This window comes from Lipophrys pholis (assembly GCF_963383615.2).
Source record: "Lipophrys pholis genome assembly, chromosome: 13".
Lineage (NCBI taxonomy): Eukaryota > Metazoa > Chordata > Actinopteri > Blenniiformes > Blenniidae > Lipophrys > Lipophrys pholis.
Genome location: NC_137632.1, coordinates 29268998 through 29339731, shown reverse-complemented (window position 1 = coordinate 29339731; position 70734 = coordinate 29268998). Strand labels below are relative to the sequence as shown.

The 70734-nt window shown below is 48.7% G+C and overlaps 8 protein-coding genes across 11 annotated transcripts in view; 4 read left to right on the top strand and 4 right to left on the bottom strand.

Annotated features, from left to right (window-relative positions):
* c9h2orf80 (chromosome 9 C2orf80 homolog) overlaps positions 1-1330 on the top strand; it is a gene marked incomplete at its 5' end in the record, with an annotated part of 3326 nt that extends 1996 nt beyond the window's left edge. Inside the window, 2 exons of the mRNA XM_080478933.1 lie at positions 906-1024; positions 1248-1330. Coding sequence (XP_080335059.1) covers positions 906-1024; positions 1248-1295 — 167 coding nt within the window. The 3' untranslated portion in view covers positions 1296-1330. The remainder of the gene's footprint in view (positions 1-905; positions 1025-1247) is intronic.
* Positions 1331-4042: 2712 nt separating this feature from the next.
* On the top strand, positions 4043-7245 carry LOC308118463 (gamma-crystallin S-1-like). Its single transcript, XM_080477890.1, has 4 exons — positions 4043-4667; positions 4755-5002; positions 5077-5319; positions 6800-7245. The coding sequence occupies exons 2-4, from the start codon at positions 4994-4996 to the stop codon at positions 7070-7072; spliced, it is 525 nt and encodes a 174-aa protein (XP_080334016.1). The 5' UTR covers positions 4043-4667; positions 4755-4993; the 3' UTR covers positions 7073-7245.
* Positions 7246-8518: 1273 nt separating this feature from the next.
* LOC308119100 (gamma-crystallin M2-like) lies at positions 8519-10420 on the top strand (the record flags this gene model as incomplete). The annotated part of the gene is made up of 3 exons (XM_080478932.1): positions 8519-8527; positions 8701-8943; positions 10148-10420. 3 exons carry the CDS (start codon positions 8519-8521, stop codon positions 10418-10420), a joined length of 525 nt encoding a protein of 174 aa, XP_080335058.1.
* Positions 10421-12413: 1993 nt separating this feature from the next.
* On the top strand, positions 12414-26860 carry LOC308118464 (gamma-crystallin M3-like; the record flags this gene model as incomplete). The annotated part of the gene is made up of 3 exons (XM_080477891.1): positions 12414-12650; positions 14708-14950; positions 26585-26860. Exons 1-3 carry the CDS (start codon positions 12528-12530, stop codon positions 26858-26860), a joined length of 642 nt encoding a protein of 213 aa, XP_080334017.1. The 5' UTR covers positions 12414-12527.
* A 2798-nt stretch (positions 26861-29658) lies between these two features.
* On the bottom strand, positions 29659-30348 carry LOC308118770 (gamma-crystallin M3-like; the record flags this gene model as incomplete). Its single annotated transcript, XM_080478316.1, has 3 exons — positions 29659-29937; positions 30019-30258; positions 30334-30348. 3 exons carry the CDS (start codon positions 30346-30348, stop codon positions 29659-29661), a joined length of 534 nt encoding a protein of 177 aa, XP_080334442.1.
* A 5174-nt stretch (positions 30349-35522) lies between these two features.
* On the bottom strand, positions 35523-52034 carry LOC308118768 (gamma-crystallin M3-like; the record flags this gene model as incomplete). Of its 4 annotated transcripts, none has more annotated exons than XM_080478312.1 (3): positions 35523-35798; positions 35875-36117; positions 40593-40625. In XM_080478312.1, 3 exons carry the CDS (start codon positions 40623-40625, stop codon positions 35523-35525), a joined length of 552 nt encoding a protein of 183 aa, XP_080334438.1. The 4 variants fall into 4 exon arrangements, with proteins under 4 accessions (XP_080334438.1, XP_080334439.1, XP_080334440.1 ...); XM_080478313.1 differs by lacking the exon at positions 40593-40625 and adding an exon at positions 36219-36248; XM_080478314.1 differs by lacking the exons at positions 35523-35798; positions 35875-36117; positions 40593-40625 and adding exons at positions 39913-40191; positions 40273-40515; positions 51798-52034.
* LOC308118771 (gamma-crystallin M3-like) lies at positions 44183-44870 on the bottom strand (the record flags this gene model as incomplete). Its single annotated transcript, XM_080478317.1, has 3 exons — positions 44183-44455; positions 44537-44779; positions 44856-44870. The coding sequence occupies 3 exons, from the start codon at positions 44868-44870 to the stop codon at positions 44183-44185; spliced, it is 531 nt and encodes a 176-aa protein (XP_080334443.1).
* Positions 52035-55320: 3286 nt separating the features above from the next.
* On the bottom strand, positions 55321-56012 carry LOC308118769 (gamma-crystallin M3-like; the record flags this gene model as incomplete). The annotated part of the gene is made up of 3 exons (XM_080478315.1): positions 55321-55599; positions 55681-55923; positions 55998-56012. The coding sequence occupies 3 exons, from the start codon at positions 56010-56012 to the stop codon at positions 55321-55323; spliced, it is 537 nt and encodes a 178-aa protein (XP_080334441.1).
* Between the last annotated feature and the right edge of the window lie 14722 nt (positions 56013-70734).

Below are 70734 nucleotides of genomic sequence, written 5' to 3'. Positions count from 1 at the left end.
CAGGAGGATACACGGTGTCACCAGGAGCAGCGTGCTATGGAGCAGTTGGACCGCAGGGGGCGTGGCCTATCATTCAAAAGTGAAAGGTCGGTCCCGCCTCCCTGATGCCATCCACCACCACCACCCGATGACGGTTCTGACGAAGACGAGAGAACTGGGTGGAGACTCGTCTGTCGTTAAACGTCGACTTGCCTGAGCAGAAGAGAAGAGAATTCTTACATCAGTGGTGGAGATTTGATCCTTTTCTTCAGGTCCGCCGGTACGGGAAGCTACGGCTGCTCCGTCGGGTCGGTACGGGAAGCTACGGCTGCTCCGTCGGGTCGGTACGGGAAGCTACGGCTGCTCCGTCGGGTCGGTACGGGAAGCTACGGCTGCTCCGTCGGGTCGGTACGGGAAGCTACGGCTGCTCCGTCGGGTCGGTACGGGAAGCTTCCGCTGCTCCGCCGGTACGGGAAGCTACTGTAGACTGTGAGGCTGATGGAGGTGATGAAGCATCGACCCAGAGGAGGTGGAGGAGGTTTGTGGTGTAGGATAGCCTTCGTCTATCGATTAGGTATGAATTAGGTTTGTTAAACATTAAATAAGTTCTTGTATCAGTACTGGTATCGGTACTCGGTATCGGTACTCGGTATCGGTACTCAGTATCGGTACTCGGTATCGGTACTCGGTATCGGCAAGTAGCTACAGGTTAGTACTGGTACTTGTGCATTCCCAGTAACGAGCGATGGAGTACAGATGGAGTACAGATGGAGTACAGCTCCCAGACATTGAGAGTCTATCAGATTTCCAGAGTGTCGGCAGGAAGTGTTCTGGACGGAGGGGAAGCATCCACCCAGGTACAAACGCTGCTCTGGGACCAGCTTTACTTTCACATTATTTCTCCGGATGTTTGAACTCCGCTGCAGATATGAAGCTGAAGCGATGGTTGTCTGAGCGGGCTGCCGCCATGACAACGCCTCCAGAGCAGCCTTCCTCCTCCTCCTCCTCCTCCTCCTCCTCCTCCTCCTGTGGACCGCTCCTCAGTGTGAGTGCACACCGCTGGGTCACCGTGTCTGAACCCCCAACCACTGTCTCACAGTCTCACTTCACACCGTTCACACCACAACAGCACTCCCACCCACTGAAAACACTCCGACTCCGTCTCCATGGAAACGGAGAAAAGAGCTTTATCACAACGTCAAGGCTCCGTCTCCATGGAAACGGAGGAAAAGCAACTGAGAGGAATGACACTTCCTCTTCCTCTGCAGGGGGCAGCTGGACTCTACGGGGACTCTGGGGATCCGGTTCAGGACTAGACCACATGTGGAGACCTCCCAGGTCCAGACCAGAACCTGCTGGTCGCTGTGGCTGGATTCCTGATCCTCCTGGTTTTTCTTCACTTCCTGTTCAAACCGGCTGCTTCCTGGAATCGGATCAATTCTGTTTCAATAAAGTGAAACTGGATCCAGAATCAGAATCCGTTTTATTGGCCTGTTGTGGTTTAACACGAGGGATCTGACTTCAGGAGGAAGAAACCGTGAACATTAAATAACAAGAAACAAGAATATGTGCAGGAGCTGAATAAGATGGAGAACAGTGCAGTGGTGAGGAGTGACACGACGTAGTGAGTGGTGTCGATGGTCGTTAAATAAATAAAATACATACAGGGACAGTCAGACGGACCGCCGGGGGAAGAAGCTCTTCTGATGGACGCTTGTTTTGTGGCGCCTGCCGGAGGGGAGGAGTTTGGAGTGTTTGTGTCCGGGGTGGGAGGGGTCTGCAGTGATGCCCCCTGCCTGGTTCCTGACCCGGGACCGGTACAAGTCCTGGATGGGGGGAAGGAAGACACCAATGACCTTTTCCTCAGTCCTGATTGTCCTCTGTCGTCTGAGTCGGTCCAGTGTGGTTGCAGACAGTGGACAGTGATGGAGGAGCACAGAACAGACTGAATGATGGAGGTGTAGAACAGGATCAGCAGCTCCTGGGGCAGCTTGAACTTCTTAAGCTGACGTAGGAAGGACCTCCTCTGCTGGGCCTTCTTTATGATGGTGTCTGTGTGGGAGGTCCACTTCAGGTCCCGAGACATTGTGGATCCCAGGAAGTCCACAGTAGACACTCTGCTGTTCACAATGGTGAGGGGGGTTCTCCTGAAGTGCACCGTCACCTCCACAGTCTGGAGCGGGTTCAGCTCCTGGTGGTTCTGACTGCACCAGAGGGCCAGCAGGTCCACCTCCCGTCTGGAGACTGACTCGTCACCGTCCCGGATGAGACCAAGGACGGTGGTGTCGTCTGCCCACTTCAAGAGTTTGACAGAAGGTCCCTGAGGTTCAGTCGCTGGTCTCCAGGGACAAGAGCAGTGGGGAGAGGACACCCCCCTGGGGGGCGCCAGCGCTGGATGTGATGCTGCCCAGCCTCACCTGCTGCCTCCTGTCAGTCAGGAAGGTGGTGGTCCACTGACAGGTGGAGGCCGGCACTGTGAGCTGGGGGGGTCTGCGGTGGAGGACGAGCACCAAGTCACCTTGTGAACTGTTTTACCAATAAAACCAGTTTTCTGAGTTTGTTTACCAAAACACTTTACCAGGAAGCAGGCTGCTGCAGCCTTTCAAATTAAAATGCATCGTTTTTGTATTTTTGTTTTCTACCACAACATTTTGAAAATCTGTTTCCACGGCAACGACAGAAACACTGAAAGCGATGTAAGCATGTTGGGCCACTAGTTGGTGCTGTTGTTTGGACGTCGCTTTCAAAAAGTTGCCGTGTAAACGTGGCCTTGATTCTTCCAACTGAATCTGGACCTGGAACCCTCCAAGAGAACTACGGTGGAACGAGTCAGTCCAGGAACGTCTTGGTTCTACTCTAGGGTCTCCATATCAGCTCTTTTCTACAATGAAGCCTCAGACCCAAACACTGGATAATCCACCACATTCCTCACCTTCAGAACCACCACCTGCTCACAGCCCACATTCTCCACCCTCTCCAGAACTTCCTGGAGGTCTCAGCCTGAGGTAGAAGCCCTCATCACCCATCCCCCCGCCTCCTGAACCCCCGACCCACTGATCACACCAAACCTCCCTGCCACCAGTCCCCCACCAGTCCACCACAGACCACCTACAACCACAGACCACCTACAACCACAGACCATCTCCAACCACAGACTCCCTCCAGCCACAGACCATCTCCAACCACAGACTCCCTCCAACCACAGACCATCTCCAACCACAGACTCCCTCCAACCACAGACCATCTCCAACCACAGACCATCTCCAACCACAGACCATCTCCAGCCACAGACCATCTCCAACCACAGACCATCTCCAACCACAGACCACCTCCAACCTCCAACCACAGACCATCTCCAACCACAGACTATCTCCAACCATCTCCAGCCACAGACCATCTCCAACCACAGACCACCTCCAACCTCCAACCACCTGTGCTCCACCTCCAGTCTCCCTTAAAATTCTCTTTAAATGAATTCTTAGAAATTCTTAGGAAAAAACCCAACATGGTGCTGGTGCTGGTTTCAAACCGCAGCTTCCTGTCAGAGAGAACCAGAGAACCTGATTGGTGGGATGTTTGGCTGTTGATTGGCCGCAGGAACTGTTAGCCTAGCGATAGCCTAGCGATAGCCTAGCGATAGCATAGCAGTCCTTTGCTCTCACTAAAACTAAAAACAAAAACTGACAGTGGAGCGTCTACACACCTCCAGCCGCAGAGCGACGCCCCCTGGAGGTTTAAAATGAACTACAGCTTCATTTCTTTTAGACTCCTGGACTCTGGACTATAAACAGCTGCTAACTCCACCCTGAGAACCCTGCAGGGTGAACAATGACCCGGGGAGGTTAATGAAAATCTCTCCCTCTCTCTCTCTTCTCCCCTCTCTCTCTCTTCTCCCCTCTCTCTCTCTCTTCCTCCCCCTCTCTCTCTCTCTTCCCCCTCCCTCTCTCTCTCTTCCTCCCCCTCTCTCTCTCTCTTCTCCCCTCTCCCTCTCTCTTCCTCCCCCTCTCTCTCTCTCTTCCCCCCTCCCTCTCTCTCTCTTCCTCCCCCTCCTTCTCTTTAAAAGAGATTTGTTGCTTTAAACAACCTTGACCCCAGTGAACTTCCTGCAGTTCCAACATGGACGCCTGCAGCTTTTAGTCAATATCTGGATGTTTTTGTTCTTTGTAAATGTGGTGGGTGTGGCTTATATTCCGCTGCGCTCACTAGTCTGGAATTAGGGTGGTCACATTAGCAGCTAACTGCTAATGGCTAACCGCTGGTATGAACTTCCCAGAGCTGGTTGGTGACATTAGTCTCCTGGGTTGACCTCCTGTTTTGGGGTGGCGCCCCCTTGTGGCAGACTCTGGTTTGAACAACGAGCCCAAACATCAACACTCGGCTGCTCCAGAGTTTCACTTTCTACTGAGGTGCAACAGCAGGAATCATGTTTGAAGCAGGAAACCAGGATTCTGGTGACGACAGCTCTGATAACAGAAAAACACTCAGCGATACTCGAGTACAGTTGAGACGAGTTGAAGTAAATGAATAGATTCACTCGTCCACAGACGGCCCTCCTCTCTCTCCCAGTGAGCAACCCTGACGTGAAGCCACAGAGCCGGAGGTTTCTAGAGGGTTCCAGAGGGTTTCCAGAGGGATTTCCAGAGGGTTTCTAGAGAGATTCCAGAGGGATTCTAGAGAGATTCCAGAGGGTTTCCAGAGGTTTTCCAGAGGGATTCTAGAGAGATTCCAGAGGGATTCTAGAGAGATTCCAGAGGGTTTCCAGAGGGTTTCTAGAGGGATTCCAGAGGGATTCTAGAGAGATTCCAGAGGGATTCTAGAGGGTTTCCAGAGGGATTCCAGAGAGATTCCAGGGGGATTCCAGCGCGCTCGGCGGGGCGATTCCAGCGCGCCACTGGCTGCGCTCACAGGAAGACTCCTGAAGGCTCAGTGCTGACTCTGGGCTTCAGCTCAATGGCTGCCGCCGTATAAAGGGGCGGAGGTCAGGGGCGGAGGTCAGAGGCGCGCCGCGGCCACCATGGGGAAGGTGAGTGTTTGCTTTTCTTTTGTGGCGGCTGAGCCGAGACGCTCCGGCTGATCTCCGTCTCTTCTGCTCGGCAGATCATCTTCTACGAGGACAGGAACTTTGGCGGTCGGCACTACGAGTGCATGAGCGACTGCTCCGACCTTCACGCCATGTTCGAGCGCTGCCGCTCCATCCGGGTGGAGAGCGGCATGTTTATGATCTACGACCGGCCGGGCTTCATGGGGAACCAGTACTTCATGAGGAGGGGCGAGTACTCTGATTACATGGGCCTGACCAACATGAACGACTGCGTGAGGTCCTGCCGGATGATCCCCATGGTGAGGTTCCTCCCCCAACTCCAGCAGAGCAATTCAATTCAACTTTATTTATAGAGCGTCAAATACAACAGTCAGTTCAAAGCTGCTACAGAGAAACAGCAACAATTCAAATGATCAGTATCGTCTAGTTCCACTGATCAATAGATTAGAGTATCATCTAACCTGACAGGTTCTGCTTCCTGATCAATGTGATCGATCAGGAACCATCAATCTCATCAAAACCAGTTTAGTGCTGAACCATGGCATGATAGCAGCAATGGTTCTGATAATGGTGTTATTGGCTTTTAACAGGAGCACACAGTAGCATGGTGCTACTAGCATACACACACAGTAGCATGGTGCTACTAGCATACACACACAGTAGCATGGTGCTACTAGCATACACACACAGTAGCATGGTGCTACTAGCATACACACACAGTAGCATGATGCTACTAGCATACACACACAGTAGCATGGTGCTACTAGCATACACACACAGTAGCATGATGCTACTAGCATACGCACACAGTAGCATGGTGCTACTAGCATACACACACAGTAGCATGGTGCTACTAGCATACACACACAGTAGCATGGTGCTACTAGCATACACACAGTAGCATGATGCTACTAGCATACGCACACAGTAGCATGGTGCTACTAGCATACACACACAGTAGCATGGTGCTACTAGTATACGCACACAGTAGCATGGTGCTACTAGCATACACACACAGTAGCATGGTGCTACTAGCATACACACAGTAGCATGATGCTACTAGCATACGCACACAGTAGCATGGTGCTACTAGCATACACACACAGTAGCATGGTGCTACTAGTATACGCACACAGTAGCATGGTGCTACTAGTATACGCACACAGTAGCATGGTGCTACTAGCATACGCACACAGTAGCATGGTGCTACTAGCATACGCACACAGTAGCATGGTGCTACTAGCATACACACACAGTAGCATGATGCTACTAGCATACACACACAGTAGCATGATGCTACTAGCATACCTTTGAGCCGTCGACGGTAAACAGAGCGTGTTCATAGAAACTCTTTAAATGATTGTAAATGTCTGAATGCTGAAGTTTAGCAGTGGATTAACGCCCGCTGTCTCTGAATGCTCGTACTGATCCAGTCCTTTAGCGCCGAGCTTCTCACGGTCCGAACAGCGTTTTCTTCAGCCGAGTCCGTTCACTCTTATTTTAACGTAGCAGTTAGCAGTTAGCGCTGGATAGGGATCTAACAGACCTGTAAAGGAGACTGAGAACTGGAACCAGGTTCTACTGATAGTCCTGCTTGATGGTCTGTCAGTAGAACCATTCTGTCAGTTTCTACTGAGGAGCACACTACTTTCATTGAACCTTCAGGTCGTAGAACATGAACCAACCTTCAGTCTGATCATTTGCTCCTCTTCCACCCCATCTTGCCCCCCCCCCCCTCCCCCCCCCCCCCCCCCCCCCCCCGCCCCCGCCCCCCCGCAGCACAGCGGCAGCTTCAGGATGCGGCTGTACGAACACTTCGACATGAGTGGTCAGATGATGGAGCTGAGCGCCGACTGTCCCAACGTCATGGACCGATTCCGTCTGAACAACTTCAACTCCTGCAGCGTGCTGGACGGCCACTGGCTGCTGTACGAGCAGCCCAACTACAGGGGGCGCCACTACTACCTGCGTCCGGGGCAGTATCGCAGCTTCAGCGAGTGGAGCGGCAGCAGCTCGCGGCTGGGCTCCGTCCGCCGCCTCCTTGACCTCTGACCCCAGTGCCTGGCCGCTCCCTCCTCAACCGCCTGATCCATGCAATGAAATGCCGGCAGTGCACCAGCGTCTGGAGGGCACGTGGCCGGCGGCGGCGGTGGCGGCGGCGGTGGCGCCTGACGTCTTGATGCTCATCAGAGGACTGAATAAAATACTGTGAGCGCATCACACCGACTCTCCTGTTGTTTACTGCTGGGTAACACTTTTCACCAACACACATGGTTTACCCCGGAGGTTTACCCCGGAGGATTACCCTGGAGGTTTACCCCGGAGGTTTACCCTGGAGGATTACCCCGGAGGTTTACCCCGGAGGTTTACCCCAGAGGTTTACCCTGGAGGATTACCCCGGAGGTTTACCCCGGAGGATTACCCCAGAGGTTTACCCCGGAGGTTTACCCCAGAGGTTTACCCTGGAGGATTGCCCCGGAGGTTTACCCCAGAGGTTTACCCCGGAGGATTACCCCGGGGGTTTACCCCGGGGGTTGTTGTTTATAATAGAATATATTTGCTAAAAGCTGTGGATTAATGAGACGTTCCTTCTGCTTCAGGAAACAGGAGATCAGTTCAGGAACAGCAGAGCTGCTGAGTTTTCATCTTGTTACTCCAGTTTTTACAACCTACCTTTGACATGATCCAGCGTTCTCACGTTCTCTTCTTACGTTACGTTACATTATGTTCTTATGTTCTGTTCTTACGTTAGGGGGATGGGGTTCCTCTGGGGGATGGGGTTCCTCTGGGGGATGGGGTTCCTCCGGGGGGATGGGGTTCCTCTGGGGGATGGGGTTCCTCCGGGGGATGGGGTTCCTCTGGGGGATGGGGTTCCTCCGGGGGATGGGGTTCCTCTGGGGGATGGGGTTCCTCCGGGGGATGGGGTTCCTCCGGGGGATGGGGTTCCTCTGGGGGATGGGGTTCCTCCGGGGGATGGGTTCTCTGCGGGGTCCGCCGCCCTGGAAGGAGACGCCGAGCCTGCGGAGGCTTTGGTGTGGAACCTTTTCTTCTTCAGATGGTTTCCTTTGTTAAATCTTTAGAATTGAGATAAACCTTTAGACTTTTGACCCCAGGTCTTGATGTCCGGTCCGGTCCGGTCCGGTCAGTCTGACCTCCAGCTGTGAGCTGAGCTCAGGTGCTGTGCTGCATCTCTCCAGCAGAGGGCAGTGTTCCAGCTCAGATGAAGCTGCTGCTGAGTGTAAACAAAGAGAGACTTCATGACAGCAGTGACGTCAAACCTCTGGACAGCCAGTAGAAGATGTTTGATTTCAACAACAGGTAAAGACGTGGCGGCCGAAATGTTCTGACCCAGAAACATCTGCAGTGTGTGGGAACGTTCACCTGGACAAACATCTCTTCACCTTCCATTTCAATATGAATGAATCCTGCACACTCAGCATTTCCCTTTGGCGTTATATAAGAGTCTTCAGAGAGCCGGACGCCACTCGTGGCCTCGCCATGGGCAAGGTAAACAGCACACACACACACACACACACACACACACACACACACACACACACACACACACACACACACACACACACACACACACACACACACACACACACACACACACACACACACACACACACACACACCAGCTGGTCAGCCTGATCCACATGAAGTCCCTCCATGTCCAGATCACCTTCTACGAGGACAGGAGCTTCTCCGGCCACCACTTCCGGTGTAGCGCCGACTGTGGTGACCTGACATGTCACCTGCGGCGCTGCGGCTCGGTCCGGGTGGAGAGCGGCGGCTTCATGGTCTATGAGAAGCCCAACTACTGCGGCGGCCAGTTCTACCTGAGGAGGGGGGAGTACCCCGACTTCCAGCAGTGGGCCGGCGTCGACCAGAGCGTGGGGTCCTGTCGCCTCATCCCCACGGTGACACACACACACACACACACACACACACACACACACACACACACACACACACACACACACACACACACACACACACACACACACACACACACAAAGCAGAAGTGAGGAGCTCTGGAGGACGACTGAGCCTCAGGCTTTACGCGACATTGGAGCTCCGAGCTGCTGAAACCACCACTGTCCAGAAAGGTTCCCACTGTGTGTTGGTGTAAACAGTGAAACCACCACTGTCCAGAAAGGTTCCCACTGTGTGTTGGTGTAAACAGTGAAACCACCACTGTTCAGAAAGGTTCCCACTGTGTGTTGGTGTAAACAGTGAAACCACCACTGTTCAGAAAGGTTCCCACTGTGTGTTGGTGTAAACAGTGAAACCACCACTGTTCAGAAAGGTTCCCACTGTGTGTTGGTGTAAACAGTGAAACCACCACGAGCTCCGTCTCCCAGTGAAACACTGAGAAAGCAGGAAGAACGCTTTGAAAACGGCTCCTGAAGGGGAACCTTTTGAAAAAGTTCCACCTCCATGGAACCCAACTCTTTTTAAACTCTTTTCCTGGTCCTGGTCCTGGCCCAGATGCTGCTCCTGGTCCTGGTCCTGGTCCTGGTCCTGGTCCTGGTCCTGGTCCTGGTCCTGGTCCTGGTCCTGTTCACCACGCCGTCGTAACTAGTTTTTCTGCACATGCTCAGTAGAGCCAATCAGAACAAAGTTTCCTCCATGATGTCATGACTCCCAGTCCAGATTCTCCTGGACTTGGTAGTTTTATTTTGACAGTCACCGTAATAACAATCCAACTTGGTCTGTCCACTAGAATGTTCTCCTGTTGTTCATGTTTAGAGCTCATTGTTCTTTGCTGTGTGTGTGTGTGTGTGTGTGTGTGTGTGTGTGTGTGTGTGTGTGTGTGTGTGTGTGTGTGTGTGTGTGTGTGTGTGTGTGTGTGTGTGTGTGTGTGTGTGTGTGTGTGTGTGTGTGTGTGTGTGTGTGTGTGTATGTGTATGTGTATGTGTGTGTGTGTGTGTGCTTTTAGTACTAAAACTAACAACAGCACCAACTAGTGGACCAAAATGAAAACTACATTGTTTTCACAACGTTGTCGTTTAAACACGAAACTTTTCTGAAACGAAAATGCGAAAACGATGCGTTTTCACTTGAAGTGTTGCCGTGGAAACGGAGCTCTGCTAACTTGTGGGTGTGCCTAACGTTTCCCAGGAACCCGGCTCGTTCAACATGCGGCTGTACGAGCGCATCGAGTTTGGCGGCGAGGTGATGGACCTGGTGGACGACTGTCCTAGCGTCATGGAGCGTTTCCATGTCAAAGACATCTTCTCCTGCAACGTGACGGACGGCCACTGGCTGTTCTACGAGCACCCCGACTACCGGGGCAGGATGTACCTGATCCGGCCCGGCGAGTACAAGAGGTTCAGCGAGTGGGGGGGCCGGACCGCCAGGGTGGGCTCCATCAGGCGCGTCCTGGACTACTGACGGCTCTGGACCTTCTGAACACCCAAACGCCGGGCCGCAGCTCCGGAAAGAGTCTGATTCTGGTTTAGTTTCATCCTCCAGGAGTCGTCAGCAGAAATCCCTGGTTTCCTGCTTCAAACGATTCAGGTTGAATCTGAAACTCTGGAGTTTGGATCTTTTTCCTTTGGGCTCTTTGTTCAAACTAGAATCGCCCACAAGGGGGCGCCACCACAAAACGGGAGGTTTAGATTGTTTAGATCAACACAGGAGGCTGATGTCATAAATCGCCTCTGGTAAATCTAGCGGTTAGCCGCTAGCAGGTATCTGCTAACGGTTAGCTCATTAGCGGTTAAACTTTGAACTGTGTTTCACTTTAAACCTCCGGGGGGCGTCGCTCTGCAGCTGGATGTCTGTAGACGCTCCACAATTGTTTTTATTTTTATTTTTCGTGTGAGCAAAGGACTGCTATGCTATCGCTATGCTATCGCTATGCTATCCATGATTGACAGTTCCTGTAAGCAATCAATGTGCCTAAATTGTTTGATTTCCTTTCCTAATAAATTTCAAGAATTGATTTAAAGGCAGTTGAAGAGAGACTGGAGACGTGAGAACAGCAGCTGATGGCTCCTTTAACAACCTGACTCCCCCCGTGACCTCCGGCGCCTCCCGGGGGTCCTGGAACCAGCGTGGCGTGTTATGATAATCAACCCGAACCCTCAGATGTGCCGACGGTCCTCCATCACCGTGAGACGTCCAGAAGAGACTGAGCATGTTTTCATTTACAACTGAAGCTTCAAGTGAACCAAGACTTTGTCTGAATTACGTCATTAAAATATTTGCAACTTGAGGACGACTGTCCTGTTTCTGTTTGAATAAGTCCTGATTGACGCCACAGGTTTTCCCTCAGGTTGAGGAGACTGACCGGTGGTCTCAGGTTGAGGAGACTGACCGGTGGAGACTGACCGGTGGAGACTGACCGGTGGTCTCAGGTTGTGGAGACTGACCGGTGGAGACTGACTGGTGGTCTCAGGTTGAGGAGACTGACCGGTGGTCTCAGGTTGAGGAGACTGACCGGTGGAGACTGACCGGTGGAGACTGACCGGTGGTCTCAGGTTGTGGAGACTGACCGGTGGAGACTGACTGGTGGTCTCAGGTTGAGGAGACTGACCGGTGGTCTCAGGTTGTGGAGACTGACTGGTGGAGACTGACCGGTGGAGACTGACTGGTGGTCTCAGGTTGAGGAGACTGACCGGTGGTCTCAGGTTGAGGAGACTGACCGGTGGAGACTGACTGGTGGTCTCAGGTTGTGGAGACTGACTGGTGGAGACTGACCGGTGGTCTCAGGTTGAGGAGACTGACCGGTGGGGGTGAAGCTGCTGTAAAAAAAAAGAAAACTATCAACTCCTTCAATTTTAGATTTTGAATTCTGAACTAATTGTGAAGTGACTTTGAAGTAGTCGAAGTGGAAAAGGAACATTCCCGCCACTGCTTGAGGTACTCTGATCCACATACCTTGGAAGAGGTAATCTGATTACTCATGAGGGCTCGTGGTTGATCAACACGTGAGGAAATATGACAGAGATCCTGCTGATGCTGCGCAGCCTCGAATCTGCCGCTCCATTGTTCTCTGCTTGTTTTGGGAGGAAATAGTGATGAACATGGAGGAAAGAACAATCAGTGATCGGAGAGCAGCCCCCCCCGAACCCCCCCGACCCCCCCACCAACCACCCCCCACCCCCCAACCCCCCCCCGACACCCCACCACCCACAATCCAACATTTGAATGACAATACTTTATGCTGCGCAATCACACAACTGGCCTTTATTTGTTTTTTATAAAGCGTGGCGGCTCGGCTGGGGGTCAGCTCTGCCCGCTGACAGTCCGGGGAAAACACCACGATGGGGAAGGTAATGACGGGTCCTCGCCCGGGTCCTCGCCCGGGTCCTCGCCCGGGCTCCAGCCCCTGGCTCGCTCTCTGTCTCCTGTCTCAACGTCTCTGCTTCCACAGATCATCTTCTACGAGGACAGGAACTTCCAGGGTCGCTCTCATGAGTGCAGCAGCGACTGCGCCGACCTGCACACCTACTTCAACAAGTGCAACTCTATCCGTGTGGAGAGCGGCTGCTTCATGGTCTACGAGCGACCCAACTTCCTGGGGAACCAGTACTACCTGCGGCGCGGCGAGTACTCCGACAACCAGCGCACCATCGGCATCAACGACTGCGTGCGGTCCTGCCGGCTGATCCCTCAGGTAGGAGAGGCGGAGCTGCAGGTGTTTGTGTAGACGTGAATGCTTTGTGACATCCTGAGTGTTTGATTGGCCGCCAGCACCGGGGCTCCTACCGCATGCGGCTGTACGAGCGCCCTGACATGGCGGGCCAGATGCACGAGCTGGTGGACGACTGCCCCAATGTCCAGGACCGGCTCAGCGTCTCCGACTTCAACTCCTGCAGCGTGATGGACGGCCACTGGCTGCTGTACGAGCAGCCCAACTACAAGGGCCGCGTCTTCTACCTGCGGCCCGGCGAGTACCGCCGCTACAGCGACTGGGGCGGCGCCACGCCCAAGATCGGCTCCATCCGCAGAATCACCGACAGCAACTGACGTGTGGCGGCGTCGCTTGGCTCTGACTGGCTGTTGACCCAATAAAGTTCTTGATTGAAACTCCGTCTGTCTCTCTGTTGGTCTGCAGCTCCGCTCGCGTCACCAAGGACACTCTCTACCTCCGCTCTGGACGCCACGCGGCTCCAGAGCGTCGCCCGCGGCGTCGGGCTAACTGCTGCGCTGTAGTTTAATCTCCCCTATGCTCAGAGGCATTCCACAGCGAACAATGCCCGAGCCCCCCCCCCCCCCCCCCCCCCCCCCACCGTACTGGGATTAACTCTCTGGGCTGCCACTGGTCTGCAGAGCCAGAGACACCAGACGTGAAGCTCCACACAGCCACGGCTTCAAGAGACAACACAAAACTTCCATAGTGTTTCAACACCAGAGCTCAGAGCCACTGAAAACACAGCGCGATGAAAATGGCTCCCAGAGGGGAACTTTTTAAAAAGAGCTCTGTCTCCTTTGAAATGGGGGGAAACGCAACTTCTCTAAAACTCTGCTTCTGGTCGCCACGTTGGCAGTAACTAGTAACTAACTTCTTCTGCACATGCTCAGTAGAGTCAACCAGAACAAAGTTTCCTCCGTGGTCTCATGACTCAAACTTTGTATTCTTCTGGACCTTGTACTTTTACCGTCAAAACAATCCAACATCATTTTTACTGTTTCCGTGGAAACGGACATCGTTTTGGAAACGTTGCTGTGGAAATGTGAAACTTTACAGTTTTCACTTGAAACGTTGTCATGGAAACGGGGTATCATACCTGGGAATCTCTACACACGCACAATCAGTATTTTCAGTGGTGAGGAAGCAGAGCCAGCTGGTAAAGCAAAGGTTGCGAGTTTGATTCCCCACCATCCCCCCGGCCACAACCCAGCGCCTGTACTGGTGTGTGAGTGTGTGTGGAACACTTCAGGGTCTGCGCACACAGTGGAAAGGTGAACCTATTGACTGTGTCACACACACACACACACACACACACACACACACACACACACACACACACACACACACACACACACACACACACACACACACACACACACACACACACACACACACACACACACACAGAATGTTACAGTGGGTAAAACTCCCAATAGAACATCTGGCCGGTGGCTCAGGTCGGTCAGTTACCTCAGGGTTCTCAGGGTGCTTCAGTGGCTCAGGTCGCTCAGGGTTCTCGGGCGCTCGGGTAACTCAGGTGGCTCAGGGTTCTCAGGGGCTCGGGTAACTCAGGTTGCTCAGGTGGCTCAGGTGGCTCAGGTGGCTCAGGTGGACCTGATGCAGGACGTCGACTGAAAGGCTTCCCTGCTCTGTTACACAACATATTTAATGGCTGAGTGCGGTTCCATATTGTTCTGCTGCCATTGTGTGCTGGACGTGTGGATACCATACTAGTCTTTTCCTTTGTACGCGCAAGTCAAAACACCAAACCGCCTAATTATTTCAAATACAGATCCATATTTCTCACCCAACGTTGAGCTGCAACAAAAAGGTAAACATGTGCCGATGGCCTTCAATTATAACTGTGGGAGGATTTGAATAACAAAGCTTTGTTTGTGGGGCGGTGGTATAAAAAGCCCTGGAAACATGGGGAATCTCTCCAACAGAGACCATGGGCAAGGTGAGTACTGCAGTCCTTCCTCTGGCCACCAGCCCAGCCCAGGTCCTGTTCAGGTAACTGTAATCTGATTCCCCACCAGATCATCTTCTACGAGGACAAGAACTTCCAGGGTCGGAGCTATGAGTGCAGCAACGACTGCACGGACCTTCACTCCTACTTCAGCCGCTGCAACTCCATCCGGGTGGAGAGCGGCTGCTTCATGATCTACGAGCGACCCAACTTTATGGGCCACCAGTACTTCATGCGCCGGGGCGAGTACCCAGACTACCAGCGGTGGATGGGCTTCAGCAGCTGCATCCGCTCGTGCCGGATGATCCCGGCGGTAAGAGTTGCTTCCTGTCAGAGCTTGTGTGTGTCGGAGGCGTGTTCGCTGACGCTGTCGCTCTTGGGCCCAATAGTACCGAGGATCCTACCGGTTGCGTATCTACGAGAAACCCGACTTCAGCGGCCACATGATGGAGTTCATGGATGACTGTCCCTGCGTGTCCGACCGCTTCCACCACCGACACATCTACTCCTCCAATGTGATGAACGGCTTCTGGATCTTCTACGAATACCCAAACTACCGGGGTAGGCAGTACTTCCTGCGGACCGGGGAGTACCGGCGATACCGTGACTGGTGCGCCACCTGCGCCATCGTCGGCTCCTTCAGGAGGGTCACCGAATTCTAGCCGTCCAGTGGAACCTCGCTGTAAATATCAAGCACTTTGTTTATTAAAAATATGGGATTTTTAAACGGCTTTGTGTTCTCGTTCTTTTGTGGCCTTCGTGGAACTTTGTGTATCTTGAAGTGGTTTGATCCAGAGTTCCTGCTGGACAGAGCAACACCAGAACCAGACTGTTTTCTGCCTTTCTAATGAGTTTTCCTCCCTGTTGAGTGGTGAAGCAGCTGAGCTCTGCTTCACCACTCTCTGTAGCGTGTAACTCCGCTCACACATGCAGCAGCTTCAGAACTTCACTTCGGAAGCTGTTTTCCAAAGGAAGCGCCTGAAACTGTTGGTCACATTCACCCATTCTCACTGGGAGAGAGAGCAGCGCGGGGTCAGTGCCTTGCTCAACGACACTGAGAGTGGTCAACTCTCAATTGGAAGAAAACAAAAAGAACTGTAGTAATATTCTTAGACGTAATCAGTAGTACCTGCTTGTACATTGTTGAACCTCACAACCTTCTGGTACCCACCGCCAGCGTGACAAACCATTTCCATTGTTCTCATCAGGGTCACAGGACTGAACACAAACGTCACCACCAGAGGTCAAAGGTCACTGTTTCTGCTCGCTTCCAGTGGCTGGTAAAACAAGTACATTTTGAAACGATCTCTCAAACTGCAGGTTGGGATCGACTCCATGGATCCGGGCGGCAGACTTCCCTGGATAATCAGTATTGTTACTGACGTTAAAGCTAAAGAGTCCACATCTGGTCCAGCAGCTGGATCCTCCACATCTAGAGGGAACAGGAGACGGAGAAACTCCCTTCATAAACTACCACCAAACAAAACTAGTGGAGAGTTGCTCCGGCGTGTTCTACATAGGATTTTAGCAGGGAACCAATCAACCAACCAACCAACCAATCAATCAATCAATCAATCAATCAATCAATCAATCAATCAATCAATCAATCAATCAATCAATCAATCAATCAATCAACCAACCAATCAATCAATCAATCAATCAATCAATCAATCAATCAATCAATCAATCAATCAATCAATCAATCAATCAATCAATCAATCAATCAATCAATCAATCAATCAATGTGAATCTATTGGCTGTGTCGCACACACACACACACACACACACACACACACACACACACACACACACACACACACACACACACACACACACACACACACACACACACACACACACACACACAATTTTGTTTCAGGTCAGACCTTCCCTCTATTGACTGAAGAGCTCAGTAAAATGTAGTTATAACCTGTCTAGCAGTATTAGTGAGCAGTATTAGTGAGCAGTATTAGTGAGCAGTAGAGAACATGCAGTGCTCTGTTTTTTTTAGAAGTATTGAGCGTCGCTGAGAACTGAAATACTTTTGAATATTTGACTTTGAACATGTTTAATTTGAGCCGGCTACCTTGACCTTTGTTGTGACCTCAGAGTGACCTCAGAGAGTGACCTTAGAGTGACCTCAGAGAGTGACCTTAGAGAGTGACCTCAGAGAGTGACCTTAGAGTGACCTCAGAGAGTTACCTCAGAGAGTTACCTCAGACAGTGACCTCAGACAGTGACCTTAGAGTGACCTTAGAGAGTGACCTCAGAGAGTTACCTCAGACAGTGACCTCAGAGTGACCTCAGAGAGTGACCTCAGAGAGTGACCTCAGCGTGACCTTAGAGAGTGACCTCAGAGAGTTACCTCAGAGAGTGACCTCAGAGAGTGACCTCAGCGTGACCTCAGAGAGTGACCTTAGAGTGACCTCAGAGAGTGACCTTAGAGAGTGACCTCAGAGAGTTACCTCAGACAGTGACCTCAGAGTGACCTCAGAGAGTGACCTCAGAGAGTGACCTCAGCGTGACCTTAGAGAGTGACCTCAGAGAGTTACCTCAGAGAGTGACCTCAGAGAGTGACCTCAGAGAGTGACCTCAGCGTGACCTCAGAGAGTGACCTGAGAGAGTGACCTCAGAGAGTGACCTCAGAGAGTGACCTCAGAGTGACCTCAGAGAGTGACCTCAGCGTGACCTCAGAGAGTGACCTCAGAGTGACCTGAGAGAGTGACCTCAGAGAGTGACCTCAGCGTGACCTCAGAGAGACCTCAGAGAGTGACCTCAGAGAGTGACCTCAGAGAGACCTCAGAGAGTGACCACAGAGAGTGACCTCAGCCTGACCTTAGATAGTGACCTCAGAGAGTGACCTCAGAGTGACCTCAGAGAGTGACCTCAGAGAGTGACCTCAGCGTGACCTTACAGAGTGACCTCAGAGAGTGACCTCATAGTGACCTCAGAGAGTGATCTCAGCGTGACCTTAGAGAGTGACCTCAGAGAGTTACCTCAGAGAGTGACCTCAGAGTGACCTCAGAGAGTGACCTCAGAGAGTGACCTCAGCGTGACCTCAGAGAGTGACCTCAGCGTGACCTTAGAGAGTGACCTCAGAGTGACCTCAGAGAGTGACCTCAGAGAGTGACCTCAGAGAGACCTCAGAGAGTTACCTCAGAGAGTGACCTCAGAGAGACCTCAGAGTGACCACAGAGAGTGACCTCAGAGAGTGACTTCAGCCTGACCTTAGAGAGTGACCTCAGAGTGACCTCAGAGAGTGACCTCAGCGTGACCTTAGAGAGTGACCTCAGAGTGACCTCAGAGAGTGACCTTAGAGAGTGACCTTAGAGAGTGACCTCAGAGAGTGACCTGCAGAACATTACATGCCACCCAGTGTTGAGGTTGATGAACAAGTTTCCTTCTTTCCAGCTCCGTTTTTCTTTTCCTTTTTATTGGAACTCCCCTGTCCAGAGAGTTTGTCCAACCTGAGAGTCAGTACTTTCTCCTTCGGTTCCGTTCTTCTGTTCCGTTAGAGGAACCGTTTTTTTTCTCAGTCAGTCGCCAGAAAGAGCTCTTCACAGAACAAATGTTATGTTTTGGTTTTTCCTATCAGAAGAAGAAAAAGGGGAGTTTGTTGACTTTTATCTTTGGCAGCCAGAAACCAGAGGACATGGACACTTTTAGAAACGTGGGGGACCAATGAATTTTATTCTTTCAGTCAAAAGTTCTATTTTTTGCAGACGTGTTGCTGAAACTCTCTAGAGCAGGGAGCTCCGCCCAGAAAGATGGAAGTGATAATTCACAAGTCTATTCACAATCAACACAGACACTGGAACACTGGAAACTAAAGACTTTTATTACTCAAGCTTAGTTCGAGATTGTGATGCTGTGAGTCAGTCTAACATCACTTCTATCACTCCGGTCTACATCTGATCCTCCACTCCGGTCTGCAGCGTCTGTTCCTCCTCTCCACCCTCTCCACCCTCTCCACCCTCTCCACCCTCTCCACCCTCTCCACCCTCTCCACCCTCTCCACCCTCCAGCAGGGAGCTCCTCCCAGCAAGATGGAAGTGATAATCTTATCATTTCTGTTTCCAGACCAGTCAGTCTATCCACAAGGAACTCAGGCTGAGCAACACTGAAAACTCTTCTAGATTTCTCTGTAAGCAAAGCTTCAGTATCTGTAGAGATTCTGACCCGGTGGACTCCGTCTTTAACACCACCTCTATTTCTCCAGGCGGTGGATCAGAGTAACTTTCCTGGCCTGGATGGTGTGGAGGACCTGGCAGAGTCCCTGCTGGAGTTCTGTTCACTGACGGGCCTGAAGCTGCTCCCTGCAAACACACAGCCTGTGAGCCTCCCACCGCATCAGCAGGAACACACACACAACCTGCCACCAACCACCGCATCAGCAGGAACACACACACAACCTGCCACCAACCACCGCTGGACAGGAACACACACACAACCTGCCACCAACCACCGCTGGACAGGAAAACACACACAACCTGCCACCAACCACCGCTGGACAGGAACACACACACAACCTGCCACCAACCACCGCTGGACAGGAACACACACACAACCTGCCACCAACCACCGCTGGACAGGAACACACACACAACCTGCCACAAACCACCGCTGGACAGGCAAGAACAACATTTCAGAGGGTTCAACCTTCAGCTCCTCCACAGCACCATCATCCCAAAGTCACCTTGATTCCACTGCAAATGCCCCTGGTCCAGGTCCTTGGTCCAAGTCCTTGGTCCAGGTCCCTCTGTTCAGCAGGGACTGACATTTATCCACCATGTACCACCAGTGCTACTGCCCCAGCCCCAGCTCCTGCCCCAGCCAGTGATACAGCTGTGCAGGGAAAAGGAAAACATGAGAAGCGTCACACCAACCAAAGCAGAAGCTGGTGTTGTGGTGACACCTGGTGTTGTGGTGACACCAGGTGATGTGGTGACACCTGGTGTTGTGGTGACACCTGGTGTTGTGGTGACACCAGGTGATGTGGTGACACCTGGTGATGTGGTGACACCTGGTGATGGTGACACCTGGTGATGTGGTGACACCTGGTGATGTGGTGACGCCAGGTGATGTGGTGACACCAGGTGATGTGGTGACACCTGGTGATGTGGTGACATCTGGTGATGTGGTGACACCTGGTGATGGTGACACCTGATGATGTGGTGACACCTGGTGATGGTGACGCCAGGTGATGTGGTGACACCTGGTGATACCTGGTGATGTGGTGACACCTGGTGATGGTGACACCTGGTGATGTGGTGACACCTGGTGATGTGGTGACGCCAGGTGATGTGGTGACGCCAGGTGATGTGGTGACACCTGGTGATGTGGTGACACCTGGTGATGGTGACACCTGGTGATGTGGTGACACCTGGTGATGTGGTGACACCAGGTGATGTGGTGACACCTGGTGATGTGGTGACACCTGGTGATGTGGTGACACCTGGTGATGGTGACACCTGGTGATGTGGTGACACCTGGTGATGTGGTGACACCTGGTGATGGTGACGCCAGGTGATGTGGTGACACCAGGTGATACCTGGTGATGTGGTGACACCTGGTGATGGTGACGCCAGGTGATGTGGTGACACCTGGTGATGTGGTGACACCTGGTGATGGTGACGCCAGGTGATGTGGTGACACCTGGTGATACCTGGTGATGTGGTGACACCTGGTGATGGTGACACCTGGTGATGTGGTGACACCTGGTGATGTGGTGACGCCAGGTGATGTGGTGACACCAGGTGATGTGGTGACACCTGGTGATGTGGTGACACCTGGTGATGGTGACACCTGGTGATGTGATGACACCTGGTGATGTGGTGACACCTGGTGATGGTGACGCCAGGTGATGTGGTGACACCTGGTGATACCTGGTGATGTGGTGACACCTGATGATGTGGTGACATCTGGTGATGTGGTGACACCTGGTGATGGTGACACCTGGTGATATGGTGACACCTGGTGATGGTGACGCCAGGTGATGTGGTGACACCTGGTGATACCTGGTGATGTGGTGACACCTGGTGATGGTGACACCTGGTGATGTGGTGACACCTGGTGATGTGGTGACACCTGGTGATGGTGACACCTGGTGATGTGGTGACACCTGGTGATGGTGACACCTGGTGATGGTGACACCTGGTGATGGTGACACCTGGTGATGTGACGTCGCCAGTTTAAGAGCAAAATATGTTGAAGGAAAAGTGAAAGAATCACCAAAGAAGAGTGTCTGAGGCTGATGAGGCAGGAAGGAAAACCTCTTAAGTTTTAATTTGTGCATCGTTAAAGTCCAGGTTTCTTGAAGTTTTGTGTTTTAATTTGTGTTTTCAAGAAACCTGTGCTGCAGTATATTGTACCTTATTACAAAATTATTACCACTTTCATACTATGTATTTATACAATATATATATATATATATAAATATATATATATATATGTCTACCTGTATATATATATATATTTATTTTAATTTCTAAAAATTGTATTATTATATATTGAAACTATTTTACTAAATGTGTGTATAATAAATAACAATTTGTTATATTGTGCAGTATATTTAATGTGTGATATATCTGTATTAACTAGTGATTCCTAACGTGTCGGAGGGTCTTTGGGTTGTTAGAAGGCGACAGTGTCACACTGGGAACATCGTGTGCTACATTTAATTTGTCAGCACCTTTCAAACACCCGACTTCACTTTAATTACTAGTAATTAAAGTAGTATACTGTAGTGGCAGATTTAGGTACATCGGTAGTATTATGAGTAAAAATAGTTTTGTTTTATTGTATTTTAATTAGACTTTGACACCTTAAAATATATTATGCACTTCACAAGAAAAAACCTCAACATTTGCAAGCACACGCAACTTCACGTTTTTTTCTCTCTTTTCCCCTCCTCCTCCTCCTCCCCCTCCTCCCCCTCCTCCTCCCTCTCCTCCTCCTCCCCCTCCTCCCTCTCCTCCTCCTCCCCCTCCTCCCCCCCCCTCCCCCTCCTCCCTCTCCTCCTCCTCCTCCCTCTCCTCCTCCTCCCTCTCCTCCTCCTCCCCCTCCTCCCCCTCCTCCACTTCCTCCTCCCCCTCCTCCCCCTCCTCCCCCTCCTCCCTCTCCTCCTCCTCCCCCTCCTCCCCCTCCTCCCTCTCCTCCTCCTCCCCCTCCTCCCCCTCCTCCTCCCCCTCCTCCCCCTCCTCCCTCTCCTCCTCCTCCTCCCTCTCCTCCTCCTCCCTCTCCTCCTCCTCCCCCTCCTCCCCCTCCTCCACTTCCTCCTCCCCCTCCTCCCCCTCCTCCTCCTCCTCCCTCGACTCCTCCTCGAGGAGAAGACGAATGGAGGGATGGATGGATGGAGGGATGGATGGATGGATGGATGGATGGATGGAGGAGGGATGGATGGATGGATGGATGGAGGGATGGAGGGATGGATGGATGGATGGATGGAGGGATGGATGGATGGATGGATGGAGGGATGGATGGATGGAGGAGGGATGGATGGATGGATGGATGGATGGATGGATGGAGGAGGGATGGATGGATGGATGGATGGATGGAGGAGGGATGGAGGGATGGATGGAGGGATGGAGGGATGGAGGGATGGAGGGATGGAGGGATGGATGGATGGATGGATGGAGGAGGGATGGATGGATGGATGGATGGATGGATGGATGGAGGGATGGATGGATCAAAGTGCACAACAAAGCGACATTAATCGACTCAACTTTCCCATTTTAAGTTTATTACGTCTGACAATTCAAGATGAATGATGATATTTCTAACATCGTGTTTGATGAGCTGATATTAATCTTGATATCAATATTGATGGAACACGAACTCTTTTTACACCAGAACAACATGTTTAATACATTCTATCTCTCACAGGTCAGCCACTGTGATTTGTTCAGCCGTTTGGTGTGTTCTCTGATGTTCTCTGGTGTTTTCTGATGTTCTCTGGTGTTTTCTGATGTTCTCTGATGTATTCTGATGTTCTCTGATGTTCTCTGATGTATTCTGATGTTCTCTGATGTTCTCTGATGACGTCCTGGACCTGGAACCTTCGTTCTCTTGGCGGAACCTTCGTCCGCCGTCACAGGATCCCAGCCAGACACTTTAGCAGCCGCACCACCTGACGCACTGTTAAACACAACCTGCCAATAATTACAGGTAAGATACTATAATACCACATCCACACATCTAATGATACTGAACATCCCGCTGGTGGGTTTATTTAGAGAAGTTTAATGTGTCTAACTGACGTCAGGTCAGTAATTATGACGTCTGTTAACATCGGCTAACTCTTTTAGCACACATGCTAATCAGCTGAAGTGATTTATTCGCCGGTAGAAACGTCTCGGGCCTTTTCTTGTTCCAGGAACAAATTTAATTAAAGTCGGTGGTTAATTAATTTGGCTGAAAGCAACAGGGAGGTTTGTAATGTGCACGTTGTGTTTTATATCAGATGTAACGAAAAACGGGACACCAGTGTTGCGGATTAACTGGTTCCCGTGTTAACTGGTGAGTTCTCGCGTCTGCGGTTGATTATTTTAAAAACATTCCTGTTTCGCTGCTCTTATTGCTGTTTATAAGTGTATTCATATACATTAAGTGTATATCAATGCTTTTAACTTATATTGATGCTTTTTGCACTTTGAGATTTATGAATGTAAGTACAATACAAATAAAATGTATATTATTCTTATTATTCTTATTATTACTGCTATTATGTGGATGAACAAATGAATTCACTTCAGCTGATCTGATCCACTGGAAACCCTGATCAGTCTGATCACTCATCAATTTGTTTCACACCACTTATATAAAACTGGATTAGCTGAGACATGAGTGGTGACAAGTCTCCAGTTTTAATCTGATTGAAGGTTTTGATCTTTAATTTAGATTCGTCACGAGGAAAACTGCTTCAAATGACTATTTGGAGAAACAGTTTCATTGTTTTTCTTTTTTATAATGTGCCAAATCAAGAAAATGCAAAACAAAAAGACTCAGGACTCACAGACTGCGTTCTCGTGGCTGATGTGTACTGACGTGTACTGATGTGTACTGATGTGTACTGATGTGTACTGATGTGTACTGACGTGTACTGATGTGTACTGATGTGAAAGCTGTGTCAAATACAACTTTGTCTTTGGGTCAAATCTGCGTATTAGAAGTAATTTAGAAATGTGTGTCTGCGCTGTTTACATGGACGATTATATTTGTATTAGTGTTGTCTCAATACCTACACTTTGGTATCGATACCAATACCAACACTTTGGTATCGATACCGATATCAACACCAATACCAACACGTTGGTATCGATACCGATACCAACACGTTGGTATCGATACCGATACGAACACTTTGGTATCGATACCGATACCAACACCAACACTTTGGTATCGATACCGATACCACCATGTAGTTCCATACTTTGCTACTTTTCCAAATAAACAGAAAAGACAAAAAAAGTCATTAGATCCCGTCTGTCTTCAGGAGGACCAGAGTCTTTAAATGGTCTGTTACTATGCAGTAATCTTTATAGCATTAAATGGCTAAAATAAAATATTTTCATATAATATTGTTTTATATTATTTATATGATACTAATATTTATAATAGCTTACATTGGTTTCCAGAGCTATACTCTCATGGGTATATAAGTTACTAGCTGTGGTTCTATGAACTCCTTATGCAGGTCTGGGTGTTTGTCCTTCAGGAGTTTAGCAGGTTAGTAGTGTAGCAGGTTAGTAGTGTAGCAGGTTAGTAGTGTAGTAATGTAGCAGGTTAGTAGTGTAGCATGTTAGCAGGTTAGTAGTGTAGCAGGTTAGTAGTGTAGCAGGTTAGTAGTGTAGTAATGTAGCAGGTTAGTAGTGTAGCAGGTTAGTAGTGTAGTAATGTAGCAGGTTAGTAGTGTAGCAGGTTAGTAGTGTAGCAGGTTAGTAGTGTAGTAATGTAGCAGGTTAGTAGTGTAGCATGTTAGCAGGTTAGTAGTGTAGCAGGTTAGTAGTGTAGCATGTTAGCAGGTTAGTAATGTAGCAGGTTAGTAGTGTCGCATGTTAGCAGGTTAGTAGTGTAGCAGGTTAGTAGTGTAGCAGGTTAGTAGGTTAGTAGTGTAGCAGGTTAGTAGTGTAGCAGGTTAGTAGTGTAGCAGGTTAGTAGGTTAGTAGTGTAGCAGGTTAGTAGTGTTTCCACTCTGGACCAGACGTTCTCTAACACTGTTTACTCAGTGGAGCTTCAATGGTGATGGAGACACCGTGCTCTTTTGTTTTGAAGCCAAAGTACTTCATATAGTACTTCATATAGTACTTCATATAGTACTTTGCGCCCCTGTTTTTTCTACAAGTTACGGCCTTGTCTCTCTCTCTCTCTCTCTCTCTCTCTCTCTCTCTCTCTCTCTTTCCGTTAGTGATGCACTCTATTTCTTTTTACGGAGTTTCCACGGGTCGTTTCAGTCATTTACTCCTGCACATCCATATTCTTTTCAAAGTACAAGCTCGGTGTGGAGAAGATTGTTTTGAAAATACGTTGTTTTGACTTTTATTTTGAAGTTGTGTAGGTCAAGTATGAAGCGCTTATTCAGTTGGGGATCTCGGGTCGGAGCGCGGGAGCGCTTGTGCACCCCGTCTCGGAGAAAGCGGAGTGCAAAAAAAATAAATAAAAGAAACCGGAGTGCAAAAAAATAAAATAAAAGAAAGCGGAGTGCAAAAAAAATAAATAAAAGAAACCGGAGTGCAAAAAAATAAAATAAAAGAAACCGGAGTGCAAAAAAAAAAATAAAAGAAAGCGGAGCGCTGCTTTCCTCTTTCGATTGTCCAAAACTTCCCAAACAAGTCCGAAGGCGGTGCAGCCCGCCGACGCTTCCCCCACAGAGAGACTGACGACTCTCCTTGGTGTAAATTACAACACAGTGACGCTCCGTGGCCACGGAAAAAAAAAAGATACCGGTACCAGCCGGGCCCAGTATAGTATTGCTTTAAAGGACCGTGATACCAATCCAGTACCGGTTTACCGAACAACCCTAATTTGAATGAGACACATTTTTATGTTCTCATCATGATTTACATGTCACTGCTAGAGAAGCTCATATTTCAAGGACTCGTGTATCACTGGGCCCTGGACCTGGACCTGGCTCTGGACCTGGTCCTAGTCCTGGTCCTGGTCCTGGTCCTGAACCTGGACCTGGATCTGATCCAGGGATGGTCAGAGATGTGGCCTGGTGTTGCGGTCTGCCCGTGGCTGATGATCTGAGCGTATGTGGGGAAGCTTCTGTCTGAGAATAGAGTGCACACAAAGCTAATGCCCATAATAGACAATGCTGATGGCTGCTGCCAGAAACGTATGGATGGCGATCCATTGTCACACATTTATCAGCCCCGTTCAGCAAAAGTCGACCTGCTAATTCATCAGCTTTTCACATTTGAATAACAACACGTCATGGCCCCCGGGATGGTGTATAAAAGGGCCCTGGAATCATGGAGTTGGCAGAGCGAGTTGAACCATCCACTGGAACCAACCTAAACCACCATCATGGGCAAGGTAACGAGACTCTCTCCTGAGGTGTTCGGTCGCACAGGCAGCAATGTGAGGGGGATCTCTGACGCCTTCTGTTTTTCAGATCATCTTCTACGAGGAGAGGAACTTCCAGGGCCGCTCCTATGAGTGCAGCAGCGACTGCTCCGACATGTCCTCCTACCTGAGCAGGTGTCAGTCCTGCAGGGTGGAGAACGGCTGCTTCATGGTCTACGAGAGGCCCAACTTCATGGGCATGCAGTTCTTCATGAGGAGGGGCGAGTACCATGACATGCAACGCATGATGAGCATGGGGATGATGTTCGACAACATCAGGTCCTGCAGGATGATCCCCATGGTAGGAACCGGCTTCTCCTGGCCTTCAGAGCAGGTCTGAACCTCAGCCGTCCTGAAATAACGTCCCTGTCTCTGTCCACAGCACCGAGGACAGTTCAGGATGAGGATCTACGAGAGGGAGAACTTCGGCGGCCAGATGAACGAGCTGATGGACGACTGCGACAACATCATGGACCGCTACCGCATGTCTGACTGCATGTCCTGCAACGTGATGGACGGCCACTGGCTGATGTACGAGCAGCCCCAATACAGAGGCAAGATGATGTACCTGAGGCCCGGAGAGTACCGCAGCTTCAGGGAGATGGGCATGAGCGGCATGAGGTTCATGAGCATGAAGCGCATCATGGACATGTGCTAGACTTCTGTACCTGACTGAAATAAACATCTTGTGCAACTCATAACCACGTTTGCCTGCGTGTGACTCGATCCGTACGAAGTACAGATACCACATAAATATGAAGTTTAAACAGCGACATGCACAAGACACTAAACCACAAGTGGCAGTACCTTTAGATTTGGTCCTTTGCCTGCTTAGTGGCGCTCTAACGGGGCCTTCCTGTGTGGAGTTTGCATGTTGTTCCTGTCAGTCACTGGCTATGGATGAAAGAGAGTGACACCGCCTGGGCTGCTAAAGGGAACACACTGATCCACCAGTAGGGGGCCTCAGCAGAGGGTGTATTGTGATGAATGGCTGAAATACCCAAAGACGCAACTACAACAGGTACACAACTGACGATGTGTCCTGGTAGTCAAAGATAATATATATGGTGATCCCTGTACCATCCTCAAGCTCAGGTTCTTTACAAGAGTCCTGGGAGTCTCAGGTCCTCTACCAGAGTCTTGGGAGTCTCAGGGTTCTGGGCAGTATCTTAGCTGTTCCTCGGACTCTTCTAGACTGATGTTCTGATCTATTGCTCCTAGTTAGGGGGTCACCATCCTAAGTGCTCTTACTACTATGGGAACCATGTCAGCTTCAACCCTCCAGCTGTTCCATCTGTTCCTTCTACCCTCCAGATGTTCCTTCAACCCTCCAGATGTTCCTTCTACCCTACATCTGTTCCTTCTACCCTCCAGATGTTCCTTCTGTTCCTTCAACCCTCCATCTGTTCCTTCTACCCTACATCTGTTCCTTCTACCCTCCAGCTGTTCCTTCAACCCTCCAGCTGTTCCATCTGTTCCTTCAACCCTCCAGCTGTTCCTTCTACCCTCCATCTGTTCCTTCTACCCTACATCTGTTCCTTCTACCCTCCAGCTGTTCCTTCTACCCTCCAGCTGTTCTGGCTGTTCCTTCAACCCAGTAGCAATCAGAGCCTGAGCTTCTCCAGAAACTCATTTACGTGACCATGTTGTTGTGGCGTTTTGGAGCCGTTTTAAAAAACTTGTGTTTTTCGTGAGTCTGAGTGACGTTGTTGTGTAAATGGATCCTTAATATTTTGTGAAAATCGTTAAAAGCTCAATCGTTTCCAATGAGAAGGTTCCTGGCGTCACGAGGCAGGTCAGTTCTGAAATGATAAAGGCGCAGTGGTTTGGAGCTGCCATGAGGTTCCACTTCAATGTAGTAACCTCTTTCAGTCTGCTCAGTTTAATTCTACCTGACAAGGGAACTTTCACACCACTAAAAACATCAGTTTCTCCTTGTTCCCTCGACACAGAAAGCAGGTGGAACGCTCCCCTTGTTCCCTCGACACAGAAAGCAGGTGGAACGCTCCCCTTGTTCCCTCGACACAGAAAGCAGGTGGAACGCTCCCCTTGTTCCCTCGACACAGAAAGCAGGTGGAACGCTCCCCTTGTTCCCTCGACATAGAAAGCAGGTGGAACGCTCCCCTTGTTCCCTCGACACAGAAAGCAGGTGAAACGCTCCCCTTGTTCCCTCGACACAGAAAGCAGGTGGAACGCTCCCCTTGTTCCCTCGACATAGAAAGCAGGTGGAACGCTCCCCTTGTTCCCTCGACACAGAAAGCAGGTGGAACGCTCCCCTTGTTCCCTCGACACAGAAAGCAGGTGGAACGTGCCTGCTGTTCCCCGAGCGTCGTCCCGCTCGGCGTCGTCGAACAAAAGATTGCGAGCAAAACAACACGCGGTACCTTTCCCAATGTGTCCGCTCGCCGTCGATCCATTGTCTGATCAAACAAGCGTAGTGTCCGGTCAGCAGCTTTCAAAACACCAGAGAACAAAGTCCAACTCTGTCAATCAGATGTAGAAATAATCGCTGGCAGCCAAGCTGAAAGTTTTCATTGATCACCATGGTGATTCATTTTGATTCTCTTTCAACACATCGATATCGAAATAAGTCAAAGTGTCCTTGAGCAAGGCACTGAGCCCTAAACGCTTGGCATGGCAGCCACCTCCATGTGAATAACAGTGTGAAGCTCTATGGGGACGGCTAAGTGAAACCCATAGACCATTTATATACGTGTTTCCATACACACACCAATACACATACATATATGGATATATACATGTATACATATAGATATATTGTATACATATAGGGATATATACATGTATACATATAGATATATTGTATACATATATGGATATATACATGTATACATATAGATATATTGTATACATATAGGGATATATACATGTATACATATAGATATATTGTATACATATATGGATATATACATGTATACATATAGATATATTTTATACATATCTAGATATATACATACAGAGATATACGTGTGTGCGCAGAGGGAAATATAGAAGCCATGTATTTTTCTGAATGTGTGTTCTTTATGACATCTTGAAGTTTTAAATAACGTATAAAAGGATTTATAATATGAGGGTAAATTCAGTTTAAAGGAGTCGTGACTTCAGTTTCCAACTCTAGCATGGTCATACTGAACCAACAGACAACGGTCTGACTGATTTAACGCCTGCTGTTTGCATGAGCGTCTCTGATGTGATTCATTGGAGCCTCTGCTGTCTGGAGCAGATCTACTGTTTTCTCTTCTGGATTGTGTGATGAGTGCAGGTGGTGAAATGCTGCCACCTGATGGTGCTCAGTGGATTAACGCCTCCATTCAGGTGAATTTAAAACACTCAGTGGGTTTTCTCTGGAGAAAGAAGAAGTGATGGATGAAATCATTTAGAAGATTAACACTAGATTTTTATTTAAGATTGGGCTTCTGGTTGGACACGGCCGCTCTAGTAACAGGAATCCATGATGCGCTTCATGCTCATGAACCTCATGCCGCTCATGCCCATCTCCCTGAAGCTGCGGTACTCTCCGGGCCTCAGGTACATCATCTTGCCTCTGTATTGGGGCTGCTCGTACATCAGCCAGTGGCCGTCCATCACGTTGCAGGACATGCAGTCAGACATGCGGTAGCGGTCCATCATGTTGTCGCAGTCGTCCATCAGCTCGTTCATCTGGCCGCCGAAGTTCTCCCTCTCGTAGATCCTCATCCTGAACTGTCCTCGGTGCTGTGGACAGAGACAGGGACGTTATTTCAGGACGGCTGAGGTTCAGACCTGCTCTGACGGCCAGGAGAAGCCGGTTCCTACCATGGGGATCATCCTGCAGGACCTGATGCAGTCGCTCATGCCCATGCGCTGGTAGTCGGCGTACTCGCCCCTCCTGACGAAGTACTGGTTGCCCATGAAGTTGGTGCGGTCGTAGACCATGAAGCAGCCGCTCTCCACCCTGCAGGAGTGACACCTGCTCAGGTAGGAGGACATGTCAGCGCAGTCGCTGCTGGTCTCATAGGAACGTCCCTGGAAGTTCCTGTCCTCGTAGAAGATGATCTGAAAAGTGAAGAGGAGATGTGGTTATGACGAGCCCCCTGCTGGCGGCGGACCGAAGCTCACGCCTGCTCTCACCTTGCCCATGGTCATGGTTACAGTTTACAACCGTGTCGGCTCAGAAAGACTGCACGCTCTCCTCCGCGTCCCGCCGGCGCTTTTATACCTGACCTCCTGTCCAAAAGAATCATGACCCCTTTGTGCAAATTCCTGACAGAGCAACATGGAGCAGAGGCCCCGCGGACGGCTGGATTCACATGGACCTTCAGCCACCGCCGATTTGCGGTGGTTGCATTTGTTGAGAAGAGGCCCCACTTTGCTTTGTCTTTGCTGCTGAATAACACAGAGCCTGTTTTCCACCAACACTCCCTCAGGGGAAGGCCTCGGTGTCCACGTTACCCCTCATGTTTCAAACTCAAAACAGGTGATACCATTTGTACTGGTGATGTGGTCAAACTGAAGGAAAGAAACCTGAAGAAAATGGGTTTATTGGCTCATCTACATTACGTTTCAATAAAAAGGTTCTTTGTGTGATCAAATGACAGGAAATACTCTGACATGTGGTTGCTGGACACGCTCATCAAGGCCACAGAGGCTCCTTCACACACATGTTATTTTCTTCTCTGACAGATATTGATAAATTGGGATGTACTGATGCTGAATCCAATGTTGAGTCTGATGCTGCGGGTTCTCATGAAAGCTCTCAATACAACCCGGCCAGCATTCGGTCACACCATCCATTAGCAACGTTAGCAACAGGTAGACGAGAGGACAAAATCTGTGTTTGGTTGGGAAGATATTAATGAGAATGCTACATGCTGAAGACTGTCAGTGTTCACACTCCGTGTTCACTCCAGGTCGTCGGCAGGTTCAAACAGGAAGTAGGTCCTGAATCCTTCCATGGTGATTTTAGTGAAACGTAACGTACCGAGTGTGTCGGAGATCATACGGAGCATGATGTCTTAATGTTATTTAATTTTTGTAAATCCTTTCATTTCATGGATTTCTGTTATTTCATGTCAAAGTGTCAGATTGTGGTGGGACTTTGTGAGACAGAGCCAAAGACGAGGAGTCCAGGTTTTGAAGCTGCACAGGAGGTTTTATTTAGGATCGCAAAAGGTTCCGAAGACGAGTCAGTGGACTGTGAGTAAGGCTGCCGCTCCCAACTGAACTTCAGCCTCAGTGTCTGCCATGAGCTCAGTGAACGTTGTGTACGTCGGCACCAGATACCAGAATCCTCCAGAACCCCCCAGAGGAATGTGGGACTCCTCCGTGTGGCGGCCGGGTCAAAAGCTCAGCGTCTTAGGGTGACACAGTCGTCAACATATACTGAAGTCACAATATTCCATTTCACGATTGCGATGAGGACCTGTTGTGGGTGAATCTGTGACTGAGTGAATTTGTGGAACCTCAAGTTAAAGTGCAGTAGATGAATTCTGTTGATGGGAGGGTGAACAGCTGCATACGGCCTGCAGGGGGCGTGATGGGGATGCTTGCCTGAGGAGAGCGAACAGTGGCCTTTCCTTTGTGAGGGACTGAGTTCCTTTTGACCTCTTTGGAGAAATATTCCTGAGGTACGTTTCTATTTGGGTCTGAGCACCAGGGAGGATGAAGGACCGTATTGGAACCACTCGGAAAAATAGAAACGTTCTCCTGACAAAACAGGTGGCACGGTGGAACAGTGGTTAGCACTCTTGCCTCACAGCAAGAAAGTCGTGGGTTCAAATCCAGCCCGGGGTTAGCATGTTCTCCCTGTGTGTGCACGCATTCCCTAAAACATCCCAGAGCAAGACCCTCTGCCCCCCCCAGCTCTCTGCGGCTGCTACTGATGGGTCAATCGGTATGAATTTCCCTCTGGAATGTACCAACTGTATTGGTTTCAGTACAGTGCTATAAAATCAATAAAAATAAAACTAACTGGAAAAGTTACCAGACTTGACACTGTTGGGGCTGATGATTCCATGAACTCCTCCAGAGGCTTGCTCCCCCGAAAGAAAATCACCAGGGACAATGGATAGGCCATAAAACAGCAGGGGAGTGAGCCAGACCCCGGAAGTGGCCAATGAGGATGCTTGAATCCGACCCGAACACCACAGGGGTCCAAAACCCAAGTTGGTGAGACTCACTTTCTACCAACACTCTCTGCTTCTCATCTGACCATCGAGGGAGACACAAGTCTCTGCTTGCCTCAGGATGGTAAAGAGAGCAAAAGAACAGAAGAAACACCAAGACCAGCCCGCTAGACGAGCAGGACATCTTCTGTTTCCTCTATTTGAGACCAGAGCCAGCGTCTTCATGACCATGACCAATTCATGACCATGACCAATGACCATGACCAATTCAGGACGCAGAATTCAGACCCGGTAACAACCAGTTACCAGAGCCTCCCAGAACCAACAACAGAACTGGAGGGTGAGAGCTTTTGTCTGGGCAGAGAATAGTTAGAATGATGTTCTGTTAACCTGCAATGTGTGTTTCAATGTGCCGCTCAGAAGGCCGCAGCATCTCATGTTGTTTGTGTATGCGCATTCACACGCACCAACCAAGTCCAGGACCAGGTCCAAGTGAGCTCCAGGTCCACTGGGAGCTCTGTGTGGAGGAACCAGGGTTCAGAACCGAGCCTCGCAGAATTCTCTGTCTTTCTCTTGTCTTCATCCTCTCTCATTCTCTCCCCCTATTTCACTAACCCGCAGCAACGCGCCCCCCCCTTATCAGATCAAATTAGGTCACACACTACTGCATGTCAGCTGAGTTCTAACTGCAGGCCCCGACCTCCACTTAGGACTCAGGTGCTCAGAACCGGGCCAACGGAACCGGCCGTTCGTTACGCCCTCGGTAGACTAACTCGCTCCGAGACCGCCCTCGCGCATGCGCGCTCGACGGACGTCTTGTTTATCTGGCCGCTAAGCAACCGCCGCGTCCCCAGAAAGAGCGAGTCAAACGCCTCTAGTGGTCGCGTGGGTCATCGCAAACCCTCTTGACATCCACCTGGTGGGCGCATCATCATATTGCGCTCTCCCTCTGCGCGCCGCCGCACGCCCCTAGTGGTCGTCACAGTCACCGCATTGACCCGCCGACGTCTGCCTCCTCCTGGTGGACGTTTGAGGTCATTACACCCCCTCGCCACACACACACACACACACACACACACACACACACACACACACACACACACACACACACACACACACACACACACACACACACTCTTTGTACATAGTGTTGCTGTTTAATAGATTAGATCTCCGTATTAGAGGTCGTTTGCGACTTGAATGTGCTGATTTATGAGATGATTTCAGAATTATTTCTGAATTAATACATTTTTATTAATAAACGCCTGTTAGCTGAATTGAACGCTTCTTGGTGATTATTGTGTATTTATTGTTGACAATTCACTGGTTTGTAACAGTCTGTGCTCGGATCTCACACCTTCCAATCTATTTTAGATGGTTATATTTTATGCAGAAATATTAACTAACTTAAATGAACTTTTTACAAACGAGACTGATATTTTGGTATTAGCTATTTCCAGTTTATCTGGTGGTGCCCCGATGTATTATTAATACATAAATAACAAATTTATGCAAATTAATAATTTTTTATTAATAAATTATTTTTGATAATTTATTCATTTCTTTTTCTTTTTCAAGTAATTATTCAATTACTTTAGGAGTTGTTAATGAGTAAATGACCGTTTACTTCCATTAATAATTTAAATTTTTCATAAATTACTTCTAGTGATTTATTACTTTCAGTAATCTATTACTTTCAGTAATTTAATGCTAATAACCAACCATGAATCCCAACAACACACATCAGGCGAAGAATAATATGATTTAGGGAAATGCACATGTAAGGGCTCAACAGCGGCACCTACAAAATATACAAAATGAAAACCCTGCATCATGTTTCCGTAGGCACACGTGTACTACCCCAAGACACACAAACAAGTCTTTATACACAAACTGAAAACTCAACTGGAAGTTGGCCATTTTCAAAAAGACGGAAGATTTTGGCAGATTTTTTCCAAAATTTCTACATTTTCTTGCATGAACTCCTCCTGGGAAGTAATTCCAAATTACCTCAAATTTGTCCAGTTGTTAAAAAAGGAACTGGTGTGCAAAATGTATTAAAATGCTCCTGAAGAGTCTGAGGGCGTGGCCCTGGCCATGAAACAGGAAGTGCAGTATAAATAGCCTGAACATGGTCCGATCCGCTTCAGACTTTACATGTTGCATCAGAATCCAGATCTGATCACAGCTTTATGATGATGATGACCCATATCACCAATAGCGCCACCTGCTGGAAACAGGAAGTAGGGTCTGCGTAACCTCTTCTATTCCTCTCTCTCCCTGTCCTATCCCATGTACTTCTCCCCCCAACCGGTCAAGGCGGATGCCCCCCCCCCCCTTCCAGAGTCTAGGCTCCGCCCCCTTTCTTCCTGAAGAGGGACTTCTTATGAACTGTTCTTCCTGAGAGGGAGTTCTTCCTGGTTTCCTCTGTTGCTTGTTCCATCTGCTGCTCTGGAAGGTTTAGTTGGGTTCTGTTGTTCTCTATCATTGTAAGAGGTTCTGGAAGGTTTAGTTGGGTTCTGTTGTTCTCTATCATTGTAAGAGGTTCTGGAAGGTTTAGTTGGGTTCTGTTGTTCTCTATCATTGTAAGAGGTTCTGAGATGTTTGTTGATGTGATTTAGCGCTTTACAAATAAAACTGAATTGAATTGAATTGAACCTGTACATCCTCTGATCGGCCCCAAATGTCTTGTGTTGGATCAGACTTTGACCCTGATGACAAACCGACAATCTCAGTCAAGTAGCGAGGACACATTCAAAGCTGCTTGCAGCTTTATATATTTTTGTGTTTTTTCATTGTGTAATACAGCCTGAATTGTTATTGTGACCTCTGGGGAGTCAATAAAAAAAGGAACCAAATCAAAACCTCCTGTTTGGGGTGCGCCCCCTTGTGGGCAATTCTGGCTCAAACAAAGAGCCAACAAAAAAACTCAGCCGCTTTCAAATACCAGATTTTCAGGCAAGTTTCAACTGAGGTCCAACACCAATATACTTTAAAACAAGGAAACATGGGATTACTGGGTGATGAGTCCTCGGAGACAATACAGAATGACCAACATGATTTTTGTTTCCGTCACATCGAAGGAAACACGAGATTCATTTAAACTGTGGAAGATACAGTAGAGAGGAGACATGACCAATGATCCCAGGGCTTGCAGAGTTTAAGTTAAATTTTTTATTTGGAAATGGAAAGATCTTAGCACATGTCCATGATACGCTTCATGCTCATGAACCTCATGCCGCTCATGCCCATCTCCCTGAAGCTGCGGTACTCTCCGGGCCTCAGGTACATCATCTTGCCTCTGTAGTGGGGCTGCTCGTACATCAGCCAGTGGCCGTCCATCACGTTGCAGGACATGCAGTCAGACATGCGGTAGCGGTCCATGATGTTGTCGCAGTCGTCCATCAGCTCGTTCATCTGGCCGCCGAAGTTCTCCCTCTCGTAGATCCTCATCCTGAACTGTCCTCGGTGCTGTGGGCAGAGACAGGACAGGGTTTGTGGAGGCGGCTCTCTCTCCAGACCGGGTGGACCGATGGTTGGTACTCACCATGGGGATCATCCTGCAGGACCTGATCCCGGCGCTCATGCCCATCATGCTCGTGTAGTCGGCGTACTCGCCCCTCCTCATGAAGAACTGGTTGCCCATGTAGTTGGGCCTCTCGTAGACCATGAAGCAGCCGTTCTCCACCCTGCAGGACTGACACCTGCTCAGGTAGGAGGACATGTCGGAGCAGTCGCTGCTGCACTCATAGGAGCGGCCCTGGAAGTTCCTCTCCTCGTAGAAGATGATCTGAAAGACACAGGTGGGCCGTCAGTAAAGACCCCAGTGGTTTGTGGGCCTCTGCAGGTCCCTGAGCTGAACCAGGTGAGTATGGGTCTCATGGATCTTACCTTGCCCATGCTCATGTCAGTGGTGGACATGCTTGTAGGTGAGCTGCTGCTGATGTGATGCTACTGCTGCCCTATTGGGTCTCACCCCGGCTTTTATACCTGCTTGAACACCGGCTGGGTCGGAGGGCCCCCTTTGTCTAAAGCCCTGACCCAGCACATGGTATAGAGCACTGCACTGCGGCGCTGCCCTCCTGGGTCATATCATCAGGTGATCAGGCCCTCGAAGACTTTAGAAATGTGACGCTTTTGACAAAGTGACACAAAGCTTCCATTCAGCTCTGCTCAGAGCAGCAGAGTTAACGACGCTACATCACATTCCCTTATTGTCCAGACCTCAGTCACTGTTTTAATGCACTCTAAGTATTATAATCATTTAATGTTGCCTTTGTGAGTGAGACATGCGTGCAATTAATAAGAAGCACATTCTCACAAATGGTCACTTGTTTTTTTAAATGTTCAAAGGTTTTCCTCTTCATACGTTCAGCCAGCTCTACATCCTGTGTAACCAATTAAAATCCAGATCTTAGAACTGCACTAATGTATCCTCACTGATCCGCTCTGAACCAAACCTGCTTCTCCAGCTCCGCCTGCCTTCGGTCAGGGCCTCTTTACACAACGTCCACTTTTTACTTTAGTTTATTTCATTCATCGACAAAAGAAAAGAAAAAAAATGAAACAATTCACTGCAAAACAAAAATTTCCAAAGTTAGTAATAAAAGAGAGCAGAAGGAAGTCTGAAGTTATATAATCTGCTGTTTTTATCCCACAATGTAATATAAACACACCACAGTGTGAGAGGCCTGCACAGCCACTCCCTCTTATAGCACACTTTTTCTACCGTGACAAAACTTACTCCTATTACTTTATTTCTTTCTATTTGCACAATATGCTGGTTTTAATTATGTTTTTTAAATCGAGGATGTGTTTTATTCTTTCCATTCCTTGCCTGGATTGTCTTAGAATGCCACAGCTTTTACAGAAATGCAGCGTTGCATTAATATTGTCCTACATCTTGGTTTAATGAAGACTTCTGTTTCTTTTCAAGTGAAAACACTAAACCTTTGTTGGGTTTTGGGTGTCTGTTTCCACGACAACGTTGCACTTTTGTTGGGTTTTGGGTGTCTGTTTCCACGACAACGTTGCACCTTTGTTGGGTTTTGGGTGTCTGTTTCCACGACAACGTTGCTCCTTTGTTGGGTTTTGGGTGTCTGTTTCCACGACAACGTTGCACCTTTGTTGGGTTTTGGGTGTCTGTTTCCACGACAACGTTGCACCTTTGTTGGGTTTTGGGTGTCTGTTTCCACGACAACGTTGCTCCTTTGTTGGGTTTTGGGTGTCTGTTTCCACGACACCGTTGCACCTTTGTTGGGTTTTGGGTGTCTGTTTCCACGACAACGTTGCACCTTTGTTGGGTTTTGGGTGTCTGTTTCCACGACAACGTTGCACTTTTGTTGGGTTTTGGGTGTCTGTTTCCACGACACCGTTGCACCTTTGTTGGGTTTTGGGTGTCTGTTTCCACGACACCGTTGCACCTTTGTTGGGTTTTGGGTGTCTGTTTCCACGACAACGTTGCTCGGAGCCGCTGAAAACACAACTTTTTGGAAACACTCGGGTTCGTCTGTGTCTATTCAGGGAAAACGACATGGCCCAACATGCAAACCACATTGTTTTCAGTGTTTCTGCTGTTGCCATGGAAACGCACCTGGTTTTCAAAACATAGTGTTCATGGGACCTTGGGTTTTCTTTTCATGTCCGATTCCTTATTTTAAACCTGCATTTAAAAGGAAAATCTCAATTGTATTGAAATTCACAAAGTGTGAACTCCATCATGCAGCCGATCATTGAGATTTTCATTTACTGATGAGTGGTTGAGATGGGAACCTTATTCTGTGTGCCTGCCTCTCTAAAAGGTCCAGTTTACAATCTGAGCCGTACATTTAGTTGTCTTCATCTTTTTGGGTGTGTACCTAGTCCAGCCCTGTCGGGAGCACAGACACAAATGCACCTCCTACCTGCAGATGTTCAGGAATAATGTGCTTTGACTTTTGATAACAGTTCAACAAGCCGTTTCTCCAGATCTCACAAAACACTGGGAACCATAGGCCAGTCAAAGCAGATGGGAGTTTGGTGAAAACAGATGTGACCAGCTGTATTAAACAGTGAAAACAGATGTAACCAGCTGTATTAAACAGTGAAAACAGATGTAACCAGCTGTATTAAACAGTGAAAACAGATGTAACCAGCTGTATTAAACAGTGAAAACAGATGTAACCAGCTGTATTAAACAGTGAAAACAGATGTAACCAGCTGTATTAAACAGTGAAAACAGATGTAACCAGCTGTATTAAACAGTGAAAACAGATGTAACCAGCTGTATTAAACGGTCCAACAGACACAGGTTGGAGGAGCAGGGCGGGAGTCGAACCTGAGTCTCCGGCTTTGCTCTGCCCCCCCCAGGCTCAGCGGGGGCAGATGAAGGGACGGTCAGAAACAGGTGCAGATATAGAATCATATTTTACCACTGGGTCACTCTAACCTGAAATATGATCAATATTATTGATCCCTGTGGAAAGTCAGCTAGTCAGCCACTCTCTGGGCCGGTTCATATCCCCCAGTTTGATCTGGACCAGAGTCTCTTCAGGAACAAAGTGTTTGGTTTGGGTGACGTGAACGAGCCCTAAACTCTGAACTGGAGCTAAAAGATCTCTGCTCTCACTTCCTTTACTAACAATCATTAAAGTGGGCAGGACCAGAGGACGTGATGTAGAGCGCAAGGCATTCTGGGTAGTAAACAAAGCAGCAGCTCGTGTCACTGCAGGATGTTTTCCACAAGGTTTGATCCGGACTGTGAGTCTGTAAAGTGAATGTGAACAAAGCAAATGAAGGAGTGAAAATTCTCGGCTCCGCCCCCTCCCAAGTGAGTCCTGGACTATCCAATGTGAAAAGTCCCTAAAGTCTGAGTCCCCGTCACCACGACGACACTGTTTGATGTAACCATGGTTTCAGTCCGTTTTAGGAGCCGGAAAACGGGTTTGTTTTTTAAAACGGGTTCCAGAGAGGCGGAATTAGAAAACGCCGCCTCGACTTTAACATGTGGACGGACAAGACGCACATTAGCTGAAAACGATGATGTCATGGCCCCGCCTCTCGACCTATAACCCCGCCTCCCTCTTGGTGATGTCACTGAACAACGCCAACATGGTGGAGTACCTGCTCCAGGTGGAGCTGCAGGAGCTGCTGATGCTCGTCACTTTAATAAGGACACATGGAGGATTTGTCCATTTCTAAAACTTTTTAATGCTCCATGTCTTCTCTGGTTCTCTTGTATTTTTTGTGGCATCGTCACAGCACTACCTATAGGCCTGGCATGTGTACTACATCATGTGTAGTTTTCATGGTGCCGTGTGGACGAGGGGAAAAAAAGAATGACTGCGAGAAACAAGACGGTTTTGTCTCTTGTGGCTTTAGTCTCAACTGATGTTTCTTGGTCAGTAATATTTGCCTCGTGACATTTAATCCGTACACATTTCAAACATTTGAAATCAGCTGGTTTTTAGTTTTTAAGTACTGAAGATGAAACGAACAAGCTTTTGATCCTCAACATGTTTCAGGTTTTTTACCATTGAGTTTATGGTCGGTGTACCAAAAAATACTTGACAAAACTCTGAAGTAGTGTTGATTTATTTTATTGTGTTTATTGGCAGGAATCCATGATGCGCTTCATGCTCATGACCCTCATGTTGCTCATGCCCATCTCCCTGAAGCTGCGGTACTCTCCGGGCCTCAGGTACATCATCTTGCCTCTGTAGTGGGGCTGCTCGTACATCAGCCAGTGGCCGTCCATCACGTTGCAGGACATGCAGTCAGACATGCGGTAGCGGTCCATGATGTTGTCGCAGTCGTCCATCAGCTCGTTCATCTGGCCGCCGAAGTTCTCCCTCTCGTAGATCTTCATCCTGAACTGTCCTCGGTGCTGTGGACAGAGACAGGGACGTTATTTCAGGACGGCTGAGGTTCAGACCTGCTCTGAAGGCCAGGAGAAGCCGGTTCCTACCATGGGGATCATCCTGCAGGACCTGATGCAGTCGCCCATGCCCATCATGCGCTGGTAGTCGGCGTACTCGCCCCTCCTCATGAAGTACTGGTTGCCCATGTAGTTGGAGCGGTCGTAGACCATGAAGCAGCCGTTCTCCACCCTGCAGGACTGACACCTGCTCAGGTAGGAGGACATGTCGGAGCAGTCGCTGCTGCACTCATAGGAGCGGCCCTGGAAGTTCCTGTCCTCGTAGAAGATGATCTGAAACAGAGACAGGCAGCAGGTTGGCTGGTGTTCTCCACCCAGCTGGAGTCGGACGGTGTGAGATGATTCATTACCTTTCCCCTCATGTTCATGCCGGTGTTGCTCATGATGGCTGTGGACGAGTTGATGTTCTTCCTCCCTGGTTTAACCCTTTCCTTTTATACCTTACCAAACGTGAAAACCACCAACCCCTCCCACCGCGGAGCCCCTGACTCAGCAGTTTCTGGGGGAGGCCCACAGCGCCACCGTCCACCGGGGTCTTTAGTGAAGGCTTTTCTCTCAGAACACAGCCATTCCAGCAGAGCTCGTAGTACCTGAATAGGCTGAACCACGTGACCCTTAAAAAACTGTGTACAGTAAAACCTCTGATGTAGAGACACTCCCAACAGTGTCCCTGAAGACAGTGACCTCTCTGCAGAGGTCATGAGGTCAAACTGTAGGACCAAAAGATATCGAATGAACCAAACACCAAATACCTTATGGAAGAAACATACTTTTATTGAAAAGCACGTAACTGAAACAATACAAACTATTTTATCCTAAATAAATAGTATGAAAATATGTCCATAATAAAGATGTATATTTTTTAACATTTCAATATGGATATATACAAATATTATATAATATATAATAACAGTAAATCTGGAAACGAAAAGAGACATTTAGGCAGTTGTTTAATTATCTAACTGTATAATATTGTACAAATATAACCACTAAAAGAAAGGAGAGATCCTGTGTAAAGAAAACATGAAAACATCATGACTACAATAAGAACCACTGTCGTAAAAAACAGGACATAGGACAATTAACTGTGTGTGTGTGTGTGGGGGGGGGGGTTATTCAGATCTCTAAAATAATATAGGGTTACTCTCGGTAGCTCAGTTCAGGATGTCCGCTCTAATCGGTTCTCCTCTCCAGAGGTTCTGCTCTGGAACACACATGGTGAAGTTTCAGGCTCAAACCAAAGAAACACAATACAGGTGGAAAGTACACATCAGTCACACACAAGAGTGTATTCCATTGCTCTGGTCCCTTATTCAGTACACACATTAGTGGTTTGTTGTAGTATTAAGTAAAGTGACTGCAGTAAAAACAGGTTTTGAGTCTGTTTGTCCCTGTTGTTGTGGCCCTGTAGCGTTTGCTGATGGCAGCAGGTGGAACAGGAAGTGACCAGGGTGTGACCCGTCCACCATGCAGTGGTGTGTGTGCAGATCTTCTGGTATTTGGAGAACAGCCGATGATCTCATGACTCTCTGGAGCGTTTCCTCTGTACCACACATCAATGCAGTACGTCAGGATACTCTGGATGGTACACTGGGAGAAGGATCATGTGTTATACCAAATGTATCCTGATCAGAAGAGATAGATAGATAGATAGAGAGAGAGAGAGAGAGAGAGACACACACAGACAGACAGACAGACAGATAGATAGATAGATATTTTATTCATCCCTAATTCAGAAAAAGAAATCTAGAAAATCTGTTGTATAATATAGATTATGACCAAATGCTAATCTGTAGATGATGAATAAGTCAGTATTTACATTTTTCTTGCATTTTGTGTTCCGATCTTTTCGTCAACGTTTCAGGCTCTGTTTACACCTCATGGAGTTCAGATGAAAACCCGAAGCTGTCATCCTGGTTTGTGAGTCCGTTTACACGACAACGGTGCTGAGAGCCACTGACAAGCTTTTTAGAAACAACCGACCTCATTGTAAAGGAGCAGGAACAATACTGTCTAGAACCGCTCGGTCTCTGTGTACAAGGCAGAAACGCTGGTCCTGGTCCTGGTCCTAATCCTGGTCAACACAGTAACTAGTAGTTCTGCACATGCTCAGTAGAGACAATCAGAACAAAGTTTCCTCTGTGGTGTCATGACTCCCAGTCCATATTCTCCTGGACTTCGTAGTTTTATTTTGACAGTCACCGTAATAACAATCCAACTTGGTAGTTTTATTTTGACAGTCACCGTAATAACAATCCAACTTGGTTGTTTTATTTTGACAGTCACCGTAATAACAATCCAACTTGGTCTGTCCACTAGAATGTCTGTGTTCTCCTGTTGTTATGTTTAGAGCTCATTGTTCTCTGCTGTGTGTGTGTGTGTGTGTGTGTGTGTGTGTGTGTGTGTGCGTGTGTGTGTGTGTGTGTGTGTGTGCGTGTGTGTGTGTGTGTGTGTGTGTGCGTGTGTGTGTGTGTGAGTGTGTGTGTGTTTGTGCTTTCAGTACTAAAACTAACAACAGCGCCAACTAGTGGACCAACGTGCTAACTACCTTGTTTTCAATGTTTCTACCGTTTCCATGGAAACAGACATGGTTTTCAGAACGTTGTCATGTAAATGCCAAACTTCTCTGAAATGAAGTGTTTTCATTTGAAACATTATCATGGAAACGGGTTCTTAATGACTTCAGAACCATTGAAGTCTGAGCGATGAAAGTCCAACAACCCTGTTGGAGTTTCTTGGAAGTCAGCCGTTTTGAAAAATGTGATGGATTTTGGCCAAAATTCACAAATGTTCTAGAGCAAACTCGTCCTGAGGTTCATTTCAAATGATAGAACTGTATGGAGGGATTTTGGTGAACAAGGTTTGAGCACAGGAATTTGTCGTCGTGTACCATACGTTGTGTACTTCTCTCCACAAATACACCACCACACTTATGCATATATTTGTGCTCCTGAATCAATGTGAAGTTCTTCCCCACGATTCACACGTTGTTTTCTTCAACTACCAATCACATGGCGGCTCCGCTGGGGAACCTGGTGACAAACTACCTGTGCGTTCAGTCAGTGGAGAGGAAGGCGGAGCTTATCTAAGCTTGACTGATTTCACAGCCAATCAGATGAGAGGAGCGTTCACGCCTCATGGTTTGACTTTTCACAGTTAAACAGGAAGTGCAGTGTAACTGCCCTGAACATTGCATCAGAGGCATGATGACCATCGGTCATAGCGCCACCTGCTGGAAACAGGAAATGGGGTGTGCCTGCTCCGTTCTGGCTGAAACTTTACACGTTTCATGAGAGTCCACATCTAATCAGCGCCATTTGACCAAAACGACCAGTGCCTATGGCGCCACCTGCTGAAAAGAGGAAGTGTGGTGGACATAACCTGTTCATGTTCTAACTGACCTCAGATTTCACGTTTCATCAGATGACATACTCCGACTGACTTTCTCAGTCCCGCAAGTACAGAGGAGTCGTTCACTTCTGGGTTTGGTTTAACCCTATAAAGTGCTGTGGTTCACAAACCCAGACAAAGTATTACTTTGGGAAAACTACTTTTGTTTCTGGCGGAAACATGTTTTCTTGATGTTAGAAATTTGTTTTTTCTATTGATTTTATTTCACTTCTGTACTTTATGTTTGTGATAGAGTAGAAGTACCTTGGTATTTACTGGTCTCTGCTGGTGTGTGCTGACCTTTCCCATGGTCCGTTACATCTATTCCATTGATGCTGATTAATACATCTCATTTAAAGAGACGGTCCTCCTCAGTAGCCTTCCTCCTTCTGGGGGAAGGTTCACTCATGATTTGGTCGTCTGCTCGTCAGGATGAATTATTTCTGTTTCTGATCTGAGGTCTTCACACTTTCCCAGTCACATGTTTACTCAACAGAGAGGAACATTTTCTTTTTAAAGTTTTATTTATTTTTGGCCGATGACTTCGTGTTTACATGTCCATGATGCGCTTCATGCTCATGACCCTCATGTTGCTCATGCCCATCTCCCTGAAGCTGCGGTACTCTCCGGGCCTCAGGTACATCATCTTGCCTCTGTATTGGGGCTGCTCGTACATCAGCCAGTGGCCGTCCATCACGTTGCAGGACATGCAGTCAGACATGCGGTAGCGGTCCATGATGTTGTCGCAGTCGTCCATCAGCTCGTTCATCTGGCCGCCGAAGTTCTCCCTCTCGTAGATCTTCATCCTGAACTGTCCTCGGTGCTGTGGACAGAGACAGGGACGTTATTTCAGGACGGCTGAGGTTCAGACCTGCTCTGACGGCCAGGAGAAGCCGGTTCCTACCATGGGGATCATCCTGCAGGACCTGATGCAGTCTCTCATGCCCATCATGCTCATGTAGTCGGCGTACTCGCCCCTCCTCATGAAGTACTGGTTGCCCATGTAGTTGGGGCGGTCGTAGACCATGACGCAGCCGCTCTCCACCCTGCAGGAGTGACACCTGCTCAGGTAGGAGGACATGTCGGAGCAGTCGCTGCTGGTCTCATAGGAGCGGCCCTGGAAGTTCTTGTCCTCGTAGAAGATGATCTGAAACAGAAGGTAATGTGAGGACAAACCTCAGGAACTGGTAGAGAGAAGAGAGAGCTGGCGAGGGAAAGCTTACCCTGCCCATGGTCATGGTGGCGGTGTTGGTTCTTCAGAGAACTGCGGCGCTGTGACACTGATGCTGCTCCTGGTTGTTACCGTTACTTTTATACCTGAACAAACCCAAAAGAATCTCTGGCTGCCATTGTGTAAAGCCCTGAGCCAGCAACATGGTATAGAGGCCTATAGAGTGCAGAGGGCCGTTGGTCATGGTTCTATGTGGCTGGATCCCCTAGAAGACTTTAGAATGGCTTTTTCCATAGGAGAGGCCGCACAATGAGCAACAATGCAGAGTCACAGACAACAGACGCCTTTCAAAAGCTGCTGTATGGCCCCGTCATAGGTAAGAGAACAATTTACACACACCAGTGTCCTTTTGTTTGCCCACAACAGTTTGTTACGCACATCTGTCTCAGCTCAGCTGTTTGGATCGGACAAACATGACAATATAAACCCGGCCGTGTTCTCAAATGAAACCATGACTTGTAATCATCAGCTCATAGAAATGAGCATACTTCATACCTGATTCTTCAGATGTTTGTACAATATCATTCAATAGGCCTCGTTAGAATGGGAACAATGTGTTATCCCTACTTGTTATAGTGTCGTGTGTCAAATATATAAATGATTATACGTACCAACATGATGTGTTCATGAACGTTGACAGATAATGGATCCACCAAGCTTTCACAGAAGGTGGATTTGGGAACAGATGAGTGTTCACTGACAATGGTTTACAGTCGTTTACACGATATTGGACATGTGCCGAAAAGCCTAAATTTTAAAAAGTACATTTTGCTGATTGTTGGTATGAACCACCTCAGCTTCTGATGCAGTACTTAATACCGACGGCAGTAAAACACATTTAAGTGATGATGTGTTTTGTGCCAAAATAAGAAAATTGATGCAACTTACATGTTAAGCACATTCATTTTTCTCTTTCCTACATATTCTCAGAACCTTTTTTTACAATAAAGCTCGAGATAATTCTTAATGAACCTTTTCTGGTTGCAGGAATAATGAAAGTGCTCTTTGCAGAAAATAAAATCGTCCCTATACCTGAATATCTCAATCTGAATTAACAGGCTGCAGGTGATTGAGACTCTGGCGTTAACACCAGTGATGTTTGGTTTTTTAAGAAGAGGATCCCGTGTGGTTATACAAGGCTTCAAAAGATCAACTCTGAACGTAGTTCTGATTGTTTTACACACTTGTCTCGTCATGTTGCAAACAAATTAAACACAAGTGCAGAATTCCTTTCTAGTTCAACAATCCAGCATCCTACAAATCCAGAACGAGAGTTTTCTGGATGAGAACGACCGGTAAAACCGTGTCATAATAACCTTTACATTTAGTCCCCATCACCATGACAACGCCGTTTCATGTAACCATGGTTTCTGTCCGATCCTCCACACGGCGCAGCGTTTTAGGAGCCTGAAAACCATTTTTTTTGGAGAACCGGTCCAGAGTGTAGAAATTTGAAAACATAGCCTCAGCTTTGAGTTGTGGACAGATGTTGGAATTTACGTTTGGTCATTAACATTAAATGACTGTAAATTATAGCTTATTGAAAGTAATAAATCGCTGGAAGTAATTTATGAAAAATTCTAATAATTAGTTGAAGTAAACTATCATTTACTCATTAACAATTCCTAAAGTAATTAATTAATTACTTAAGGTTAATAAATTAAAAAATTAAAAAAAAAAATTATTAATTTGAATCTACTTTCAGTAATCTAAGTATAGTATATCGAAATGTTTTTTTTAAATTTATTTAAAAAAAAATTCTCTTTCTTTCTTTTCCATTTATTTCATCTAATTTTAAATTGTTCATTCGTTCAAATCAAATCAAATCAAATCAAATCTATTACTTACAGTAATTTAATGCTAATAACCAAACGTATGCCAATGGTGCCCCGTGTGAGACTGACACGGTCTGGTCCGCTGGTTCAACTTGGCGTGCCGGAGGGTCTTTCTGGGTCCGGGGAGGGGGGGGGGTCTGTAGTTTACCGTTTACCTTAGTACTTGAAGCAACCTATAACCTATACAATACTATACAATCGTGACATATCAACAAGTAAATATGAAATAAAAATAAATAAATGGAGCAAAAAAAATGGTTTAGCCCTTAGATGACCTTAAATGGTGCAAAATGCATTGTGCCCTACTATTTACTACATTGTGGACTACTAAATACTATATTGTGATGAATTGTAGGACCAGTTGATATTGAACAAACCAAACACCAAATAATATGCTATGGAAGAAACATACTTATTTAAAAGCACATAACTGAACCAATATAAAGATGTATACAATATATATACATGAATATGATATATACGAAGAGGTATACAAAATAAATACTAAATAAAATTTTACTTCAGGGGCCACATACTGTCCAGTTTCATCTTGAATGGCTGGACTGGTAAAATAATGCTATGATAACCTTTAAAGCTACACTTGAAAGTTTGGCTTTTTTGTGGAAACAGTGTACGTGATGAAACGGTCTATAATTTTGCAAGGTCGACAATTAGTCCTGAAAATGACGACCATCTCAACATAAAGTCAGTTTTAATGGAACGTTGTGGTGCGAACCACAGTGAAATGTAAAAGAACCCTCCTATAAGGGCTATATGACCTTGCTTGGTGTTTGTGGCGCCGTTAGCGGCCGGTTTTGATCCACGGGCCTTTTGTTTGACTGAAGTAAACTTCGCGGCAGCGCCACCTACTGGAGGCTGTCCGCTCATTAAGGTGTATTAACAGTTAAAACCTCTCGATGCACGACCATTTGTCCACTCTTATGGGGACCACTCGTCCGAGGTTGTCCCGTACACTTATTTGAGAGCCTTTGAGCAAACCGCACTGTTCTTAAGGCCGTCTTTCTGGAGAACTAACCGTCCAAATGACGTCTGGAGGCTCGCTGCCTTTAACGGCACTGAAATGGAGCTGCTGCTACTTAAACTGGCTTTAGCAGCCAAATACTGCCTGTGTTCAGTGTAACCGCCCCCCCATCTGGAGGACAAGCTCACCATTACCTGGCCCAGTGCACTACTCTGCTGGGAAAGGGCAGACTTGTGGCGGTGCTGTATTTGCGTCAATTATAGAAAAGAAGAAAGAGTGAGAGAAATTTGTAGGAGCGGCTGCAAAGGTTTAGGAATGGTGGCCTGCCACTACTAAATGAATGTAGAGAAAACCTCCTCCTCCTCCTCCTCCTCCTCCTCCTCCTCCTCCTCCTCCTCCTCCTCCTCCTCACATGACCGATACCGAGCAACAGCAGGCGTGTTCATGGCGTGTTCATGATGTGCTCATGGTGTGTTCATGGCGTGTTCATGGTGTGTTCATGGCGTGTTCGTGGTGTGTTCGTGGTGTGTTCGTGGTGTGTTCATGGTGTGTTCATGGTGTGTTCATGGTGTGTTCGTGGCGTGTTCGTGGTGTGTTCATGGTGTGTTCGTGGTGTGTTCGTGGTGTGTTCGTGGTGTGTTCATGGTGTGTTCATGGCGTGTTCATGGCATGTTCGTGGCGTGTTCGTGGCGTGTTCATGGTGTGTTCATGGCGTGTTCATGGTGTGTTCAAGGTGTGTTCATGGCGTGTTCACGGCATGTTCACGGCATGTTCACGGCATGTTCACGGCGTGTTCATGGCGTGTTCATGGCGTGTTCATGGTGTGTTCATGGTGTGTTCGTGGTGTGTTCGTGGTGTGTTCGTGGTGTGTTCATGGTGTGTTCATGGTGTGTTCATGGCGTGTTCATGGTGTGTTCATGGCGTGTTCATGGTGTGTTCATGGCGTGTTCGTGGTGTGTTCGTGGTGTGCTCATGGTGTGTTCATGGCGTGTTCATGGTGTGTTCATGGCGTGTTCGTGGTGTGTTCGTGGTGTGTTCGTGGCGTGTTCGTGGTGTGTTCATGGTGTGTTCGTGGTGTGTTCGTGGTGTGTTCGTGGTGTGTTCATGGTGTGTTCATGGTGTGTTCATGGCGTGTTCATGGCGTGTTCATGGCATGTTCGTGGCGTGTTCGTGGCGTGTTCATGGTGTGTTCATGGCGTGTTCATGGTGTGTTCAAGGTGTGTTCATGGCGTGTTCACGGCATGTTCACGGCATGTTCACGGCGTGTTCATGGCGTGTTCATGGCGTGTTCATGGTGTGTTCATGGTGTGTTCATGACGTGCTCATGGCGTGTTCATAGCGTGTTCATGGCGTGTTCATGGTGTGTTCATGGTGTGTTCATGACGTGCTCATGGCGTGTTCATAGCGTGTTCATGGCGTGTTCATGGTGTGTTCATGGTGTGTTCATGGCGTGTTCATGGCGTGCTCATGGCGTGTTCATAGCGTGTTCATGACGTGCTCATGGCGTGTTCATATCGTGTTCATGGCGTGTTCATGGTGTGTTCATGGTGTGTTCATGACGTGCTCATGGCGTGTTCATAGCGTGTTCATGGCGTGTTCATGACGTGCTCATGGCGTGTTCATAGCGTGTTCATGGCGTGTTCATGGTGTGTTCATGGTGTGTTCATGACGTGCTCATGGTGTGTTCATGGCGTGTTCATGGCGTGTTCATGGTGTGTTCATGACGTGCTCATGGTGTGTTCATGGCGTGTTCGTGGTGTGTTCATGGCGTGTTCATGGCGTGAACATGGCGTGTTCATGGCGTGAACATGGTGTGTTCATGGCGTGTTCATGATGTGTTCATGGCGTGTTCATGGCATGTTCACGGCGTGTTCATGATGTGTTCATGGTGTGTTCATGGCATGTTCATGGCGTGTTCATGATGTGTTCATGGTGTGTTCATGGCATGTTCATGGCGTGTTCATGGCATGTTCATGGCGTGTTCATGATGTGTTCATGGTGTGTTCATGGCATGTTCACGGCGTGTTCATGGCGTGTGGAACCGATGTCATGCAGTGGTCATGTATTCATGTGTTCATTACTCAGGAGGTTCCTTTACAAAAACCGTCCAGTGGGGTTTGTTCTCTGAGGTCTGGTGCCTTGCTCGGAGGCCTGCAGTGGTCACTTGCCAGCAGTGGGAATTGAACCTTCACATACTTTTCTAACGTCATGAGGAGAAACATCTGGAGATGATCGTGTCAGAGTCCTCACAGACAATGGTTGTGAGAGAAGCATTCACAGTCATTTGGAAAGTGTTCACAGACAGTGAATTTTAGAAGCGCTTAACAATCACTGTCTACGATTACTTCTGAAAACCTCATACACTTTTTATCCATTGTCTGGACACTCCACAGTGATCTGTAGAAGTGTTCACAAACAATGCGCTGTGCCGGCCGGGGTGGGCGGGCGGGGGGCTGTGGTCTCACCTCAGCCCGGGGCGAGTGGGGCTGGAATGCGGGGGGCGCGCTCACGGGGGGATTGAGGGGCCTGGGATCAACAGACACTGAAATTCAGAGTTGCTCACAGACAGTGGATTTATGAAGCCTTCAAAGATAGATTTCTTGAGCGTTAACGGTCCGTAGTTCTCAGCTGTGTTTCCAGCCAATTTAAGAAGTGTTTGCAGACACTGGTTTTCTGGATGTCCCTGAGTCTATGCAGTGGTTCCCACCACAGAACCGTGTCTCTCTCAGATGTAGTGCTGAATGAAGGACACCACCGTCCTCTTGACGTTCAGTCGTTCCCGCTGTGTAGAGATTCCTCCGACAGAGGATTTATTCTTATTGGAGGATATTCCATCGTTTCTTTCACCCTTACATTCTGTGGATGTTGAGCCGGTTCCCCCTCCTGTCATTGCCTCTCTGAGCAGCTCTTCATACATCGTGTCACGTCCACCAGACATCTTTTCATCAGAAGCAGGTAAGTATTACAAAGCAGCTTCCATTGTCAACGGACAATCGTTGGTTTAGGCCCCGCCCACACGACGACGCTGTTTCATGTTGCCATTGTTTTTTTTCCGATCATCCACACGGCGTGGCGTTTTAGGAGATGAAAATGATGATGTCATGGCCCCGCCTCTCGACCTCTAACCCCGCCTCCCTCTCCGTGACCTCATTAACAACTCCAGCACGGTGGACTACCTGCTCCAGGTGGAGCTGCTGGAGCTTTAATCAGGACACATGGAGGATTTCTCTGTTTGTGGTGTCTTTCTGTTACAGCGTTACAGCGCCACCTATCAGCCATATGTACTACATCATTTTGGGTAGTTTTCATAGTGTCACGTAGATGGTAAAAACCCCAAACCAGAATAACGAGGAGAAAGAAGACTGGCTGGTGTGAACAGAGCCTTACTGTAGACTTTAGCAGAGGGAATATCAATCACAGATCTGCTATGGATCCTTTCTAAGCCCACGTGAGTGAAATGTCACCATTTGTCATGTATCTGGTCATAAAACATCAAGTATTGGACACATGGATATTTTCAGCGAATTAGAGGAATATAGAATATCGTAGTTTACGATTCCTCCAATAAATGACTTTTGAATGTTTTTGTCCCAAAAATCTCGTCCATAACAGGTGAGTATTTTTATTCTGCCGGAAGATTTTGAAATGGATTTCCAGAGGTACCAAACATCCTGAATGGAACTCACTTCAAGGTCACTGAGGTCAGACAGCAGCACACAGCAGTTTACAAAGGTAAACCGTTTATTGCAGTGGAAAGATCTTAGCACATGTCCATGATACGCTTCATGCTCATGACCCTCATGTTGCTCATGCCCATCTCCCTGAAGCTGCGGTACTCTCCGGGCCTCAGGTACATCATCTTGCCTCTGTAGTGGGGCTGCTCGTACATCAGCCAGTGGCCGTCCATCACGTTGCAGGACATGCAGTCAGACATGCGGTAGCGGTCCATGATGTTGTCGCAGTCGTCCATCAGCTCGTTCATCTGGCCGCCGAAGTTCTCCCTCTCGTAGATCTTCATCCTGAACTGTCCTCGGTGCTGTGGACAGAGACAGGGACGTTATTTCAGGACGGCTGCGGTTCAGACCTGCTCTGACGGCCAGGAGAAGCCGGTTCCTACCATGGGGATCATCCTGCAGGACCTGATCCCGGCGCTCATGCCCATCATGCTTGTGTAGTCGGCGTACTCGCCCCTCCTCATGAAGAACTGGTTGCCCATGAAGTTGGGCCTCTCGTAGACCATGAAGCAGCCGTTCTCCACCCTGCAGGACTGACACCTGCTCAGGTAGGAGGACATGTCGGAGCAGTCGCTGCTGCACTCATAGGAGCGGCCCTGGAAGTTCCTCTCCTCGTAGAAGATGATCTGAAACAGGAGGAGGAGCTGGGTTACAGCTGCTCAGGTGCTGCTGGCTCTGGTTCTGCTGCTGGTACCTACCTTGCCCATGTTGCTGGTGGAGGTCGGTCAGATCTGTGTGTGAACTGATGGCACGCCTCTGTGGACAGGTGACATTTATACCTGGACTCACACAAAGAGTGTGCGGCCCACCATTGTTCAAAGCCCTGAGCCAGCAGCCTTCTATAGAGTGTACACACACACACACACACACACACACACACACACACACACACACACACACACACACACACAGGCTCACAAGCTCTAAACAGAATTTTCCTATTTTCACAACAACACAGCGTTTTTCTCTTGTTTTATTGGTTCATGACGTCTTTGTCGTTGTTTTGTTTTGTTTGCTTGTGAATGTCCAATGAGCAGGCTGCTGCTGGAGCTGCACGATCAATCTATCTGCAGCTAACGTTCACTTAGTAATCTGACAATGAAAAAACATTCTGTAACAGATTATTTCTAGGGAAAATGTCCATTTATAGTTTAGAGTACATTATTGCTGCCATGCTGTAAATACTTTGGAGCTGTTTTGCATTTAAAACTATTGTGTCACATGAGGGTTCTTCTTAGGGATGCGCCGATACTGATGCTGCTATCAGTACCGATACTGCACAGAGTATTCGTACTCATAAAAGATCCCAGAAACAACCCAGTGTGTATTATGTGACAAGGGATTTCTGCGATTTGAAGATACTTCAATTTTACCGAGAATGACAAAAGTAAGACAGACTGCTGGCAACAGGTTCTTTGCATATCATTTGTGTATGGAGCATGAATTAGAGTTTATAGTATTTAATTAGTATTCATATCTGTACTCAGTATCGGCAGGATGACTCGTCAGGACTTTGTTTCTTCAGACTCTAATATCTGTGGTTTGAAATCCGACTCAGGACTTTTAGTGTGAAATCGCATCTTTTTTTAGTTTCGTTTCAGAAGTTTCATGTTTAAGCGACAACGTTCTGAAAATGATGTAGTTGGTCCACTAGTTGGTGCTGTTGTTCATTTTAGTACTAAAAGCACACGCACGCACCGACACAAACACACACACACACACACACACACACACACACACACACACACACACACACACACACACACACACACACACACACACACACACACACACACACACACACACACACACACACACACACACACACACAGCAGAGGACAATGAGCTCTAAACATTAACAGCAGGAGGACATGGACATTCCAGTGGACAGACCACCAAGTTGGATTGTTATTACAGTGACTGTCAAAATAAAACTACCAAATCCAGGAGAATATAAACTGGGGGTCATGACACCATAGAGGAAACTTTGTTCTGATTCGCTCTACTGAGCATGTGCAGAACTACTAGTTACTGCGACAGTTGGAACCAGGACCAAAACCAAGACCAGGACCAGCAGCAGCGATTCAGAGAAGATATTTTCAGTGGCTCCGACCACTGGCATCGTGTAAACAGACAGAAAACGCTATGAAAGTTTTGCATTTTCACTTGAAATTGTTGCCGTGGAAACAAGGCCGATAACTTCAGACGTCGAAAGTTCTCAAACATCCAGGATTTGATATGTAAGCTGGAGATAAGAGGGGCGTCACAGAACCACGAGTCTTCAGAAGACATGGAAATATATTCAGCTGTGTATCGTCTGCAAACGGCGATACTTCCTGATGACATTCTCCACGTTATAGAGCAAGATGGATTCCTGAAGAGCAAGTTTCCTCGAGGCCAGCCATGTTCTCAGTCTGTGTAACAGAACGTGTTGATCTGCTGTGATCCAGAACCAGTAGAACCTGGACTGATGTCATGTACAGGAAGTAACAGGAAGTCTGACGTATACTCCCAAACAACCCTCAATAATGTCCTGAAGCATGTTCAGTCACCCTTTAAAAAGCCATCTAACCACATCAGATCTGAGTACTACAAGTAGTCTGATTACTCTTGCTCAGGGACGGAGCATCCAGACAGTCTCCAGTCTTCTTTCTTTCCACATCTTGCTGCTTTTCAGCCTGATTCCAAAATGGATTAAATGAATTTCCACACAACAGCCCATAAAGACAACATGAAGTTTATTAAAAACAATAAACTGAGAAATCTCATGTTCACAAGTCTTCAGTCCTAGCTCAGGTTCTATAGGACCGTCTGTAGACCTCCGGGACAGGATTGTCTGTAGTCCTCCGGGACAGGATTGTCTGTAGACCTCCGGGACAGGATTGTCTGTAGTCCTCCGGGACAGGATTGTCTGTAGACCTCCGGGACAGGATTGTCTGTAGACCTTCGGGACAGGATCGTCTGTAGACCTTCGGGACAGGATTGTCTGTAGACCTCCAGGACAGGATCGTCTCCAGGCACAGACCTGGGGCAGTACCCGTGGAAGCTCAGTGGACTCCATTATTGTTCGCCTGCCGTCACTTGTTAAAGCAATGATAGATTAGTTCTGTAAACTGGCTCCATTGTGTGAAGACAGAGGCCACATGTGGCCTGTGGCCCAGATCTGCTTTGTGGTCTACGATCTCTCCCAGGCTGACTCATTGGACCCGGAGCGCTGGAGACCATCATGGCTGATATGTTAGTGAGACCTCAGGCTTTGGGACGAACCAGCTGATATTTATTCTGTTCTAAGATAAACAAATAATCTTGCATCCAGTATTGATTGAATTAAATCTGGATTTATTGTGGTAGGTGTCCCTGAACCAATCTCTGGAAGACCTCATTATGAATTACATGTATTTAGACCATAAAAAACATTGATCCATCTTCTTTACTGCTTCATCCTGGTCAGAGTCCCGGGGTGCTGGAGCTTTGACCTGCTGGCTATAGGTCAGACAGGTACACCTGGACCGGACAGGACAGGTACACCTGGACCGGACAGGACAGGTACACCTGGACAGGTGATGGTACACGTACCTTGACAGGTGAGCTGTCCATCAAAGGACCAAGGCAGACACACTCAAACAGTCACGTTCAGATTTCGGCTACGTTCACAGTCACCAGCTTAACTCCAACCCAAGCTTTTGGACTGTTGGAGGAAACGGGAGTTTAGGGTTAACCCTAACCCTGCCAGCTCGAATTGGTTCTTTCTCTTTGTGATTGTTCCCTCCTGCTGCCTTCCTTTTTCTTTTAGTTTTTTAATTCAAACTAACCGTTGTAAAGTTAAAAACAATCACAGGCTTTAAAAACAACAGTCAAACACAAACTCTGGGTCGAAAAGACGGTTTAGTTTTTATTCAAGTGAATTTATTGGCAGGAATCCATGATGCGCTTCATGCTCATGACCCTCATGTTGCTCATGCCCATCTCCCTGAAGCTGCGGTACTCTCCGGGCCTCAGGTACATCATCTTGCCTCTGTAGTGGGGCTGCTCGTACATCAGCCAGTGGCCGTCCATCACGTTGCAGGACATGCAGTCAGACATGCGGTAGCGGTCCATGATGTTGTCGCAGTCGTCCATCAGCTCGTTCATCTGGCCGCCGAAGTTCTCCCTCTCGTAGATCTTCATCCTGAACTGTCCTCGGTGCTGTGGACAGAGACAGGGACGTTATTTCAGGACGGCTGCGGTTCAGACCTGCTCTGAAGGCCAGGAGAAGCCGGTTCCTACCATGGGGATCATCCTGCAGGACCTGATGCAGTCTCTCATGCCCATCATGCTCATGTAGTCGGCGTACTCGCCCCTCCTCATGAAGTACTGGTTGCCCATGTAGTTGGAGCGGTCGTAGACCATGAAGCAGCCGCTCTCCACCCTGCAGGACTGACACCTGCTCAGGTAGGAGGTGAGCTCAGAACAGTCACTGCTGGTCTCATAGTGACGACCCTGGAAGTTCTTGTCCTCGTAGAAGATGATCTGAAAAGGAAGCCGGTGTTAGAACCTCGGTAGCAGAAAGCCTGGTCCTCCCCTGCTGTGGAGGGATCGCCTACCTTGCCCATGGTCATGGTGGTTTGGTTGCTTCCGCTGCTGTGGATGCCTGTGGTTGGTACCTGGTATTTTTATACTTGCTCACTGGGAAAAAAAAGAAAAAATGTATGGAGGCTTTCTATTGTTCAAAGGGCTGAGTCAGCAACATGCCATAGAAGCCTACTGAGCAGTCAGGGCACTAAAGGGTTATTATCTGCCTCTGTACCACTGTGGAGCCAGTGCTGCTACTGTATGCATGCAGCATTGTTGTGGAACAGAAGGACAAAGAGGAGAACTTTCTAACTATATGATGACGGCCGTCTACAGTGCAGTTCACATATTTCCCCCACCGGTCATACGAGCACATTTTAAACCTTGTGACCGTTAAAAGTCAAGTTTATTCTTCATCAAGGATGGGATAGATCATGATAATTACACAGAATAATATAAATATTACTGCACAAAGGTTTACATGTTTTAGTGAAAATTGATTCGATTTAGGAGAAAACATTCATTTTTATGGAATTGTCATTTTGAAGTAAATAAATAACAATCCTTTATTATTGTTGAGTCGGCCTTTAAAAACGATGTCCGTTTCCATGGAAACAGCAGAAACAAGTGAAAACCACCTAGTTTTCATGTTGGGCCACAAGTTGGTGCTGTTGGTGGTTTTTGTCATGAAACTTCACACGTGCAGATAACAATACACTATAAAAACAATAAAATACACTATAAAAAATAAGGATAGGAGGAATAGAAATAAAAATAAAAACTACAAGCAGCATTAACGGGTTCTTGCTGGTTGGACCGTGGTGCATATCGATGTTTGGAGCACACTAGAGTGGGATGGAGATGTGGGAGAACAATTTTACTTCAGCGTGTCAAAATGTCACGTTCCTGATACCACCAGGTGGCGCTATGACCGCGGTGACGCCACTATGCCGCCTTGGCCACGCCCTTTGATTATTGCAGGAGGTTTTGATGTCTTTTCATTTGGAACGCCTGGCGTGTCTCCAGGTTACTTTTTATGTCTCTTGGACTTTGTCACAAATATTTGCGGTTTACTCCAGAACGTCCTGTTGGGTTGGAGTCTAGTTGACGATGTTGTGTGGCCTCATGTGCTTCATATCCCTCCCAAGTTTTAGGATCATGTCATGAAGTTTGGGGCCATGAAAATATAATGCCTTGAACTTCCTGTTGCCAATAGGTGGCGCTACTGGTGTTCAGCACAGGAAGTTTGGGGTCGATTGAATCATGTGCAGCTGACATATAAAGACTTCAATTTTAACACCTTCAGCGCACACTTTGAGACCTCCACCCTCAGCGCACACTTTGAGACCTCCACCCTCAGCGCACACTTTGAGACCTCCACCCTCAGCGCACACTTTGAGACCTCCACCTTCAGCGCACACTTTGAGACCTCCACCCTCAGTGCACACTTTGAGACCTCCACCTTCAGCGCACACTTTGAGACCTCCACCCTCAGCGCACACTTTGAGACCTCCACCTTCAGCGCACACTTTGAGACCTCCACCCTCAGCGCACACTTTGAGACCTCCACCTTCAGCGCACACTTTGAGACCTCCACCTTCAGCGCACACTTTGAGACCTCCACCCTCAGCGCACACTTTGAGACCTCCACCTTCAGCGCACACTTTGAGACCTCCACCCTCAGCGCACACTTTGAGACCTCCACCCTCAGCACAGAGAGGAGGAACCCACATAACTTCACATAACTGGACTCCACCCCACCCTTTGTGACGTCTCCTGGACTGTTAGACTGGCAGGACCCAGACTGTCAGGATTGGGCTCAGGACTCCAGCCAGCATTATCACGAGCATTGGCACTCCTCAGGGTTGTGTCCTCAGCCCCGCCCTCTACACCCTGTCCACCCACGACTGTGTCTCCTCCCATGAGGACAACTCCATCCTGCAGTTTGTGGATGACACTGCAGTTATCGGACGTATCACTGGCGGAGACGAAGCGGCCTACAGGAGGGAGGTGTCCAGTCTGGGGACATGGTGTGAGGACAACAACCTCACCCTCAACACGGACAAGACGAAGGAGCTGATGGTGGACATGAGGAGGCAGAGGGGTCCTCATCAGCCACGGTCTCTCTGGGAGCTGAAGTGGAAAGGGTGAGCAGCTTCAAATATCTTGGGGTCCACATCAGTGAGGACCTCACCTGGACCCTCACCTGGACCCTCACCTGGACCCTCAGCACCACACAGCTGGTGGAGACAGCTCAACAGACGCTGGACTTCCTGAGGAGGCTGAGGACATTTGACACGTCCCCAAAGATCCTCAGCAACTTCTACAGCTGTTGTTGATCCCATCCAGAGCAGCTGCATCACCGTGTGGCACGGCAGCACCACTGTCATGGACCACCAACATCTGCAGAGAGTGGTGAAGACCACTGCAGAGATCAGCAGGACTCCACTGCAGGACTCCACTGCCCTCTCTACAGAGCATCTACAAGCACAGCGTCCCCAGGAGAGCTGCTGCCATCATCCAGGACCCCCTCACCCCCAACCCAGACTGCTCACTCTTCTGTCCTCAGGCCGGAGGGACACAAGAGAGAATGTGAGACCACCAGACTGAAGAAGTCTTTCTGTCCCTCTATCAGACTCTAAACAGCAGACAGGAGTCCAGCAGACTGTCCACGCCCCCCAGACCTCTGGTTCACACTGAATTTACACAACTTCTGTACTGAATGTGTACTTTAGAGTCCCACGTGTCCCGTTCACGTCTGTCCCACCTACTGCTGACCACCTCACACCTTCATGTACAGCCTGGAGCTTTTATACTTCCACCTTCAACTATATATATATATCACTTGTATTTTGCAGTTTTAATGTGTGGGTTTCTAGTTCTATTGCTTAAGTTTATTACAGATTTTATAGTTTTTATCATTTTGAAATTATGCGGCGTTCAGTGTGGGCAGCAAAGTAAGAATTTCATTGTTCAGGGAAACACCAGTCCTTACTGAAGACATGACAACACACACTTTGAATCTTGAATCAGCTGGGGGCGGAGTTATCTCTGGAGTTATCTCTGGAGTTATCTCTGGAGGTATCTCTGGAGTTATCTCTGGAGGTATCTCTGGAGTTATCTCTGGAGTTATCTCTGGAGTTATCTCTGGAGGTATCACTACCTACAAGGTGGAGGCGAGGTTGAACCAGCTTTCTGAAATCTCCAGGGAACACGGAGCCCCAGAGCGGTTCTAGAGAAACAATACTAATAACGTGGGAACGATCTAATAAGTGGTTCCCTCAAGTTAATAATACGAGGGAAGGAGATAATCTCAAGGTGATGGTGGAGCCGTGGTTCTAGAGCTGCAGAGCTCCTCCTGTCAGTCAGCTGGTGGATCTAGAACCTAGAACCAGGTTCTTTCAGGCTTTTCATGATGACATCATCGTAACTAACTTCACCTCCAGGTCTTGTTTCACCTTCTGACCGCCGGCTGAGGTCCTCATGAGGCAGCAGGGGGCGCTCTGCTCCGCTATGAGACGCTCTACAGAACTTCTTTCTAATGAAGCCAGACTTCTGGTTCCTCAGGAACTACTGAACAAACTACAAACTACTGGAAATGAAAGTTGGAGTGTTTAGAGCTAAAATGAGCATTTTAATGTCTTCATGTGAAAGAGAACTTTAATCAAAGTGGTTACCTAGGTTACCATGGAAACGGCTGTAGAGCAGTTCTATCATTCTACACCTCCGTTCCTCCATGTTGAAGCTTTTGATTCAGAAACGTCCAGAAATAAAGTGAAAGGAGCAGAACGTCACTATGGAACGTTGGAATGGTGAAAAATAAGAGCCAAACTCATTCAGGTTATTATTATTATTATTATTATTATTATTATTATTGTCGTCGTCGTCGTCTATTTATTTATTTATTTATTTATTTTCTCTATGTCCACTCTGGGGCTCCGGACTAAAACAAGACGGAGATGAAGAACCAGCAGTAGAGCGACGAGGAGACTCAATGTCTTCATCCGAGGTTCAGGTCAGACTAGATGGACCCGGACCAAACCACTGGGACAGTCTGTCTCCTGGTTCCTGGATCCTGCCGGTGCTACGATGGTGGAACCAGTGACGTGATGACGTGGTTCTACTGGCTCCCTGACCATGGGAACACCACCGCTTCTTTGGAGCTGCTCATTAAGAACTGGACTAGAACCTGAACTAGAACCTGGACTAGAACCTGGTCTATTACCCGGTTCTTTGTGGTGGAAAAGCTCTATTGCTGTTCTTCCCTCTCAGGTTTTTGTTTCTGTCATTTCAGAATTGAACGATTTTAAAACGTGAAACTTTTCTGAAACAAAAAGGTAAAAACGGTGTTTTCCTTGAAAGATGTAAAGGAGGCGCTGGTGGTGTGATTGCTTCCCTCAGTAGAGACTCTATGTGGTTCCACTCCTGTCTGTTCTGCACATGGAACATTTACAGTCCTACATTGAACGTCCTGTTGGCCAGGAAGCACCACCAGCAGGGGGCGTGCTGCTGCTGCTGCTGCTGCTCCCGCTGCTGCTGCTGCTGCTGCTGCTGCTGCTGCTGCTGCTGCTGCTGCCGCTGCTGCTGCTGCTGCTGCTGCTGCTGCTGCTGCTGCTGCTGCTGCTGCTGGGCCGAGATTCACTCTGCGGCGGATCGAAGACCCATTTAAAGTTCTGGTTTCTGTGTGAGAATGTTTCTGCATGTGGGTCCTGTTTCCTCCCTTCGATGAAACATGAAACAAGTACTGATAATTCCGCTGTCATCCTTCCTCCTCAAATGGAACCAAACTGTCCAACCTCTGAACATTTATTAATTCTGCAAGGAAGAACACACACCAAGTTAAGTTGGTTTTACTCATGAGGAGAACAGACAGAGTGTTTCAGTTACAATCTCCAACCCGCTCTGAAAAACCTCTGCTGCCTCCTCTCCTTTTATTAGGGTTCCTCTTATCTGATTTCAAAGCCCTTCTCATCTGCAGACCACATTCCTCCTGACCATGAAAGATCACGGTGGAGGAATACAAGTCGTAGCAGATGAGAAAGAATGTTGGTACAATGAATGTGATAACCTTTCGTAAGATTATTCCAACACAAACTTTCCAGGGTTGTGTCGTTTCCTGCTGCTGCTCTGGCGAGTGACATCACCAGCGACGCTCTGTAGCTTGTGTAAGCTGGACGAAGTGAGGCGACGTCGTTCACGCCCACTGGAATCAAGAAGGGAATCGTCTGTAACGATTCTCAACACGAACCCGTTTTCAATTCCCAAATCCTATTTATGTTTATGTTCGATTCACTTCTCAAAGGTGTGTTTCAGGATGAATCGCTGTCCCCCCCCCCCCCCCCCTCCCCCCACGGTTCGGTCCCAGCTGAAACACTCAACGCCCAAACGATGGATTTGTACCATTTTATTATTCAAGTTAAACACAACATTGGTCAGTGTGTCTGCTGTGACTAGCAGGACTCCATGATACGCCTGATGGAGCCGATCCTCATGTCCATGGGACCCGTGCCCATGTCCCTCATGCTGCGGTACTCTCCGGGCCTCAGGTACACCATCCTGCCCCGGTACTGGGGCTGCTCGTACAGCAGCCAGTGGCCGTCCTGCACCTGGGCGGACTGGCAGTCCGACAGGCGGTACCGCTCCTGGATGGAGTCGCAGTCGTCCATCAGCTCGTGACTCTGGCCGCCAAAGTTCTCCCTCTCGTAGATCCTCATCCTGAACTGTCCTCGGTGCTGTGGGCGGAGACAACCGGGACAGAGTCCTTTCAACCTTTGTTCTCTTTAAAACGGACTTTGCTGAAACACCAATGGAAACACATTCATGTACAGGAAGAACATGCAGACTCCACAGAACAATGATTAACTAGGAGATAGGGCATTGCAACCTGTCCAGCTGAACCTGTCCTCACCTGTCCTCACCTGTCCAGGTGAACCTGTCCTCACCTGTCCTCACCTGTCCAGGTGAATATGTCCTCACCTGTCCAGGTGAACCTGTCCTCACCTGTCCTCACCTGTCCAGGTGAATATGTCCTCACCTGTCCAGGTGTACCTGTCCTTGCCCATAGCTACCTGGGATTGGCTCCAGCACTATGTGACAGAATATTAGTGATGGAGAAGGTCTGTAGATTTCAGGAGACTCAGGAAGGACGGCTGTTCTCTGTCTGTCTCGCTGGGTTACTTTCTGACTAAAGGAGCTGGACGACACCAGTCCTCCTGACAGCAGCAGTCAGTTGCTGGTTGGTTTTCATGTTTGTTTCCTCATGGTTGCTGCGGTCTGGTCTTTTTGCTGGAGGGTCACCCCCCCTCACCTGATGACCCTGTTGCCCCCTGTGTCCTACAGTGTCAGGTGTCAGTCGGTCCCTACTTCTCATTGGTTTGTTTACAGAGTTCTGCTTTTGCCTGCTCGGGTTTCTGCACTTTCTACCGTCAGCGTTTGGTTTGTCGGCTTTAAGGAATCTCTTCCCAGACAATCTACCAGTTTGATTGCAGAGCAAATGTAGAGCCGCTGGCGGCGGCTCACCTCCACCACGTCGCTCACCTGCCCTATCAGACAAACATCTACCGTGGGCCTTTGGGCCCGTTCACACAGCAACTGCTTCACGTAACAAGGCAAAACATTTTTGGAGCATTATGAAAGTCCTGGTCCTGGTCCTGGTCCTGGTCCTGGTTCTGGTCCTGGTTCTGGTTCTGGTCACCACGTTTGGAGTAACTAGTTCCTCTGCACATGCTCAGTAGAGCCAGTCAGAACCATGTTTCCTCCATGGTGTCATGACTCCCAGTCCATATTCTCCTGGACTTGGTAGTTTTGTTTTGACAGTTAACAACAGCGCCAACTAGTGGACCAACATGGAAACTGCATCATTTTCAGAATGTTGTCTTGTAAAAGTGAAACTTCTGAAATGAAACAAAAAAAAACAACGATGCGTCTCATCCTCCGCACTCCACTGACCACACACACACACACACACACACACACACACACACACACACACACACTGACTTTCAAACTGACTGAAGTAACTCCGCTAGAAGCAACTAGTAACTGTAATGAAGTACTATAATGTATTTGTGGGTGAGTTGTGATCGGTGTGTGTGTGTGTGTGTGTGTGTGTGTGTGTGTGTGTGTGTGTGTGTGTGTGTGTGTGTGTGTGTGTGTGTGTGTGTGTGTGTGTGTGTGTGTGTGTGTACCATGGGGATCATGCGGCAGGAGCGGATGCAGTCGCTCATGGTCATGCCCATCAGCCGCTGGTTGTCGGGGTACTCCCCCCGCCTGGCCAGCGTCTGGTGGCCCATGAAGTTGGGCCTCTCGTAGACCATGAAGCAGCCGCTCTCCACCCGGCAGGAGTTACACCTGCTCAGGTAGGAGGTGAGCTCGGCGCAGTCGCTGCCGGTCTCATAGGAGCGGCCCTGGAAGTTCTTGTCCTCGTAGAAGATGATCTGAAAGACAAACACACACAGGTTGAAAACCCGCCGGGTGAAAAGCCCCGAGGCTCAGCGGCGGCCTCTTACTCTGCCCATGTTGCCGTTCACTGGTTCCCCGATTGCCCTGCAGCGCTGCCCGCTGCTCTTTTATAGGCGTCATGATGGCTAAATGATGTATGGAGCCTTTGTGTTGAAGCTCTGACTCAGCAGAGCCGCTCGCAGGCCTGTGATGTCTGGTAAATCAGCCTGTAAATGCTTATTATTCCCGCTGTATGCATCTGGTGCTGTGCCAGCTGCCCGGCCGGCTATTGGTGGGTGACGGTGGCTCTTTGTGTCGCCGGAGCTCCATTATTCTCCCGCTACTCCTCAGACCCTCCTCTGGACGCAGAGCCCACCACTTCCTGTGGCTCCGCCACTGACGGCAGGAAGTCACGAGGGGGCCGCTACAGAAAGAGCCGCCGCCTCTGGGAACCAGTTCCTATGCTGTTGGTACCAACGTGGCTCCAGGTGTGACCAGAGGAAGCAGATGGAATGGGTTCAGCTGTTCTTATCTGCAGAACTTTCACTGCTAAAACAACCAAACAACTGGGATCCTGTTTCCATTCTTGTCGACACGTTGTTTTAGGGTTTCATTTCTGAAAAGTTTTATGTTTACACGTTTTGAAAACGATTGAAAGAATCACTGGATACGATGTAGTTAGCATATTGGTCCACTAGTTGGTGCTGTAGAGAGCCCCCACTGAAGAGCCATTCATGCAAATAGAATTTTAGATAGTTTAACTGAATAAATGAAATAGTTATCTTCTATATTCTTCACTTCATCGTTCAGGGCCTGGTTCAACTGTTTGGACACATGATGGCAGTGAGCAGTGTGAGTCAGGGTCTGGGCCTGGTGGATCAGGGTCTGGGCCTGGTGGATCAGGGTCTGGGCCTGGTGGATCAGGGTCTGGTCAGTCTTGCCAAACCAGACCCTGCTGTTGGGTACGGGGGTCAGTTGGTCCCTCTTGGGCAGGCCGGGATCCGTTATCGTGCTGAAGGTACTCAGATGTACCAACAGGTGGGGGATTGAACCTGCAACCTGGTGACCAAACAATTTCAAGTGAAACTCAAAACTTCCACTATGTTCTGGTGTTCGGTTTACACAGTGATGTTCTGAGCCGCTTTTTGATAACAGCTCCCAAGGTGGAACTTTTCGAAAATGCTTGGGTTCCGTCACCGTCCAGACTGCTGAAAACAAGACTTGGGCTCCATCTCGAGTAGGAGGTGGAAATGCTCCTGGTTCAGGTCCTGGTCCTGGTCCTTGTCCTGGTCCTGGATCTGGTCCATGTCCAGGTCCAGGTCACCACGTTGGTAGTAACTCGTTCTTCTGCACATGCTCAGTAGCGACAGCCAGAACAAAGTTTCCTCCATGATGTCATGACTCTCAGTCCATGTTCTCCTGGACTTGGTACTTTTATAAACAACTAGTGGTTCCATGTTAGTGTGAAACTTTTATGAAATGAATTATTGCCGTGGAAACGGGGCCTGAGACAAAAGAACCGACTGGATATTGAACCCGCAACTCTGTGATGTGTGATATGGTGCTTTTACCTACTCTGCCCGACTCGACTGGCCTCTCCTCACTTTCATTGGTCCATTACAACAGTACGACCACGGAGTGGGCGGAGTCATCACAGCTGTAACTAATCCCCCCGATAGAATCTGGAGCCAACGTGCCCTCTGGGGGGCGGAGCTACAACTTGGTCATCAGCTCAAATTAAGAATATTCCAAACTGTGGCTCGTTACCATGGCGCTTCACTGTCCGGTGTTTCAGGCTCACTGGTGCCCCTGTTAACTGGTGACTTCCAGCCGTTAGCAGCAGCTGATGTTAAAATAAGAAAAACAGACGCTATGGTTCGGGCTGCAACGAACAAGTATTTTGATACTCGATTAATCGGTCAATCATTTTTTCGATTAATTGATGAATCGGATAAAAAAACATCTCAAATTGTAGGACGGGTTAAACGAACCAAACACCAAATATGTTATGGTTATTTAAAAGCACATAACTGAACTACTACATATATATATATATATATATATATATATGTATTACAGCTGTGATGACTAAGATGTATACTAAATAATTAAATCAGATTTAATGTACTTCAGGGACCACATCCAGTCCAGTCTCATCCTGATGGACCAGACTGCTAAAATATTATTATAATAACTTTTAAATTTACACTTCAAAGTTTTACTTTGTTGTGTTCAGTGAGTGATATATTATCTATATTAATGTAGGATCCAACAGTTGGTACTGAACATGATCACAATCTCAACATAAAGTCATTTTAATGAAACATTCTGGTGAAAATACAATAAAATGTCAAATAAACTGGTTCTAAATCCTCTAGAAGCTCCTCCTGGGAGGAACCAGACTGGACCTCTGGGCGGGTTCTGGTCCTCGGGCCTCATGTCCTCTGCTGGAAAGGGAAAGTCAAACTAACGTAGAGGAGCTTCACTGCAGCTCTGTGCTGCGGGGGGGCGGAGAGGATTCAGATCTCAAACTAACCTCCTGACACCACAACGCCTGAATGTTCCCATAATCTGGTCCAGTCCAGGTAATCTGGTCCAGTCCAGGTAATCTGGTCCAGTCCAGGTATTCTGGTCCAGTCCAGATAATCTGGTCCAGTCCAGGTAATCTGGTCCAGTCCAGGTATTCTGACCGTTTCAGTGTCGCTCAGCTTGAAATGGACCAGGAGAACCGGTCTGCTGTCCTCGTCAGGCAGGTTGTCCTCATTAAGGTGTTAACAGGTAAATGTGTGCTTGTGCACAGTGCCGTGTCCAGTCCAGGGTGGAGTTCTGACCTGGTCCTCACAGGTTCTACTGTACCGCCTCCGCCTCGCTCCGTTCACCTGGCTCTGCAGGTGGAGGTTCTGTTTCTAAGCTTTATTTCAGTCAGCCAGCGTTGATGAAGCTCCGAAGGTGGAGTAAACAGCTCCGCAACATGGCGAGTGGCGCATCACCGCGCGACACAACGAATCGATAACGAAATTCATGGGGACACTTAATAATCAAGTTTGATCAATTCAGAGTTGCAGCCCGAACTCCAATATTTTAAACTTTAATGAAGGTGCAGATGCTCCTCTCAGTAACAGGAGGCGGAGCTCCAACAGGAGCTCCTCCTGTCAGTAACAGGAGGCGGAGCTCCAACAGGAGCTCCTCCTCTCAGTAACAGGAGGCGGAGCTTCAGCAGGAGCTCCTCCTCTCAGTAACAGGAGGCGGAGCTTCAACAGGAGCTCCTCCTCTCAGTAGCAGGAGGGGTGGAGCTTCAGCAGGAGCTCCTCCTCTCAGTAGCAGGAGGGGTGGAGCTTCAGCAGGAGCTCCTCCTCTCAGTAACAGGAGGGGCGGAGCTTCAGCAGGAGCTCCTCCTCTCAGTAACAGGAGGGGCGGAGCTCCAACAGGAGCTCCTCCTCTCAGTAGCAGGAGGGGCAGAGCTTCAACAGGAGCTCCTCCTCTCAGTAACAGGAGGGGCGGAGCTTCAACAGGAGCTCCTCCTCTCAGTAACAGGAGGGGCGGAGCTTCAACAGGAGCTCCTCCTCTCAGTAACAGGAGGGGCGGAGCTTCAACAGGAGCTCCTCCTCTCAGTAACAGGAGGGGCGGAGCTTCAACAGGAGCTCCTCCTCTCAGTAACAGGAGGGGCGGAGCTTCAACAGGAGCTCCTCCTCTCAGTAACAGGAGGGGTGGAGCTTCAGCAGGAGCTCCTCCCCTCAGTAACAGGAGGGGTGGAGTTGCAGTAGGAGCTGGACGCCTCTGTTCACAATGAGAACGTTGTCACTGTGTCACAGAGAACACGCCTCCTACATTTGAACCGTACTTCCTGTGGTGGAACCGCCTGACGGAGTTTTCATTTCCATCATTTTCCAATGATGGACGGATGATCACTACATTAGCTCCGTCAGTCCACAGGGGGGCACAGTGTCAGACAGATTTCTGGATGTTTCAGTGAGGGGTGGTGGGGGTGAGGGGTAGTAGGTGGGGGTGAGTATTGGGGTGGTGGGGGTGCAGGAGGACAAAGAGGGGCAGTTTGCTGATGAGCGGTTGGATTTTGCAGCTGCTGATGCTGCTAAACACACAGAGATTGGGAGCAGCACAAAGAGGGTCGAACCAGCAGCTTCTATTGCCCTAAAGCCCCCCGAGGGGGGGGGGGGGGGGGGGGGGGGGGGGCAGAGAGAGAGGTCTCTCTCTCTTACGGCAGAGAGAGAGAGAGAGGTTCATATGGAGCTGCTGGTGCTCTCTGCTGGACAAACTTGGGAACGACAGTCCATTTAAATATGTTGAGGCTTCTGCTTCAACATATTAAATCCATCCGTCCGTCCGTCCGTCCGTCCGTCCGTCCGTCCGTCCATCCGTCCATCCGTCCATCCGTCCATCCATCCATCCGTCCATCCATCCATCCATCCATCCATCCATCCATCCATCCATCTATAGTCATCATCTATCCATCATTCATTAACTCATCATCCATCCTCCAGAGAGGATTCTCTCATGTGTTCAGTGATCTTAAAGCAGAGACTTTGACTGCTTCGTGGACTAAACAGTGTGACGTGTTGTAGCGTGTGACGTGTTGTAGCGGTGCGACGTGTTGTAGCGTGTGACGTGTTGTAGCGTGTGACGTGTTGTAGCGTGTGACGTGTTGTAGCGTTTGACGTGTTGTAGCGTGTGACGTGTTGTAGCGTGTGACGTGTTGTAGCGGTGCGACGTGTTGTAGCGTGTGACGTGTTGTAGCGTGTGACGTGTTGTAGCGTGTGACGTGTTGTAGCGTGTGACGTGTTGTAGCGGTGCGACGTGTTGTAGCGTGTGACGTGTTGTAGCGTGTGACGTGTTGTAGCGGTGCGACGTGTTGTAGCATGTGACGTGTTGTAGCGTGTGACGTGTTGTAGCGTGTGACGTGTTGTAGCGTTTGACGTGTTGTAGCGGTGCGACGTGTTGTAGCGTGTGACGTGTTGTAGCGTGTGACGTGTTGTAGCGGTGCGACGTGTTGTAGCGTGTGACGTGTTGTAGCGTGTGACGTGTTGTAGCGGTGCGACGTGTTGTAGCGTGTGACGTGTTGTAGCGTGTGACGTGTTGTAGCGGTGCGACGTGTTGTAGCGTGTGACGTGTTGTAGCGTGTGACGTGTTGTAGCGGTGCGACGTGTTGTAGCGTGTGACGTGTTGTAGCGTGTGACGTGTTGTAGCGGTGCGACGTGTTGTAGCGTGCGACGTGTTGTAGCGTGTGACGTGTTGTAGCGGTGCGACGTGTTGTAGCGTGTGACGTGTTGTAGCGTGTGACGTGTTGTAGCGTGTGACGTGTTGTAGCGTGTGACGTGTTGTAGCGGTGCGACGTGTTGTAGCGTGTGACGTGTTGTAGCGTGTGACGTGTTGTAGCGGTGCGACGTGTTGTAGCGTGTGACGTGTCGTAGCAGTTTGACGTGTCGGAGCGGTGTGACGTGTCGGAGCGGTGTGACGTGTCGTAGCAGTGTGACGTGTCGGAGCGGTGTGACGTGTCGTGTCGGAGCGGTGTGACGTGTCGTAGCGGTGTGACGTGTCGGAGCGGTGTGACGTGTCTGAGCGGTGTGACGTGTCGGAGCGGTGTGACGTGTCGTGTCGTAGCGGTGTGACGTGTCGGAGCGGTGTGACGTGTCGTAGTGGTGTGACGTGTCGTAGCGGTGTGACGTGTCGTAGCGGTGTGACGTGTCGTGTCGTAGCGGTGTGACGTGTCGTAGCGGTGTGACGTGTCGTGTCGGAGCGGTGTGACGTGTCGTAGCGGTGTGACGTGTCGGAGCGGTGTGACGTGTCGTAGCGGTGTGACGTGTCGGAGCGGTGTGACGTGTCGGAGCGGTGTGACGTGTCGTAGCGGTGTGACGTGTCGGAGCGGTGTGACGTGTCGGAGCGGTGTGACGTGTCGGAGCGGTGTGACGTGTCGTAGCGGTGTGACGTGTCGTAGCGGTGTGACACCTGACAGCAGAGAAACTCTCTGAGCTTCAACCAGTAAACTTCTCAACACCACCACACTACACTGAAACATCTTCACCAGGAATGGACACCAGATGGCGACCAAGTGCAGAAGCTCCAGTTGATTGGAGGTTCTTCACGTTTCCTCGTCCTGAACTTCATGTTTCGTGACACTCCGTCTTTCTTCCTGACGGATTATTTATAGTACCACTGGATGTGATTGGTCTCGGTGGTAATCCCAAGAAAGAATGTGCTTTCTGCCTGCTGCTACCTTGTATGGTCACAGTGAACTGATGGAGGGTGAGGGTGGGGGTGGGGGTGGGGGCGGGGGCGGGAACATTAAAGTAGTTTAAAATAGCAGCGAGGGAGCTCATTTTCAAAATGGAACGCAGACACTCAGAGGTCAAAGCTGGAAAAACATGACAGCACCTCCACGTGAAAGTGGTTTAGTGAGTGATGGTGTTCTTAGGAGGAGTCAGACGAGTACCAATACAAGTACTGAGTAAATACCATTAAACTTCATTTATACTCCTCACACTGCCTCCACCAGCCTCTACTGACGCTACGTCACTTCTTCTACTGATTCTACGTCACCTCCACCACCCTCTACTGGCACTATGTCACCTCCACCAGCCTCTACTGGCACTATGTCACCTCCACCAGCCTCTACTGGCACTATGTCACCTCCACCAGCCTCTACTGGCACTACGTCACCTCCACCACCCTCTACTGGCACTATGTCACCTCCATCACCCTCTACTGGCACTACGTCACCTCCATCACCCACTACTGACACTATGTCACCTCCACCAGCCTCTACTGATGCTACGTCACCTCCACCAGCCTCTACTGGCACTATGTCACCTCCACCAGCCTCTACTGGCACTACGTCACCTCCACCACCCTCTACTGGCACTATGTCACCTCCATCACCCTCTACTGGCACTACGTCACCTCCATCACCCACTACTGACACTACGTCACCTCCACCACCCTCTACTGGCACTATGTCACCTCCACCAGCCTCTACTGGCACTATGTCACCTCCACCAGCCTCTACTGGCACTACGTCACCTCCACCACCCTCTACTGGCACTATGTCACCTCCACCAGCCTCTACTGGCACTACGTCACCTCCACCAGCCTCTACTGGCACTACGTCACCTCCACCACCCTCTACTGGCACTATGTCACCTCCACCACCCTCTACTGGCACTACGTCACCTCCACCAGCCTCACAGTCTACAGTAGCATAGCGTCTGTTCAGAGGAGCAGCTGAAGAGAGAAACATTTCATTAGAGTGAAGTTTAGAGACTGAGGATAACACACACACACACACACACACACACACACACACACACACACACACAC

Bases quoted from the DNA above. Each gene is read 5' to 3' on its own strand.
- LOC308118463 (XM_080477890.1), top strand. The intron at 5,320-6,799 runs GTGAGGTTCCTC...GCCCCCCCGCAG, and splicing joins CCTGCCGGATGATCCCCATG to CACAGCGGCAGCTTCAGGAT.